General features: G+C 36.4%; 2 protein-coding genes across 2 annotated transcripts; both read left to right on the plus strand.

Annotated features, from left to right (window-relative positions):
- Window positions 1-29,140: 29,140 nt before the first annotated feature.
- Window positions 29,141-30,160, plus strand: LOC113279588. Its single transcript, XM_026528268.1, has 3 exons — window positions 29,141-29,501; window positions 29,641-29,789; window positions 29,978-30,160. The coding sequence occupies exons 1-3, from the start codon at window positions 29,141-29,143 to the stop codon at window positions 30,158-30,160; spliced, it is 693 nt and encodes a 230-aa protein (XP_026384053.1).
- Window positions 30,161-53,669: 23,509 nt separating this feature from the next.
- LOC113282679 (protein SMAX1-LIKE 6-like) lies at window positions 53,670-58,299 on the plus strand. Its single transcript, XM_026531723.1, has 3 exons — window positions 53,670-55,100; window positions 55,703-55,928; window positions 56,213-58,299. Exons 1-3 carry the CDS (start codon window positions 53,812-53,814, stop codon window positions 58,088-58,090), a joined length of 3,393 nt encoding a protein of 1,130 aa, XP_026387508.1. The 5' UTR covers window positions 53,670-53,811; the 3' UTR covers window positions 58,091-58,299.
- The last annotated feature ends 13,790 nt before the right edge of the window (window positions 58,300-72,089 follow it).

The following is a 72,089-nucleotide window of genomic DNA, read 5'->3' on the forward strand; positions in this document are numbered from 1 at the left end:
GTCGAGTGCACTGCGTTGCACATCATGTTTTATGATATATTCTTATCAAAAATAAAAATCCATTATTTATGAGATTAACGTTATATGAACACTATAGCGAAGTATAAGGTATAAACTTTTTTAAATTACCTTTAAAATTTGTTTACATTTGGAAGAAAAAAATAATCTCAAAACTTAAAAATTGATGTTCTTGTTTAGGCTCTTTGCATAGTGAATTTAAAGAGCTTTTAGGTCGTATAAAATTTGCAAGAATCAGACGTATAATTTAAAAGATATGAAGCTTCTAAGTTTACATCATAATTTTTATAAAAATGTCCTTTTTGTAAATACAAAAAAGAAAGAAGACTTATGAAGAATTAAAGTTACATCCCTATGTCTAACCGTATTTACGCCAAAGTCCTCCCGTTAAAATGAAAACCGACTGTTGAAAACCAAACACGGATATCCAAGGGCTTCAATTTAATGTTCACATGGAATTGCTTTATTTTGGACCTATGAAATCTGACGGCCGAATTTTGGTGATGGAAAATCTAACAGTTAAGTTTTCACCCGCTTTCAAATTCCTTGCGCTCATTAAAGGGGTGGGAGATGTCTAATCTTCAACATTACTCGAAATCTTCGTCACTTCCAAGTACTCCAGTGATCCCAAAGGTTGTAAGTTCAGCATCATCGTTGTTGAAAATCCGTAGCTATAACAACGAGAAAACAAGAGTTCTCAATCATTGTTATCCAGTGTCATAGTATCATTACACAGCGTCAAATTTCAATTGTATCACAACTTCAACAACAATACTATGGTCATATGTATCACTCCTCCTTAGTCAATACTCCATCTCACATGGAAACCACTCCCCCTTACATAATGATCCGAAAACCATATGTATTTGTAGTGTGAACAACATATTAATTCTCCTCATTTTGTCAATAAAATTGGCAAAGGTACAAGAACGAGATCCTAATGAAATTTCCGGAAGAGACATTTCATGACCAAAAGAAAGAAACACACATCATCTTATTTAGATGCAATCATAAAGCCGAAGCTAAATGCATCCATCAAGGAGTTTATAAATATACAAGATAACCCCTATAATATTCCACAGCCGCACTCCCCACAAAGATTTCACAATTAAGCACAAGTTCAATTAAGAACTCTCCCCCATATAATGTCATTCCCGAAAGAACAATAAGAGCGACCTTAATTTCGAAAGAAAAGAAGGATTTCTTTGGACATAACAAATCACATACAAGTATGAATTTGAATCCAAAATACTCAATTAAATTAACCACAAGAGAACCCATGATTAATTTAATCGAAAGATGCTCAACATAAGTGAACTTATGGAGACTCAAAAATATACAATTAGATTAATCACAAGAGGACCCATAATTAATCTAATCGAAATACACAACCAAACTAATCACAAAAGTAATCAATTTAATTGGTCATGCTCATCATAAGAAAACTTACGAAGCATCAACTAAATAACCAAACAAGATGATTAACTTAGTTGAATATGCTCGACATAAAGTATCTCACGGAACAAAAACTAAGCTAATCATAAAAATAATCAACTTGGCCGTTTAGTGCTCAACATAAGACACTTTACGGAGCCTCACAGTAATACATAAAATATGGATCAGGGAAGATCAATACTGCGGAATACACAAGGATTCATTCTATTTTCAATCACTATTCGCATAACGACATTCAATAGACATAATCCTTGCAAACAAAAGATTTTAACCTATCTCCCATCAATAATTGACATAATAGGCTTAACTTTTGTATTTGTCAAAAATCTATTCATTCTTTTATCAATACATACATATCGACATACGAAAGACTTTACTTTTGAAAAGGTACGGGACACTCATAGTTCACGGACGTAAACATACATATCCCATAACAATATTGAAATATATAAAACCATAAAGATTAATACTGCAAAAATCATCTTCCAAACAAATTTAGAATTTAAACCAATAAATCTAAAAACATGAAGATGAAAACATTGGACATAGCTATGTGTAATCACAATAAAGGCTATTCCAAACTCTAGTTATCCTTATAACAAAACAAGAAAATAAAAGATTTACTAGGCAATAAGACCTTTGAAGAATTCTTTATCATCCCCGAACTCCTTGTCGACAACATCCATTGGGACATAAGGTTCATTAAGGTAGGAGTTTATATCAATAAACCTTCTTGGCTGATGATATCGAACCAGGGCCTTCTAAATCTCATGAGTCTTATATACAAAAGCCTTTATTTGTTGAATATCATTTCGCATCTCCTTCAACACTTCAAGCACATCAGAAAACTTCTGAGAGTTTGAAGGAACGACTCTTGGCTTCCTCACATTCCTTATTTTTCTTTTCAAGGTAGGAGATAACGGAGATTTCTCTTTTTCCTTCATGATTGATGGCTTAAAAATCATATTAACATCTTTTCCATCAGAAGACATCATGCTTGGAGTATCCATATCGTATGGGTTTGTGAGAGGAAATCACAAATTGAACTCAACAAGTAGTCTTAAGATAAAAATAGGTTTTAAGGAAGGAAAAAGGAATGTAGGGTTTCGAAACCTTTAAACAGGTTCGTACACGTCCAACTCACCACCCTATAAAGAGTATAATTATCGATAATAACCCTCCTTTATTGATAGACAGAGAAGAACAAAAACTAAGAAAATAAGAAGAAAAAAACTTTTCCTAAAGCTTGAGAGGTACAAAATCATTGTCTCTTTTGATCAGGCACATGAGACAAGATTTACAAAACAACACAATCAAGTTGCTTTGTGGTGAACAACAATTTGTCCACCATTTTCCTCTTGAGAGGAATCCACAAACCTCTGTCTATCAAAACGACTCGACCATACTTTCTTCTCTAATGGTCTTGGTTTATCCTTGGAAACTAACTTCTTAGACGAAGATAAAATCCTACATACCTCAGCGGTCTTCCGAGCAAGTTTAAGCTTATTTGCTAATTGATTTGCTCTTCGTTGAAGTTTGTTGATGTGCCTCAATTGGTGTTTGTAGTTGTAACACCTTGAAAGTTCATGACCCGTTAGACAGCAATACGAGCACGTCAAACTAGGATAAAAGTCAGGTTTCTGAGATGTGCATGCAGCTAGACACATGGTGGAACCTGAAACATTACAAACAGAGTTTCCAAGAAATGGGTCAATTTTTTCTTCCAGATTAGTTTGGTTCTCTTCTGAAAGAATATCGAGATTGATGTATGTATTGCTACAATTATCAAAATCGATATTTCCACAAAGAAGTGCAACACTTGATTTCTCGTCTTCATTAGAATCATAGTTGTCATACATTTCATCAAGAGTTGCAGCAAGACCTTTGTTCCCAGTGTATTTTCTACGATTTGGACACTCGTTTGCAAAATGACCAAATCCCTTACACTTAAAACACTGAGGCATATCCTCATCATCAGTTTCATCTGTTTCCCTGTTTTTAGGAGGAATACGATTATGAGGTTTAACTGATGCTTTAGGCTTATCTCTGGAGAACCGTTTACTTCTCTTCAACAGAAGATCCCTAAACTGTCTTGTGATCATCGAGACTGACTTGTCAAGATCTTCATATGATGAATCTGTCTCAAAATGATGATCTTCAGAGATATGCAATTTTTTACTCTTATCAAGTAATTTAGTGTCTTTTTGTGCTTTTAACGCAACATCCTTAGTTTTGGATGAATGTTCGTGATCAAAGATATTAAGCTTCCCAACCAGCGTATTTCTGGAGAGATTATAAAGGTTATTTCCCTCAACGATGGCATGCTTCTTAGAGTCGTATCTAGATGGCAGCGATCTGTGAATTTTCATCATAATGTCTTTTTCAGGAATAGTCTTACCCAATGCAAAAGATGCATTAACAATTTCAGACACTCTGTGATTAAACTCATCAAATGTATCTTCATCTGCCATACGAAGGTTTTCCTAATCGGAATTAAGGTTTTGAAGCCTAGCTTCCTTTTCACCGGAGTTACCTTCGAATACGGTTTCTAAGATATCCCACGCATCTTTAGACCTCGTGCAATTTGGCACATGGTGCTGAAGATTTGGGGCAATGGCATGTATAATGGCATTCAAATCGTCGGAATTTTTCTTTGCAGCATTTATTTCTGCAAGGGTGTATTCACCAATATCTTTGGGAACGTTTACATCTACAACTGCCACGACGGGAGCATTATAGCCATTAGCAACATATACCCATGATTGAAAATCACGTGCTTGAAGAAAAGCTCGCATAGGAATTTTTCCACCATAAGTAATTAGGGTCATCGAAGACTGGTGGTACGTTAATTGATATAGCACCTCTGTCCATAGAGTCAGATCGCTACAAACACAGTCTTGTAAGGTCTTAAACGTGTTTGCCTGCTCTGACACCAATTGAAAAAGTGGGGGTACAACAACCACACCCAATATTTCGCTTAGCAATCTGTATGGAAAAACTTCAATATACTTTCTAGAGAATCAACTAGACATTCAGACTCAATCTAGATAAAAAGTATATCAAAAAGTTTATATCTCAATCTCTCGATTTGATATATACTCAATCAAATAGAAATCTGCAAGTCTGTATTAAATACTAGAGAGATAACTTGGATGGTACCAAAGACCAATATCCAAGTGTCAATCAATTTAAATCAACAACCAAAATATCGGATATTCTAATTGATTGAGCAACACACAACCTGTGATATTTCAATTATATAAAAAAATATAATGCGGAAAAGAAATAACACAGACACCAGAATTTTGTTAACGAGGAAACCGCAAATGCAGAAAAACCTCGGGACCTAGTCCAGATTGAACACACACTGTATTAAGCCGCTACAGACACTAGCCTACTCCAAATTAACTTCGGTCTGGACTGTAGTTGAACCCCAATCAATCTCACACTGATCCAAGGTACAGTTATGCGCCTACGTCTTTGATCCCAGCGGGATACTACGTACTTGATTCCTTTAGCTGATCTCACCCACAACTAAGAGTTGCTACGACCCAAAGTCGAAGACTTTAATAAACAAATCCGTATCACACAGAAAAGTCTACGGTAATAGATAAATCCGTCTCCCACGAATATACCTACGAGTTTTGTTCCGTCAGTTGATAAATCAAGGTGAACAGGAACCAATTGATAAACCATACTTATATTCCCGAAGAACAGCCTAGTATTATCAATCACCTCACAATAATCTTAATCGACGCAGCGAAAAAGATATTACGGAATCACAAACGATGAGACGAAGTGTTTGTGATTACTTTTATATCTTGCCTATCGGAGATATCAATCTCAAGCCAATTATTACAATTGTACTCGTACGATAGAAACAACGAGATCGGATCACATAACTACAAGAAAGTAGTATCGGTCTGGCTTCACAATCCCAATGAAGTCTTTAAGTCATTAACCTGGTTTAGAAGAAAAAGGTTAAAGGAGAATTGACTCTAGCTTAACACAACTAGTATCACATAGAAGGTGTGGGGATTAGGTTTCCCATTTGCTAGATTTCTCCCTTATATAGTCGTTCAAATCAGGGTTTGCAATCAATGTTAGCTTGGTAACAAAGCATTCAATATTCACCGTTAGATGAAAACCTGATTAGATTCAAGCTAATATCTTTCAACCGTTAGATCGAAAACTAGCTTGTTACACACAAATGAAATGCCCGTTTCTAGGCTTGTGTAACCATACCCAAACTTGTACATTTGTTGGTTCAACAATATTCAACCAAATGGTTAGCCATATGATCACTTTCATATCAACCATATTCTTCTTCACCATAACTAGTTCAAGTGACTCAAATGAACTAGTTAGAGAGTTGTTCAATTGCAAGGAAATCTTATGTAACTACACAAGACACAATTGAAGCAAAAACGATTTGATTCACTCGAATCGGTTCATGAAATATATAGCCACGGTTTGCAATTTGCATTCCTTAGTTTATATAAGAATAAGTTCACAAACATCGTTTTTAGATATAACCTACTCAAGTTCGCGGACTGGGTTCGCGGAATTAAGTTCCCTGACGGAGTTCACAAACTCCAGCAGAATTTCTCGGGTCGAGAACTTCCGCTAGTTCGCGGACTTGGCTCACACCACTATTCTGGTTCTCTTGATCAACAAAGTTCGCAAACTTCGGTTCAAGGAATAAGGACTTGTACATATATGTGTTTCCACATCAATGCTTATATCCTCCAATGATTATATAATCTAAACTCTCATTTCAGTCATTGAAACATTCTTAGAGGACGTTGATATTCTATAGTTATTATTCACAAACTATTTTTCGTCAAAGTAAGCAATTTTCAAAGTGATTGAAACTTGTCATGACTTTCGTCACTAGGTAAAGATGAACTTGGCTAAAGCGAAAGCTTACCAACACATATTTCGAGAAATAGATAGGCGAGATAAACACGGCTCGGAATAACAAATGTGTATAATCTAAGTCTATATAGCAAAACGACTTTTGTCTCAAGATAGGAGATAAATAGACTTTTGAGTGATAGATAAGTTCAAGTCTCTACATACCTTTTAGTCGATGAAGATCCACCGGTTCCTTGAGTAGTCCTTCGTCTTGTATGAATATTACCATGGAGTTCTTGAGCTCAACTATACTTTTTATCCTAGTCCGAGACCTTAGCTATAGTAGACTAAAAATCAAGACTTATAGTTTTGATCACTAACATTGACAAACATGCTTATGATAGCAACGCATGCGAGTTCGACCGAGCAATGCTCTAACAAAAATGTCTTTTGTCTATCATTGGAGAGAAAACCATAGTGTGTTCATAAGAGATTTGGTTGGAGATGGTTCTATTTAAGTTTTATTCATTCCTTCAAAGGAGTAGATGGCTAACATCATCACCAAAAGATTATTATGTCTCACTTTTCTTTTCTGTCAGGGAAAACCTTTCTACTGTTCACATTTATCGTTGGTGGGACAGTAAAAACTAGAGAGTCGACCCGTCTTGACAATTGTCTGCAACTGTTTTTCTAAAGATTTGTCTGTTTCAGTTAAAAAATCTTATGATTTTGTTTTAAATACTGCTAGAGCACTGCTTGGCCGAACTCGCAAGTGTTGCTATCTCAAGCTTGTTTGCCAAGTTTAGTTGCCAAAACTATAAGTCTTGATTTCTAGTCTACTTATAGCTAAGTCTCGGAATAGCATATAAAGTGTAGTTGAGCATTAGACTTCACGACGTTCATCGATTGAAGACGAAGAACTACTAAGGGGAGCTTATGGAACTTCATCAACAAAAGGTATGTAGAGACTTGAACTCATCTATCACTCAAAAGTCTATCTACTCTATCTCCTAATTTGAGACAAAAGTCGTATAGCTATATAGACTTCAATTATACACATTTGATATTTCGAGCTGATTTTAACTCGCTTACATATTTCTCAAAATGTGTTGGTAAGCTTTCACTTTAACCAATTTAATCTTATATTCTTGACGATAGTCAAAATATGATCATGTGAAAATCGCCTTGTAACATATTACATGATTTGTGTGACAGTCATTTGATGTAGACTCGGAATGTTTCGTATTGATCATTCGATCACTTGAAAATTGCTTTGAAGCTAATAGTTTGTGTGAGACAGCTATTGTCGTCTTCTGAGAATGTTTCAATGACTGAAATGGAGTTTAGAAAACTTAACCATGATTGGATAAAGCATAGTAGGTGTACTTGCATATATGTAATCCAAGTCCGGGAACCATAGTATGCATACCCGTGGCTGGTTTAGTGAAAGCCCGGGAACCTTGTACGCATACCAGTACGCGTATTGGCGTGAGGTTTAGGTCCCGGAATTTATGCTGAGTTTGGAAGGTATGCGTACCCGTTCGCATACTGGCGAACTTAAACTAATTCCGGCTACTTAGGTATGCGTACCCGTTTGCATACTTGAATAGGTTATGTTCTAAAATCGGGTTGTTCATGAAGTAATACATTTATATAATAAGGAATGCAGTCTTTTGCAAACTGTGGCTATAATGTGCATGACTTGATTCAAGTGAATCAAAATCTATTTTGGTTCAATTGTGTCTTGTATACTTCTATGAGAATATAAACAATTAAACAACTCTATAACTAGTTTCATTTGAGTCATTTGAACTAGTTATGGTTAAGATGAATATGGTTGATATGAAAGTGTTCATATGGCTAACTTCGGTTAACTATTGTTGAGCCAACAAAGGTGTACACGTTTAGGTACGGTTACTCATATCTAAATGAAATCACTTTTCATTTATGTGTAACAATCTAAGTTCGATCTAATGGTTGAAATATATTAGCTTGAGTCTAATCAGGATTTCATCTAACGATAAATATTGAATGCTTTGTTACCAAGGTAGCATTGATTGCAACCCCTAATTTGATGTAGTTGCAGGAAATCCTACACTACACCCCTCATATGATTTCATTAATACTCAACTCATATTTAGATTAACAATCTTAATTTTATTGATGAATCTCTGAACAATCTTACAAGAAAAGATAAAAGAATCAAGAATAACCACTGCTCTAGAGTTTCTCTCTCCTATTTACTTGTTTCTTACTCAAAAAAGATCTCTCTCCTTTTCTTCACAGTTGAACGACTATTTATAGGGAAATACATAGTGGATGACAGCTAATCTGTCCTTTATTTTCGGATATGGCTTACGACATTTTCGCAACCTTGAAAATGTTAATCTCGCAAACTCTCTAATTTTCGCAGAATCATCACATCTTTCTCATGATTTTAGCTGACGTCGTTTATTATATCGTTTCTGAAATTGTTATGCGACGCTGTTGTGTTGTGTTGTTGATAATTTCGATGAGATATTATTACCGCGAGATTCTGATCCTACATCTTTCCTCTTCTCATATCTTCTCAGCGAAGTAGAGAATGATGTGAGAAATGCCGCAGTTATCCATTCTTTCATATTCTGCATTTATCACACATATCCTTTTTCTCATCTGCTTCTTGACACGTCTTTTGTAACTGCTGCTTTTTAACCGCTTATATCTTTCCGCATTTATCGTGTTTACCTTTTCGAGAAAAAATTTCCTCTATATATACTCTTTCTTATTCTCTTTTTCTTTCTTTTTATTTTCTCTGCAACTTCATCGTTCTTCTGTAAATTCCATTACTGCAACTTTTCTTCTTTCTTCTTCTTTTAATCTTTTTAAGTTCTTCTTCATCTTCATATTGTTCTCTTTGTAGATCTTCATCATTCGTAATTTTCTTCGAAATAATCTTCCTGCTAGTGTTTTCCATGGATTCATCAAGGTTAGTTTTCTTTTTTCTTCCTTATGGGTTTTGCTGAAATTGATCTTGTTTACTGCCTTATTTGATGTTGTTTATGTGATTCCCATACTGTTGTTATTTCAGCAAAAGCGCCTCCAACACTAAATTTACGGTTCATAACCCTAATATTCCCAAACCGCAGCATAAGATTGTTGCGCATAAAAGAAAGTCTGCGAATCAGAAGGTAGTAAGAAACATTATTCTTTTCTAATAACAATATTGTTGCCTCTGTTTCTTATCTGGATTGTAATTCGCAGGGTGATAAGGACGTCAATAAACCTCTCAAGAAATCTCGCCACCTTAAAACTGTTGAAACCTCTGTTCCATTCCACTTACTTATCTCTTCTAAATCTCCTGCGACATCTTCGCAAGATAAACCATCATCTCCAATTCGCGAAAAAGCTGCCTCAGACTTCATTTCTTCAACTGACTTTTCAATGATTGAAACCACCATTATTGATCCTTCTGTGAATGAAACTTCTTCTCTTCCTATTGATAATGTTTCTCAACCTTCTATCATTGCTAGTTCTCTACCTGAGCCTCTTCCCTTTTCGAAAGAAACCGTGGAAGGAATAGATATTGCTTTCAAAGTTTTGTCTGAAGTCCTGGATGATGGAAAGAAGTCTTCCATTGATCATGTCAAGTCTAGTATGTGTAAAATTCTGAGTAAGTATTTCGGTTCTGACAGAGTTGCTTCGCAAACAGCTTTGGAAAAAGAGTGCAATGCTCTTCGTCTCGAAAATCAAAAGCTTCAGAATGTTTTGTTGGATCGTGACAACCTTCGCAAGAAGAATAATGAATTGATAGGTATGATTTTCTTATCTGTGTCTTCAGTTTGTCCTTTTAATGGTTTTATCCTTCCCATATTTAATTATCCTTGAAATACCTCTTTCGCATGTTAATCCTTAAACCAGAAACGAATAATGGAGAGATATGAATTTGAATCTGTTGTTGAAGAAGCCCGTGTTGATGAAGAGATTTTGATGGATCAATATAACCAATTAGATAACCTTTATTCATATTCTCTTGATCATATAAATAATCTTACCAATGAAAATACCCAACTAGTTCAGAGGCAAGATTTATTAAGTAATGAAATATCTCGCCTTTCTTATTCTTTAACTAAAGCTAATTTAGGGATGGAATCAGATGAGAATAAAACCTTATCTCAAGAGAAGCGAACTTGTTTAAACAAGATGGTGATATCTTCACAACAACTTAGCATTCTTCAGAAAGTATGTGATGACCAAGAACAATCTCTTCGCTCTTTGAAAAATGAACTTAAAGAAGTAACAGAGTCATCTATTGCTGAAAGAGATACACTCATTCAAGGTAGAATAGCTTTAAGTGTAAAGGCGAATCAACTTAAAGAACAATATTCCAAATTAGAAGAATCTTATTCTTCTCTTGCGAAGAAAAAGGCCTTTCTTATTTCTAAAGAGAAAAATCTTCAGTCTCGACTTAAAGGTTTAGTTGGAGATAAATTTGATGACGCAATGGACCGTTGGGAGAATAGTTGTCTGACCTTGATTCAACACTTTATTTCGCAAAAGGAAGGTAGTCATAATAGTTTGACTGCCTTAATTATCTTTTCTTTGTCATATCTTTTTGAGTTCTTCATCTTATTGAATTTTTGTATTCTACCTTTCGCATAGTCTGAGAAGAATCTTCATTCCTCCCTTTCTGCTTTGGATGCTAAATATGCCAAAATTCGCAAAGAAAATCCATTACTCGTCTCTGTCCTTACTGGTTCTCGCGACCGAGCAGAAAGAAGACTTGATTATCTTGCCTATTTTAAGGATATTCAAGATAGGAATCATCAGAGAGCACTTCTTCATCAAGTACATCTCCGAGCTGAAGTCCTTGTAAATGATATTTATTTGTCTAAATCTCTTCCTCCTACATCAATCGAACCTTTGGAAGTAGATGATGATGAAGTTCCTCGTCCTGCTGATAGTGATTATGATTATGAAAGTGGTGCAGAGGATAATTTCTTGGAAGATGAAGAAGAAATTACTTCTAAGGGAGTATCTTCTGGTGTTAATCAAACTGAAAATGAAAAAGAAATCTCTCCTGAAGAAGTAATTGCTGGCGATAATCAAGGTCCTAGTCAAGGCGAAGATCAGAATCGAAATGAAGGAGAGGCTTGCGATAATGAGAACGTTGGCGAAGAACGTCTGTTATCTCCTTCTACTGGAATTAATACTGAAGCTTGAGCTTCTTATCTAGTTTTATATTCTTGAATTGTCTTATCTTTATTATTTTTTGCGAATAATATTCTTCAACCAACTTTGGAATCAATTTTCCCTTTTAGTATTTTGCTGATGAGAAAGATAATGCTTCTTGTTTATTGATTCCCATACTTGCCTCTCATTATCTTTCTTGCGAAAAATAACTTGTTATGAATACTTATAAATATTTTGTTTTATCATATGGTCTTATTTTGCCTTCCTAATTAAAGGTCTTATTATGGCACCTCTTGTCATTGCGACAAAATCTCAGGATGTCCTTGCACTTTCATGCAAAAACCCATTGATCTTGCCTTAAATTTTTCTTTTGTATTGTGGACTCTTCAGGAATGTTGCGACAATATGACAGGCCTAAATATTCTTGCGAAAATAAATCCCCATGACATTGCCGTCTTGCGACGAAATCGCAGGACGTCTTCGCACTTTCATGCGAAAACCCATTGATCTCGTCTTATCTTTTTCTTTTGTATTATTGCCTCTTCAGGATTGTTGCACAAATATGACAAGCCTTAATACCCTTGCGAATAAAAAGCCTCATGAAATTTGCGTCTTAAGACACTTATCAGCTCCCTAATGGAGGGCCCCGCCCTTACTCCCCCTGGTTGCCCTTCAAGGAGGCGTACTTCTACCATACAAGGTTAGCTCCTCCCATCCAGTTTAAAACAACCAGTTGTTTTCGCAGGCCTCTTATCCCTTTTACCCTATGGCTTATGGTTACGAGACTGCAACCCTAAGTGGGGTTTTCTTCAGGCCGAGTGCAGTATAAGCCAAGACTTGTCAAGAATGGCAAGGTACGCTTCAAACGTCCCCTGGCACTCTTGACTCAACCGTGTACCTCGGCGCCTTGATCAGATCTGCACTCCTTGGGAGAGTCCTTATTACCTTAGTCGCCCAACCTAAGTCATATGCTTAAGCTGAGAATCCAAGGTGCCTCTCCCGGATGGGCTTTATTGACCCCAAATCTCCATGACTCAGGTTCCGGTGGCGGTGTAGCCTTTCCCTGAGCCATGCAACAGGTACCCCCTATATGACGTACTTTAGGTCTTACATTTGCCTCTTGCGAAATTTTATTCGCGAACTAGGGTGTACGCCATAAAGGTTCGCCCCTTTCTTTTATGTCATTGTTCTGTGATTATCTCTGCGAAAGTTTCGCACATCATGATCTTGTTTTGATATGAATAATCTTGCAATTATTCTTTCAGAATCCATAACTTCTCAAAGCTTCTTACGGATAATATCTTTTTAAGTACAACCTGTTCCATGGTCTGTCAAGTCTATGACCAACATCTCTTCCTTCTGGATCCATTAATCTATAAGCTCCTGTTCCAACTATCTCCTTAATGATGTAAGGTCCATCCCATTTTTTCGCTAATTTTCCACCATTTTCTCGCTGATATATTGGTGTCTCTCGCGGAACTAAATCTCCTGGTTGGAATTCGCGTACTTTGACACGTTTATTATATTCTCGGGCTAATCTTCGCTGATAATTCTCCATATGTTGTAAAGCTTTTTCTCTTCTTTCTTATAATTCATCAAGTTTGTTTAAGATCAAACCCGCACTAAGATTTTTCTCCCAAGCTTCTCTCTTTGTTGTCGAAATAACAACTTCTGTTGGTAACACCGCTTCAACTCCGTATGTTAAACAAAAAGGTGACATTCCAGTAGCTTCTCTTCTAGTTGTATTATAAGCCCATACTGCATTATGTACTTGTTCGCACCATGCTCTGTGATGTCCTTCCAATTTCTTCTTTAATATATCTGCGATTGTTTTGTTTGTTGCTCCTACCTGTCCATTAGCTTGTGGATACAAAGGAGTAGACTTTCCAGATTTTAGCTTAAATGCATTAAGTAACATTTCTATGTTCTGTCCTTCAAATTGTTTCCCATTATCAGATACCAACTGCGCAGGAATTCCGAATCTGCAAATGATATTTTCGAATATGAATGTAAAGATATCTTTGTCGCGAATATGCTGTACTGCCTTCACTTCTGTCCATGTTGTGAAATAATTTGTTGCGACTATTAAGTATCTTCTTTGTCCAGAACCTGGTAAAAATGGCCCCACAATATCTAAGCCCCACTTCCCAAAAGGCCACACACTGGTTGAAGATGACAATGGTGCTCCAGGTGCATGTATTTTCTTTCCATGTCGTTGACAATCTTCGCATCATATTGATATTTGTTTTGCATCTTCGTGCATGTATGGCCAGTAATAGCCTTGCATTTTTGCTCTATGTGCCAAAGATCTTCCCCCGCTATGATTGCCAGCATCCCCACTATGTAACATTTTTAGCACTTTTTCTCCTTCCTCTCGTGTCAAACATCTGAGTAATGGTCCATTAAAGGATTTTCGGTATAGCAGCCCATCTCTTAATTCATAATTCGTTGCTCGGATTTTTAACTTGTGTGTTTCTAATCTATTTCTTGGTGTTTCTACTTTCGCCAAATATGCATGAAGTTCCGTTCTCCAATCTGCGATATTGTTCGTTTGTTGTTCTTCTTCATCGTTTATTATCATCACGTTCACTTCTTCTTCTTATTTATTGATTGATGGTGACAGAAGTGTTTGTATTTTTATGCATCTCGCAGTTGGATTTGTCATTATGCTTGAGATGAAAGCAAAAGCGTCTGCGAGTCTGTTATCCTTCCTTGAAATTTGCCTCCATTTTATTTTTGGGATTTTCGCTGACAATTCTTCAACGAGCTTCTTGTATTTCTTCAAGGATGGTTCATTTGTAGTATACTCTCCCTTTATTTGGCGCATAACTAGCTGCGAATCATTAATGATCCTGGCATTTTCTAGTTTCATTTCTATTGCGAATTTTAAGGCATGTATCACAGCTTCATATTCCGTTTCGTTATTAGTGGACGCGAATTCCAATCTGAATGAAAAAGCCATCTTTATTCCTTCTGTAGAAATTAAAACAATTACAACTCCATTGTCTTCTCCATTTGATGATCCATCTACCAATATCTCCCATCTATTTGGTTATGTTAATAAATATTTTGGATCTCCGTGTTCTTCTTCTACATCCATCATTTCTTCTACCGCTTCATCTTCTTCTAAAGGAAATTCTGCCATGAAATGTGCAAAAACTTGTGATTTTGGTGAAGACAAAATTTCATATTTAATATCAAAGTTGCCTATTTGTGCGTTCCATCTCTCCACTCTTCCTAATCTTTTAGAATTCTTCATCACTGATTCAATTGGTACTTTCGTTAATACCTTTATCTTGTGCGCTTGAAAATATATGCGGAGCTTAAATGATGCATAAACTAATGGTAAGATCAACTTCTCAATCTTTGAGTAATTCTTCTCGGCATTATTAAAAGTTTTGCTAATGTAATAAATGGGTTTCTCCACTCCTGCGTCTATTCGCAATAACACAACACTTAATGCATGCGACGTCGTCGCAAGATAGATCAATAATTCTTCTCCTGATTCTGCTTTTTGTAAAATAGTTGTATTCATAAGATGTTCTTTGATCCCTTGAAAAGCTTTTTCGCATTCATCAGTCCATTTGAATTTCGCACCCTTCTTGAGTATATCGAAAAAATATTTGCATTTGTCTGATGATCGCGAAATGAATCTCCCTAGCGAAGCTAGAAATCTATTCAACTTATGTACATCTTTTATTGTTGCTGGTGTTGGCATATCACGAACTGCTTGCACTTTTTCTGGATCAACCTGTATTCCTTCCTTTGATAAAATGTAGCCTAAAATTTCCCGATACAACTCCAATAGTACACTTCTCAGGATTCAGTTTAATGTTATACTGCCGTATTTGTTCAAAAATCTCCCTCAAGTCTTGTACATGGTATTTGGCTTCTTTACTCTTTACTAACATGTCATCCACGTATACTTCTAATGTTTTGTGTATCCATTTTTCGAACACCTTCTCTACCATTCTTTGGTATATCGCTCCCGCATTTCGCAAACCAAATGGCATTTTCGTGTAACAATATAAACCTCTACGGGAGAAGAATGCAGTATGTTCTTGATCTTCTTCGGCGAGAGGGATTTGGTTATACACTTTCTACCCATCTAAAGACGATACCCTATCTGGTAACGGAAAACTATCTTTAGAGCAAGCTTTGTTTAAATCAGTGAAATCTATGCAAATCCTTATTCCTTTGTTTTTCTTTGGGACAATGACCATATTCGCTATCCATTCTGGGTATTTAGCTTCTCTTATGATTCCCGCATCAAGCATTTTCTGTAGTTCTTCTTCTATTTGGGAATGGTAAGTTGTTGCAATTTTTTTCTTATTCTTTGTTTAAATGGTCTCACATTTTTTTTAATCTCCAACTTGTGGCATGCAATTGATGGATCTATTCCCGGTATCTCATCCATGCTCCCTGCGAAAACGTCTTTATATTCTCGCAAAAGGTTAACAGTTTTTTCTTCTTCTACTACATCCATCTTGGTTCCAATTCTCAATATTAGAGGTTCTTCTATAGTCCCAACGTTTATTTCTTTGTTGGTTCTGCGGCAGTGTAACTGGGCTTGGGTTCTCCCATTGGTGTTGGTTCTTTTATTGTTTTCACAGGTCCTTCTCCTTCTTCCGAAATTTCGCTGGGTATTCCATTGCCTTTTTTTTGCCCTTATCATATATACTCTAAATTCTTCTTCTTTCTTTGCCTCCTTTGCCAACTTTCTGCGAAATTGTTTCCTTTTTTCTTGTCCTTCATAATGCTTTACTTCAATTTGATGACATAATTTCGCATTGTCAACATCTCCTCTGATTTCTCCTATTCCATTTGGTGTGGGGAATTTAATACATTGATGTAATGTTGATACTACAACTTTTATCACATGTATCCATGGTCTTCCTAGCAACATATTATATGGCGATTCCATATCCACCACGCATAGTGTTACATGTGTTTCAATCTCTCCTAGTGGAATTCGTACCACTATTTCTCCTTTAGGTTTTGTTGTGGATTTTCCGAAGCCACGAAAAAAATATGTTGAATTGGACATTTCTTCATCTTTAAATCCCATTCCCCTGAATGCATGATAAAATATTATATCCACTGAACTTCTTGTATCGATTAAAGTTCTGTTCAACATCCATTCTCCCGTGGATTTTGTTGTTGTCTCCTTCTCTTTTCACGTAATAGGCACTGTAATAACCAATGGAGATGTGTGGTTCAAATTTTCTTTTGGTATTTCTATCGCTGCTTTTCCCAATCTTTCAAGGGTGATGTCTTTTCTACCGCCATAACCTTCCTTCCTTCAAAATTTCGTTTATGTATTCTTCCTTTGATGTTTTCATGGAATTCATTAACCATTGTTTTTGTTATCGTATTACACTCCAATCTTTTTTCATCTTCATTGACTCTAATCATTTTTCTTTTAACTGGTTCATTGATTTATTTAATCACTTTCTTGATTTGAACAATCTCAACAACAATCTTTAACTTTCGATCTTCAGCCTCCCTGTTTCTAGCGCCATTATGTAGTTGCAGGAAATCCTACACTACACCCCTCATATGATTTCATTAATACTCAACTCATTTTTAGATTAACAATCTTAATTTTATTGATGAATCTATGAACAATCTTACAAGAAAAGATAAAAGAATCAAGAATAACCACTGCTCTAGAGTTTCTCTCTCCTATTTACTTGTTTCTTACTCAAAAAAGATCTCTCTCCTTTTCTTCGCAGTTGAACGACTATTTATAGGGAAATACATAGTGGATGACAACTAATCTGTTCTTTATTTTCGGATATGGCTTGTGATATTCTCGCAACCTTTCAAATGTTAATCTCGCAAACTCTCTAATTTTCGCAGAATCATCACATCTTTCTCATGATTTTAGCTGACATCGTTTATTATATCGTTTCTGAAATTATTCTGCGACACTGTTGTGTTGTGTTGTGTTGTTGATAATTTCGCTGAGATATTATTGCTGCGAGATTCTGATCCTACTTTTGAAGACTATATAAGGGAGAACTATAGCAACTGGGAAACCTAATCCCCACACCTCATGTATGATATTAGTTGCGACTAGAGTCGATTCTCCTTTAACCTTAGGTTTTTCACGAAACCCTGTAGGTTAACGATTTGAAGACTTCATTGGGATTGTGAAGCCAGGCCCAACTATGTTCTCTGTAGTTGCGTGTTCTAATCTTGTTGTTTTCTATCGTGATTGAGTATTATCTTCTCTAAGATTTGCACGAGATTAATCTCCGATAGGCAAGATAAAAAGTTGTCACAAACATCTTCGTCTTATCGTTTGTGATTCCACAATATCTTGTTTCGCTACCATACGATTAAGATTATTGTGAGGTGATTGATATTTCTAGGCTGTTCTTCGGGAATATAAGTCTCCTATATCAATTGGTTCATGTTCACCTTGATTTATCGAAAGACGGAACAAAACTCATTGGTTTATTTGTGGGATACAGATTTATCTATTCGATAGACTTTTCTGTGTGAGACAGATTGGTTTATCAAGTCTTCGACTTTGGGTCGTAGAAACCCTTTGTTATGGGTGAGATCAGCTAAGGGAATCAAGTGCGCAAATCCAGTGTGGTTCTAGAGGCGTTAGGAACGCGACTGTACCTTGATCAATGTGAGATTGATTAGGGCTCAACTACATTCCAGTCTGAAGTTAACTTGGAGTAGGTTAGTGTCTGTAGCGGCTTAATACAGTGTGGTGTTCAAATATGGACTAGGTCCCGGGTTTTTTTTGCATTTGCGGTTTCCTCGTTAACAAAACTTCTGGTGTCTGTGTTATTTGTTTTTCACATTATCTTTGTTTATATAACTGAAATATCATAGGTTGTGCGTAAGTTCAATCAATTGTGAATCCAACCCTTGGTTGTTGGTTAAATTGATTGACACTTGGATATTGGTTTTTGATACCGTGCAAGTTATTTCTTATATTCAACCGGGCTCGCAAATTCCTATTTGTTTGATTGCAGATTGAATTGACAAATAGAGATATAACTCTTTGATATACTTTTATTAAGATTGAGTTTAATTGTCTAGTTGATTCTCTTGAAAGTATATTAGAGTTACTCCATACAGATTGCTAAGCGAAATATTGGGTGTGGTTGTTTGACCCCCGCTTTTTCAATTGGTATCAGAGCAGGCAAACACGTTTAAGACCTTATAAGTCTGCGTTTGTAGCGATCTGACTCTATGGATAGAAGTGCTATCTCTGATAAACGCATCACCAAAGACAAAAGTTATGTTTCGATAAAATCTATCAAGGATAAAGATTCGTCTATCTCGAATATAGATGAACATTATGTTCCGACGAAATAGGATTGCACTGATAAGTGTTATCCCGATTATCTTTCAAACGAGTCTAACTCTGTTGAAGAAAGGGATGCAGCCGAAGAGAGTAAAATGATTCTAAATCTTGCTAGAATCCAGGCTGATAGAATCAATCGGTTAAAAAACAATGTCAATGCACTTATCGGTATAGTAAATGATCGTGACTCTAATTTAAAGGCTCTTAGCGAGGAAAACAACAAAGTTTGCTCCTCACTCGAGGTAAAACTCAAAAAGGATGCCTTGGAAATTGAACATCTTTTGAGTAAACTCTCTATTCGAGGATGTTCTAAAGAGTCCACTATACCAATCGCTTTTGTTTCAACTAAAAATTCAGTTCTATAAGCTAAATCACAATCTCTTCCGATTAGAAATGATGTGCTTGTATCTTCCTCTAATCAAGGAAACTTCACATCGCTCGGTAGAAAGAAATCTCCTAACAATGTTGTTAAGTCTGTTCACTCTAATCACTCAGGTGATCAGAAAGTGTGTCTCTTTTGTGATTCAGAAGGACATGCTGAACGAAAAAACAAATCTAGGTTGAATGACAATTCTATTATTCAACTTCAACACACCTTAGATTTAATTCTCAAAGGTGTAACTGACATTCAGATGTCTAAACCGATTGGTTTTAATACTCACCCTGTGAATTCTTCCAGGAAAGTCAGTTCAATTTGCTCAACGAATGATCGGGCAGATTGTAACTCTAATACAATTTGGTCAAGGAGATTTCAGAAAGGTCCCTCTCAACCTAATGGGAAGAATGATGTTCAAGATGTGAAAAAGGTTCATTTGGATGGAAACAACAGTGGAGATATGAAGGACAACCTTAATCTGATAATTGAAGTATACAAGGATCTTATCAACAGGATATCAAAATCCTCCACACAAGCTTCTTCTGGTAAGGACTCTAACTTAGTCATATTTTGATGACAGCAAGTTTTATGATAATTTTTCACATCATAAAGGATTTTCTCCTGGAATTGGAAGAAAGAAAAGACTCAGTCATGAACACCATTCATTTAATGATCTTAGGGCTCATACTTGTGCTAATTAATCACAAGGGTTGAATGCTTACTCATAAAATCTTGTTGTGTAAGATGTGTTAATAACCGGGTATACTTTCGGCAAAAATGCTTTCTGAATAGTTGAGTTATTTTCTTATCGTACATAGCTAAACTTTTGTCCACAGACAGATGTGCCTAAGTGTTGGTTGAGTCTCAAGAATCTATTCGACTATTTTTTTTGTTTTTTTTTAAAGTTTTGTTGCAACTATGTTGCCTGCTACTCTTGTGCTCTAAATTAGTTTTCTATGTAGATATAAAAGTTATTGAGCAAAATTTTTGTGAAAGAAAATCTCCACGTAGCAAAATTACTGTTGAGTCTTAAAGTTTGCTCTGTGTTAGTTGGTTTTCCGTTTGGGTTCGGATTATGTTCGTACGGGTACCCATGACTTACTTGTCATGAACTGTCTTTAGAAACCCTAAAAGTTGCCTTCCCTAAGAAACCATTTAAATACCAAACCTATTGAGTCACGTACGCATACTCTAGATTTTTGTGGTTTTGTCAAGAATGTCTTCTCCTTCTCGCACTGGTGGTTTTGCAAGAGGTTTCTTGATAAAGGTATTGGTTCGATTCCAAGGGGAGGAAGAAAATAACCTTAGTAGAAGATGATGATCAACACCCTAATTCCTCATGCTACTATGCATATACTCATCAATATGTTAAGAATGAAGACATGGTTTCTGCTGAAGTGGTTCATGATTTTCTTAAATACTTTGAGGAAGCAAAACTGCAACTCATTGATACTATGAAGGGTCTTGATGTGTTAAGAACTGAGTTGAAAAAGGTTAATTTAGACCTTGTTCTCATGAAGACACATGTTAAAGATCTTCTCAATGAGGATATCTTCGCAGTGGATGTTGTCGATTACAAGCTCAAAAGACTCAAGACTCGCTGGGGTTCCAGAAGTGATCCTTGATTTCCGTTCGTGATCGATTTTGTTGGTCTAGGAGTTATTGTTTATTGTCTTTATTTTTTTCTAGGAAACTTCTTATGAGAATTTATTCTTGAGTTTTAAGAAGGGTAACTAGGGTTTGGAATAACAATTATTGTGAGTACACATAACTATTTCCAACGATTTTCATCTTGCAATGTTTTTAGATTTATTTATTTAAATTCTAAAGTTTATTTGGAAGATGATTTTGAAGTATTAATATTTATGGTTTTATATATTGCAACTTGTTATCGGATATGTGTGTTTGCATCCGTGAACTATGATAGTCCCATATTTGCTAAAAAGTTAAGTCTATCATATGTCTTTATTGATAAAAGATAGAATGAACTTTTGACAACAAAAGTTAAGCTTATTATATCATTATGCAAGTATTGATTAAGATATGATGAACTTTTTTCTACAAAGATTAAGTCTATTACATGTCTCTATGAAAATATTGATAAGAAAAATAGAATGAATCTTTGAATATTCCGCAGTATTGGTCTTTCCCTGATCTACATCTTTGTGTAAATACTGTGCGGCTCCATAAGTTCTCTTATGTTGAGCGTTTCCGTTTAAGTTCTCTTGTGGTTAATTTAATTGAGTATTTTGGATAAAAATTCATGTTTCACGTGATTTTTTAATGTCCAAAGAAATCCTTCTTTTCTTGTGAAAGTAAGGTCGCTCTTGTTGTTCTTTCGGGAATGTCATTTTATGGGGGAGAGTTCTTAATTGAACTTGTGCTTAATTGCCAAATCTTAGTGGGAGTGCGGCTGTGGAATATTGTAGGAGTTTTCTTGTATCTTTATAAACTCCTTGATGAATACACTAATTTCGGCTATGTGAAATCATCGAAACAAAGTTGACATGTTCTCTTTTGGTCATAAAGTATCTCTATGGAAATTTCATTAGGATCCCACTAGTTTTCGCACCTTTGCCAATTTATAATGACAAAAAGGATGAGAATTATTGTGTAGCTCACACTACAAATACATATGGTTTATGGATCATTATGTAAGGGGGGAGTGGTTTTCATGTGAGATGAAGTACTGACTAAGGGGGAGTGATACATATTACCATAGTGTGTTGTTGTCAAAGTTGTGATACAATTGGACTTTGATACTGTGTAATAATACTATGACACTGTATAACAATGATTGAGAGCTACTGTTTTCTCATTGTTATGGCTACCGATCTTCAACAACTATGATGCTGAGTTGAACACATTCAGAATCACTGGAGTACTTGGAAGTGACGAAGATTTCGAGTAATGTTGAAGAACCGAGGAAATCAAGCATTTGGATTGAGAGCTACAAAGTTTATTTATTTTGTAATCATATGTATTGATAGTTTTGTCACTAAAATTCACAAAGGGGGAGATTGTTAGAGCACTGCTCGGTCAAACTCACAAGCGTTGCTATCTCAAGCTTGTTTTTCAAGTTTAATTGCCAAAAATACAAGTCTTGATTTCTAGTCTACTTATAGCTAAATCTCAGATTAGGATAGAAAGTGTAGTTGAGCATTAGACTTCACGACGTTCATCGATTGAAGACGAAGAACTATTAAGGGGAGCTTGTGGAACTTCATCAACAAAAGGTATATGGAGACTTGAACTCATCTATCACTCAAAAGTCTATCTACTCTATCTCATATTTGAGACAAAATTCGTATATCTATATAGACTTCAATTATACACATTTGATATTTCGAGCTGATTTTAACTCGCTTACATATTTCTCAAAATGTGTTGGTAAGCTTTCGCTTTAACCAATTTAATCTTATATTCTTGACGAAAGTCAAAATATGATCATGTGAAAATCGCCTTGTAACATCTTACATGATTTGTGTGAGACAATCATTTGATGTAGACTAGGAATGTTTCGTATTGATCATTCGATCACTTGAAAATTGCTTTGAAGCTAATAGTTTGTGTGAGACAGCTATTGTCATCTTATGAAAATGTTTCAATGATTGAAATGGAGTTTAGAACACTTAACCATGATTGGATAAAGCATAGTACGCGTACTTTCATATATGTAATCCAAGTCCGGGAACCATAGTATGCATACCCGTATGCGTACTGGTTGGTTTTTTGAAAGTCCTGGAACCTTGTACGCATACCGGTACACGTACTGGCGTGAGGTCCAGGTCCGGGAATTTCTGCTGACTTTGGAAGGTATGCGTACCCGTTCGCATACTGGTGAACCCAAACTAAGTCCGACTACTTAGGTATGCGTACCCGTTTGCATACTTGAGTAGGTTATGTTCTAAAAACGGTTTGTTCATGAACTAATACATTTATATAATAAGGAATGCAATCTTTTGCAAACCGTGGCTATAATGTTCATGACTTGATTCAAGTGAATCAAAATCGATTTTGCTTCAATTGTGTCTTGTATACTTCTACGAGAATATAAACAATTGAACAACTCTAGAACTAGTTTCATTTGAGTCATTTGAACTAGTTATGGTTAAGATGAATATGGTTGATATGAAAGTGTTCATATAGCTAACTTCGGTTAACTATTGTTAAGCCAACAAAGGTGTACATGTTTAGGTACGGTTACTCATATCTAAATGAAGTCACTTTTCATTTGTGTGCAAGAAGCTAAGTTCGATCTAACGGTTGAAAGATATTAGCTTGAGTCTAATCAGGTTTTCATCTAATGGTGAATATTGAATGTTTTGTTACCAAGGTAGCATTGATTGCAAACCCTGATTTGAAGACTATATAAGGGAGAACTCTAGTAACTGGGAAACCTAATCCCCACACCTCCTGTGTGATTCTAATTACAACTAGAGGCGATTCTCCTTTAACCTTAGGTTTTTCACAAAACCCTATAGGTTAACAACTTGAAGACTTCATTGGGATTGTGAAGCCAGACCCAACTATTTTCTCTGTAATTGTGTGTTCTGATCTTGCTATTTTCTATCGTGATTGAGTACTATCTTCTCTAAGATTTGCTCGAGATTTAATCTCTGATATGCAAGATAAAAAGTAGTCACAAACATCTTCGTCTCATCGTTTGTGATTCCACAATATCCTGCTTCGCTACCATACGATTAAGATTATTGTGAGGTAATTGATATTTCGAGGCTTTTCTTCAGGAATATAAGTCCGGTATATCAATTGGTTCCTGTTCACCTTGATTTATCAAAATACGGAACAAAACTCATAGGATTATTTGTGGGAGACAAATTTATCTATTCAATAGACTTTTCTGTGTGAGACAGATTGGTTTATCAAGTCTTCGACTTTGGGTCGTAGCAACTCTTAGTTGTGGGTGAGATCAGCTAAGGGAATCAAGTGCGCAGAATCCGGCGTGGTTCTAGAGGCGTAAGGAACGCGACTGTACCTTGATAAGTGTGAGATTGATTAGGGCTCAACTACATTCTAGCCCGAATTTAACTTGGAGTAGGCTAGTGTCTGTAGCGTCTTAATACAATGTGGTGTTCAAATCTGGACTAGGTCCAGGGGTTTTTCTGCATTTGCGGTTTACTCGTTAACAAAACTTCTGGTGTTTGTGTTATTTCTTTTCCGCATTATATTTTCTTATATAACTGAAATATCACGGGTTGTGCGTAAGTTCAATCAATTGTGAATCCAACCCTTGGTTGTTGATTAAATTGATTGACACTTGGATACTGGTTTTTAATATCGTCCAAATTATTTCTTATATTCAATCGGGCTCGAAAATTCATATTTGTTTGATTATAGATTGAATTGAGAAATAGAGATATAACTCTTTGATATACTTTTCTTAAGATTGAGTCTGACTGTCTAGTTGATTCTCTTGAAAGTATATTGGAGTTAGTCCATACAGATTGCTAAGCGAAATATTGGGTGTGGTTGTTAGACCCCCTCTTTTTCAACTACCACTATCAGGTTACTTATCTATTAGAACGTGTAGAGCCAGTAGCTTATCTTGTTCTTAGTTTCTCACCTTTTTATAGAGTTTTCCCTTGTAATCCTGTCTTATCTTTCAATCGAATATCTAATCACTAGTTGACGCTAGTTTTCTCAAAAATAATAGCTAAGGGATAACTGAAATTGCTACCTAATATTTACTTTGATTTTGGTTAACAATTATCAAAAAAGTCCGGCTTCATAGACACCCAAGTCTAATCTATTTGTTATAACCGTCTAAAAAGGATGAGAGAGAAACACCGAGAGAGCGATTGAGGGAGCAGGAAGCTAATTCAGCTGGACAGAAAAGTTTTGAGATCACGTTGGAGACTTTTGGTAACAAGGAGATGGTGAAGATATTGGAAAGGGTATGGGGTGGTGCTAGAGTTGGTTAGCATTCCCAAAGGAGACGGCGTTATGGGTGACATCTATGCTTAAGATGATTCATAAAGGGAATAATAAGGAGGTAAAATATGAGAACATGGTTGGTGATCAGATCTTTGTTATTAAAGTCCAGTCAAATCATGGAGGAGAGTATATCAGGATCTCAAGACAGGTTAAAGGAGAGGAAGAAAATTCTTATAGTATATGTGTTCCATGCGGTGACAATATGAGTTGCTGGTCTATACTTGTTGAGGTTTTAGACCTATTTTTGGAGAAGATTGGATGGAAGGAGGTGAGTCAAAGTTTACCTAATATGTGGATTTTCCTAGAAATGGTGGATCTATAAAGTCCAGATTAAAGAGAACTGGAGTTGTTACAGTGTCTAGGAGAGTTGGGTGGAACCAGGTGGCTGTTTTGATCAAAAGGGAGTTGGATATTACAAGGTTTCTGGAGATTGAAGGAGTGTCGATGTTGGAGGGGTTGTTGGAGATGGAGGATGAGGATGAGTGGAAGAAAATCTGGAAACCATTAAATTGGTATAATAAAGGTGAAAAATCAGGGGTACAACAACCACACCCAACAATTCAATTAGCAATCTGTATGGACAAACTCCAATATACTTTCTAGAGAATCAACTAGACAGTCAGACTCAATCTAGAGAAAAGTATATCAAAGAGTTTGTATCTCAATCTCTCAATTTGATCTTTACTCAAGAAAATAGAAATCTACGAGTCTTTATCAACCAGAGATAACTTGGATGGTACCAAAGACCAATATCCAAGTGTCAATCAATTTAAATCAACAACCAAAAGGTCGGATATTCTAATTGATTGAACAATGCACAACCTGTGATATTTCAATTATACAACAAAATATAATGCGGAAAAGAAATAACACAGACACCAGAATTTTGTTAACGAGGAAACCGCAAATGCATAAAAACCCCGGGACCTAGTCCAGATTGAACACACATTGTATTAAGCCGCTACAGACACTAGCCTACTCCAAACTAACTTCGGTCTGGACTGTAGTTGAACCCCAATCAATCTCACACTGATCCAAGGTACAGCTATGCTCCTACATCTCTGATCCCAGCAGGATGCTACGTACTTGATTCCCTTAACTGATCTCACCCACAACTAAGAGTTGCTACGACCCAAAGTCGAAGACTTTAATAAACAAATCTGTATCACATAGAAAAGTCTATAGAATAGATAAATCTGTCTCCCACAGAAATACCTACAAGTTTTTGTTCCGTTTTTTGATAAATCAAGGTGAACAAGAACCAATTGATAAACCGGACTCATATTCCCGAAGAACAACCTAATATTATCAATCACCTCATAATAATCTTAATCGACGCAGCGAAAAAAGATATCGCCGAATCACAAACGATGAGACGAAGATGTTTGTGATTACTTTTCTATCTTGCCTATCGGAGATGATAAATCTCGAGCCAATTATTACAATCGTACTCGTAACGATAGATACAGCAAGATCAGATTATACAACTACGATAAAAGTAGTACCGGTCTGGCTTCACAATCCCAATGAAGTCTTTAAGTCATTAACCTGGTTTAGAAGAAGAAACGAAAGGTTAATGGAGAATCGACTCTAGCTTAGGACAACTAGTATCACACAAAATGTGTGGGTATTAGGTTTCCCAGTTTCTAGAGTTCTCCCTTATATAGTCTTTCAAATCAGGGTTTGCATTCAATGTTAGCTTGGTAACAAAGCATTCAATATTCACCGTTAGATGAAAACCTGATTAGATTCAAGCTAATATTTCTCAACCGTTGGATCGAAAACTTAGCTTGTCACACACAAATGAAATGTCCAATTTTGGGTTTATGAACCGTACCCAAACATTAACATTTGTTGCTTCAACAATAGTTAACCACATGTTAGTCATATGATCACTTTCATATCAACCATATTCTTCTTCACCATAACTAGTCCAAATGACTCAAATGAACTAGTTAGAGAGTTGTTCATTTGCAAGGAAATCTTATGTAACTACACAAGACACAATCGAAACAAAATCGGTTTGATTCACTCGAATCGGTTCATGAACTTTATAGCCACGGTTTGCAAAAGCATTCCTTAGTTTATTTAAACATTAGTTCAAGAACAACCGGTTTTAGATATAACCTTCTCAAGTTCGCGGACTTAAGCTCATGGAAGGAGTACAAACTCCAGCAGAAATTCTCGGGTTTGAGAACTTCGGCAGTTCACGGACTGAGTTCGCGGACTTGGCTCACGCCACTATTCCGGTTCTCTTGATCAACAAAGTTCGCAAACTTCGGTTCAAGGAATAAGGACTTATACATATATGTGTTTCCACATCAATGCTTATACTCTCCAATGGTTATATAATCTAAACTCTCATTTCAATCATTGAAACATTATTAGAAGACGTTGATATTCTATAGTTGTTATTCACAAACTATTTTTCGTCAAAGTAAGCAATTTTCAAAGTGATTGAAACTTGTCGTGACTTTTGTCACTAGGTAAAGATGAACTTGGCTAAAGCGAAAGCTTACCAACACATATTTCGAGAAATAGATAGACGAGATAAACTCGGCTCGAAATAGCAAATGTGTATAGTGAAAGTCTATACCAAAACGACTTTTGTCTCAAGAGTAGGAGATAGAGTAAATAGACTTTTGAGTGATAGATAAGTTCAAGTCTCCACATACCTTTTAGTCGATGAAGATCCACCAGTTCCTTGAGTAGTCCTTCGTCTTGTATGATGATTTCCATGGAGTCTTGAGCTCAACTACACTTTCTATCCTAGTCCGAGACCTTTAGCTAAATAGGCTAGAAATCAAGACTTATAGTTTTGATCACTAACATTGACAAACATGCTTGAGATAGCAACGCATGCGAGTTCGACCGAGCAATGCTCTAACAAAAGGTGTGAAGATATCCCTGGCGATGTGGACTGACGATTTATCTAGTAAACTGAAGAAGATAACGGTGAAGACATAACAATGAAAGAAATAATTGACATTATATCCAGTTGGAAAGGTCTCAGAATATGTCCATTCGTTTAATCTTAGAGGACTATCGGCTGATAAATGGTCATCGGGGGTGATTGCAAGATTATGGAATGATCTCTCTTGTGGAGGATTTTCTAGAATTGCGACTGAAACACTAAGGATGGAGGGGAAATGGTTTTTCAGAATTGCATTCACTGGAAATATCAGTAAAATCCCGGCGGTGTTGTTTGCGGAGGTGGATGGACAGAAGGTGGTGTTAACGGCGGAATGAGATCCTAATTATGAGGAGAAAATCAAGTTTGTGGAGCTAGAATACCGTCGGGAAGTTAGCAATTTTGACTTTCTGATTAGGGAGTTATTTCCAGCTCAAATTCAAAATGTTGTTAACAATGGTTTGTTGGCACGTAATAAGGCTCTAATATTGGAAAGTACAGTAAGAAGTGAGTCAGATGGGGGTAGGGAGTTAGAAGGTGGTAGGGAGTCAGAAGATGAGTCAGTTGGTGGTGGAGAGTTAGTTGCTGAGTCAGTTGGTGGATCGGGTAAACGGGTTGGTGGATCGAAGCAGGGGTCAAGCCAAAAAACAATTACTGGTCAAATGGTAATGTTTAGTCAGGATAACACCATTTCTTCTAATCGATTTAGGGTTTTAGATGATTCCCAAATTGAAAACCAGGAAGTGGAGGAAGGAGAGATTAATGAGGGTGTAGGTGATTCGAGTATGGAGTATAATAAGGTAGTGGAAGATGAATCTGCTTTTAGACATCGAGAATCAAGTGGTAATGAAGCTTGGAGATTTGCATTTATCACATACGGAAATCATGGAGAGGGTGATGGAAGCAGTTGAATTAATGATGCTTCACTGTTGTACACATTGAGGAATTTGTGATGGGGATAGGAAAATTTTAAAGGAAGTAGTTATAAAACAAGTGGTGAAGTACAAGGAGAGGTTTAGGAAGGTGAATGCTGAGAAGATGATTTCTGCTACTCAGAGAATAGATGGGGAATGGTCGTCGGAGTTGCCTTTGGTGTAGATTGATAATTCCAGTGTGGTGGAGATGGTTCCAAATTCATTGCCAAAAGTTAATGGATCTTAAATTGATAAGTTGGAATACTCGAGGGATGAATGCCTATGATAAAATGGTGGCTCTAAAAAATTTGGTGTTGGATCAGAAGTGTGATGTGTGTATGGTGCAGGAGACAAAGATAATGAAAATGAACCAATTAATGGATAGGCAGATATGGTATGATACTGAGTTTGATTGGGATTATATGCCATCAACTGGTACTTGTGGTAGCAGTGGTGGTCGTCTTACTATCTGGAATAGGAACAAGTTGTTGAAAGAAGATGGAAGAATGAGTAAGAACACTATTTCTAATCTTTTTACTCAGAAGAATGACGATTTTATATTCACCATGTGATTACAATGAGAGGGCTTTGTTTTGGTCTGACTTAGAGGAGGTTAGGAACTGGTGGAATGAACCCATTTGTTTTGCAGGAGATGTTAATGCAGTCAGATGTGATGAGGAGAGAAATATAGTAGAAGGTGATAGTAGGAACAAGGATTTTCATAATAATTTCATTAATATCCATGAATTAGTAGATTTTCCATTGTCGGGTGGAGCCTATACTTGGTCCGATATGCAGGTACATCCTTTGTTGTGTAGGCTAGATGGATTTTTGCTTAGTATGGAGATGGATTTGAGGTTTCCAGAAGATATCAGGTGGCTCTAACTAGGGTGACTTCTGATCATAAGCCTATCATGTTGGTCACAAAACCAAATATAGTGTGTAAGCCTTACTTTAAGTTTGGAAATACCCGGATTTTGCATAAGGATTTTTTGAAAAAGGTTGAGGAATGGTGGGGAATAATGAAGTTTCAAGGAATTCCTAGTTTTGTTTTCTTTAAGAAACTTCAGAATTTGAAGTACTTCTTGAAGAACTGGAGTAGGGAGGAATTCAGTGGTGTTAAGAAGGAGAAGGCAGAGTTGACTGAGAAGATTGGTTGCTTGGATTAGATGGAAGAATCTCATGTTTTGTCTCAGGATCAGTTTGAAGAGAGATTGAATTACATGCTGAAGTTGAAGAATATTACAATTATGGAGGCAAGGAAGTGGCATTCCAGAGCAAAGCAGAATGAATTTAGGTGGGGATATTCTAATACTTCCTATTTTTTTATAATTGCAAATGCTAGAAAAAAGAGAAATACTATAGCTAAACTTGAGATAGAAGGAGAAGAATGCTTTGATCAATAAAGAATTATGATGGAGATGAGAAGTTTTTATGAGAATTTGTTTAAGGAAAAAAATGATGTGGCTTTTTCTCTTGATAATTTGGATTTTCCAAGTTTGGAGGAAGGTGAGAAGATGGAGTTGGAAAAGGAGTTTACTGAAGATGAAGTTTTTGTTGTGATTAAGCATTTTGGAGCTAATAAATCTCCAGGACCAGATGGGTTCTCTATGGAGTTTTATAAATCTTGTTGGGACGTTATTAAGGGTGAATTCATGAGGGTGATGGGGGAGTTTTATTGTAGAGGTACATGGGACTGGAGATTGAACAATTTTTTTGTCTCTTTAATACCAAAGAAGGAGGACTCAAGTAGTTCTAAGGATTTCAGGCCTCTCAGTCTTCTAGGAAGTTCTTATAAGGTTTTATCTAAGGTGCTTGCAAACAGGTTGAAGCTGGTAATGCATAAGTTGGTGTCTGATTATCAGGGGGATTTTGTCAAGGAGAGACAAATCTTGGATGGAGTTCTAATTGCTGGAGAATGCATTGATAGTATATTAAAGGAGAAGAAGCCTGGGGTTTTGTGTAAAATTGACATGGAGAAAGCATTTGATAATGTGGAGTGGAAGACTCTTCTGAGAATTATGAAGAAGCATGGTTTTGGAAGCAAGTGGATTTCTTGGATAAAATGGTGCATCTCTTCTGCTCATATTTCTGTTCTGATTAATGCTAGTTCAACTGAGAAGATTAAGCCATCTAAAGGGCTGAGACAGGTGATTCCTTGTCTCCTTTATTATTTTTGTTGGTGGTGGAGATTTTATAAAAGTTGGTGTTGGATGCAGTGGTTAGAGGACAGATTCATGGTTTTAAGGTTAAGGAAAATGGTTGTATTATTTCACACTTACAATTTGAAGATGATACATTACTGTTTCTGGATGCTAATGGGGAGGAGATTAGAAGACTTTATCTCATTTTAAATTCTTTTGAGATGCTGACAAGGTTAAAGTTGAATCTGGAAAAAAGCTCATTGATTAGTGTTGGTGTTGATAGTGTTATTTCATCCTTAGCATTGGATATTGGTTGCAAGGTTGAGAAATTGCCTATTAAGTACTTAGGACTGCCTATAAGAGCAACGTCAAGATGTGCTTCTGTGTGGATGAAGTATTACAGGAATGAAGGTTAAACTTGCAACTTGGAAGAATAAATTTTTGAATAAGGCAGGTAGATTGGTGTTGATTAAGAGTTGTCTAGATAGTTTGCGTGTTTATTTCTTGTCATTGATTCACATGCCTGCAGAGGTGGAGAAGAAGTTAACAAGGTTGATGGGGAATTTTTTGTGGGATTCTAATGAAAATTGAAGGAAAATGTGTTGGGTTTCATGGCTTAATATTTGTATGCCAAAGCATTTAGGGGGTTTGGGAATCAAGAATCTCAGAAGTACTAGTAAATCTCTTAAGGCAAAGTGGATTTAGAGGTACTCTAAGGAGAAGAAAATGTTGTGGAGAAGGGTGGTGCAGGAGAAGTTCTGTAATAATCCTGATGTTTTGATTCCAAGTGATGATGTTAAACCTAAGGGGAGGAGTATGTGGAAGAACATTCTCAATACTTCTTCTTTCTTGCAGGAGAATATTTCTTTTAAGCTGAATAATGGAAAGTCTGTTAGGTTTCGGTTGGATGAATGGTCTAGTCTTGGAAAGCTCAGAGATAGGTTTGCAACTATTTATAAAGACTGCAGAAATAAAACTGCTTCAGTTGCATAGATGGTAGTTGATGGAAGATTAGTATGTGATGCTAGGAGAAGATTGACAGGTGTAGAACAGTTAAAGTGGGATCTGTTGTGTAATGCTTTGGGTCCAGTTCATAGTTTAAATGAAGAGGAGGATGGGGTAGATATTATGGGGGGGTTTTCAGTGAAGAAATGTTATGAGGCACAACTGCAAGATGTGGATGAAGACTGTGATTTTCATAAGTTTTTGTGGAAAAATAACATTCCTTCTAAGGTTAGTTTTATGTTGTGGGATAACTTTCATAATTCTTTGCCTACAATTAGTATGTTAAGCATAGAAGGGTTGAAGTTGAGAATGAGTTTTGCTTGTTTTGCAAGGAGCATGAAGAGACTGCTGATCATATGTTTCTTCGTTGTCATTATGCTTTTGAAGTATGGTCGTATTTCATCAAGTCATTCAAAATTTCTTGTGTTTTTCCTTCTACTGTGAAGCAGTTGTTTGAGATGTGGAGTTTCAATGTTTTGGGTGGAAGATGTAAATAATTTTGGTGGAAAGTGATTTATGCAGTTTTGTGGCACTTGTGGAAGGAAAGTAGTCGTAGAGATTTTGGAGGAAAAGCTATGGACATTGGGGAAGTTTGTTTTCTTATTAGACAAACTATTGTTCTCTGGCTTTCAAATAGGGAGTTTTTTTTAATGATTTTACTGTTTCTCAGGTTTTTTTTATGTGGGATACAGTTCTTCACTTGTAGTTTGAGGTTGAACTGTTCCTAGGCTGGAACTTTGTAAATATGTTTTCTTTTTATATAACCTTCTTTTTCAAAATAAAATAAAAAAATAACCGTCTAAATTAAAGTATTATAAAGGATGCATATCCAAATAAGCAACTTTCAAAAAATAAAATAAAATATTGATACATTCCATTGTGAATACAATAGTTCCACACATGTCGTCAAAAACACTACATAAAAATCACCCCTCACATGATTGTGGCCCTCGAATTTGCAAACTATCTTTACTTTACCCAAAAAAACTCTCCTTCATCTCTCTGCAGTTTTTACCCTTACCGCCACCTGAAACCAAATCTGCACAGATCGGTTCCATGAGAGTAGATTTGGGCAGATCAACAACATCTTATTCTCTCTTCCTCTCTAATACTTCTGAAAAACTTGTTTAGATGCTTGTAATTGCTTCTTCAAAGCCTTTTAATTCTTTTTTTTTAGGTTTTAAATCTGATTCTAAAATTGGGTATTTTTCATGTATATCTTCTTGTTCTCTGGCTTGTTTAATAGTGGTGTTCAAGAAGAAAAACTTGGATTTTCTCAAAAGAATTTAATCATCAACCTCTGTTGCAACATCATTAGGAACAACTTCAGAAACTATGGCTACAACTGCTAAAGACACTACACCAACAATGATGACAACTAACACGATTCCATTCCAGATTCCAACCGATTCTGACAACCAATTCAGTTCTTTCCAGAAATCAGAGGGTATTTTAGTTTAGGGATTTACTTTATATTAGATAGTATGTTTGTGATACAAAACTTTGAGAAAATGGTTGGATCTTCAGTTGAAGATCCTAACACAACTGCTTTATGTATTGTTATTACTTTGTTGGGTTTTTTATATCAAAACTCACAAGACCATTTGAACCAGTCCTTGTACCTTGTTTTTGGTTTATTGGGAAGACTAGTCTGTTTGGGGTTGAAATGGTAGAATCAATTAATCTGAAACAATGGAATACTTGTAGAGTTGATGTAACTGTTATGATTTGTGATGTTTATCTAACAGAGAAACCATGTGATGACGATCCTAGTTTGAATCGGTACTATTAATGTAATCACTATTTTCCGAGGAAAAAACAAATTATGTCCCTCACCCTTTTTGGGGTTAGCAGAGGCCACTTTTAGACCCACCATTGGATGAGATATGAGGGGCGGGTTTATTGGACGACGATCAAAGGGAGGAGTCCCTATGTGGTGAAAAACATTCAATGTTGTCCGTCACAATGTTTGTGCAAAAAAATCCAAATTAGTTACAATTTCTTCTAATTGATGTTCAAATCGTCATGATTAAACAAATTGATCATGTAATTCCTTCCTATATAATGAAACAAACAGATTTCCAGTTCAAACTTCTTACAAAGACTCATTGGATATTTAGATTGATTCAAACTCTAAACGGATCATGTTTTCGATTAAGAATATCCATATCAAAGATTGAATTACACCAAAATAAACTTCAATTTCATTAAAAATAACAGTAAGATTTTCCATTTCCGAGATTGCTGTTGAGTTAATATCGACTAAATTCACAGGAGAAAAAGAAAACTCTTCAAGAAAAAACAGAGCATTACATTACCAGTAAAACGGGTGAAGAAGACGATCTTTCGAATCTGGTTTCCGACCCATACCCATAATCTTACCCATAAACGATATTAGCCCAGTTACGAGTAGAGAAATATTTCAACTTGGATCATTTTTCTCCATTTTTTTGCTAACAAAACCAGATCTAGCTAAGTTTTTGCATCAAGATGTTCAGCCTGTAATGTTAAATGACCATCTAGCGAATCCAATTCCAATCTTCATCAAGCCAAGATTTATTTTTATTATCGAGAAAGCAATCAAGCCTAGAATCAAAATCACAAATCCGTTTCTTCAAATAGAAAATCAAAGCTACCCATATCAATATCTACTCAAAGTCAAACACACCCATATAAAGATTAAATCATAAATGGGATGACAAATTCATAATTGAAGCAAAAGAAGTTGAATTTCTTTTGAGTGAATTCCAAAATGCATAACTAAACGTTATGAGCATAACGAAATCAGTACGACGCAGTAGGCGGACGAAGATATGAGAAAAATAGAAGAACTGAAATAAGACTCCAAACATATGTTTTTCTTTTTGATTTTGTTATAAGAAATGAACCGCTTTTGATGAGATGATAAAATAACATTTTTTATCACAAAATTGTTATTTGGTTACACGTGGTTTTCATGCTCTTGGGGTAAAAGAGTGGAGCGCATTGACATCAGTCACACATTTATAATTGATGCGCCTAGATGTATCACAACTGAACCCTTGGGTTCTAAATAGGGGTGTCAACGTGTCCGGGTCCTCCCGGGTATCATTAGACCCGGACCCGTACCCTATTTATAATGGTCGGGTCCGGTTCCTAACGGTTCCGGGTCCGGTTCCTAAACTTGTGGACCCAGAACCGGACCCGTTTAAATACCCGGGTACCCGTCGGTTCCGGGTACCCATTGGGTCTTAATAAAACTATTTAAAAAACCTCAAAAACTTAATATATTTGTCTTTTTGGCTTGGATTTAAATAATTTTTATAAAAATTTATTATTATTTCTTATTAATGTACTAAATAAAGATTAAATGTAAGAGAAAAAATTTAAATGAGTAAAATATCAAAGCTAAAACTAGCAAAAATACTTGTAATTTTGCTAAAAATATGAATAAAAAAATGAATAAACGGGTACCCGATACCCGCGGGTACCCAACGGGTATTACCCGTTTGGACCCGTTTAAATTCGGGTCCAATCGGATAATTACCCGTCTGGACCCGTTTAAATTCGGGTCCAATCGGGTAATTACCCGTCGGGTCCTAAGTAGCTAATGGGTCCAACTTTAGGACCCGAAACCGCCGGATCCGGGTAATGGGTACCCATTGACAGCCCTAGTTCTAAATGCTGTTCAGGATACCTTTGGTTTGTAGCTTTAGTTTTGTGTTTTCATTTTCTTTACAAGAATAGCTTTATAGCTTTAGTTTTGAGATACATACTCGTGGGTTTAAGCCTTGCATACCTAGTGCTGTGCACTCTGCTTCTTTCGTCGGCCACACTGCTACAACAGTAATCTAGTATGTAGTTTGTAGGGAAGGTTTGTTAAGAATTTTTTATGGGAATAATTGTGTACCGAAGCTTCAACTTGACATGCCAATTTTCAAATCCAATCTTCACCCTTAGATTTCCTATCATAAAATTTTCCATTTAGAGGTAACAACTCGAACAACCAGTCATTTTCACTTTTTTTTTTTTTTGGTATTCAACCAATCATTTTCGGGTTAATTTGCGTTATCTCCCCTGGAGAAGATCATAATTTGAGTTACCTCTCCTACAGAACAAATATTAGTAAAACCTCTTCTCGTCACTTTTTCCATCCAAACCCGGTTAGCTGAGAAGATCATAATTTGAGTTAACTCCCTTAGAGAGATCATAATTTGAGTTACCTCCCCTAAGAGCATCCAGCTGTACGAAGCAGCTGACTCAGCTAACCGGGTTTGGATGGAAAAAGTGACGAGAGGAGGTTTTACTAATATTTGTTTTGTAGGGAAGTTAACTCAAGTTATGATCTTTCCAGGGGAGGTAACGCAAATTACCCCAATCATTTTCACTTAAAACATAAAAATGGTCCATTTATAGTAGATTAGACGATAATGATTCATTGGAATAATGCCCTTGGTACAGACATGTCTCTTCACCCATCCACGTTTTCTAGATGTTTATTCTCATAACTATTAAGACATCTAATTTCTCTTCGAATATTTGAACGGCCAACACTAAGATAAGATTTATATGAATCACCAATACTGTATAGTTGAAAGGTGTCTGCTTAGTGCTGTCGTGAACAATAAATGAGACAATGAGCCATGGTAGGGTGCTTGCGTGTTCTTCACCACCTGCTGACTTGGCCAGTAGGGTTGCACATTCATTCCGATGAGTTGTCCGATTTGGATGTGTTGGATTGTTAGACGGTCGCTATCCCAAGTTACAGTGTTTGCCAAATCAGCAGTAACTGCGGTCGACTATCATCTTGTTTGTTTGCAGCTGACTCGGCGTCTGGATCTGAGTCAACCTCTGACTCGGGCCGAGTCAGCAGTCAGACCGTTTGTTTTGCATTTTGAGTCAGATCTGACTCGACCTATGACTCTGACATAACCACTGACTCGGACCCATTTGAGTCAGGTAACAAAATACCCCTGACTCACGGGACCAAACCACTGACTCATGTTTTTTGAGTCAGATGAGTCAGATCTGACTCAAAACAAACATATTGAGTCAGATTCAGATGAGTCAGGTGATTTCACTCAGATCCAGACGACTCAGATAAGTCAGGAGTAAACAAACATAGTGTAGGTTCCGTATGGCTTCAGTGTTCGCCACATCAACAGTTACAGCCGACTAGATTCCGGTGTTCACCACATCAGCGACGGTCGCGTGGAATGGGCAATTAGCATAAGTTTGAGCACTTTCTAACACGATTAACATATTTTTTAACATGATCTTACGCAATTAGAATGTTGTCAACTTGGCAATAGTGAGGCAACCTGGAACGGAAGAATTTTCAACTTTTGGAAGACAGGTTACGGATAATGCCCAATCGTCTTTTCATTCGATTGTCGGCAACCTTGACCAATCCTCTAGTATTTTCTTTTGGGGAAGGGAGATGCTTAATTATCTGAGAAACGCTACATTGGAGCCAACCGTTGACTCTTTTTGGGTGCGCGGCGTACATGGGGTAATAGCAGGGAATCGGACCACTGTAAGCATATAACGAGCCGCATTAAATCCAGCCGTATCAAAGATGATCACATTTGTAGTCTTGTACATAACAAACGCTATTTGAGAATTGAGAAACTGTGGATGTGGATATCACTCACACTGCGGTAAAATTGCGTTACTCTTACTGTCACTGCTTTGTTTGAAGGACAAACTTAAAGAGTTACTGCTTTGTGTGGAGTACAAATTAATTATTTTTAGCAAGCCGGGTTTAAAACTCTTCCATAACTCCTAGAGCTTGTTTGGCGACCAGAACAAAAAGTCATCTCTGAATTTGGAAGTAATTTCTTTTTTTGTTTCCAAAGGAGTGTACTCTGCCCCCTTAACCCATTTAGTAGCAGTAGGTTCAGCTCACTCCCCGATTCTTTTAACTTTAAATGACATCCATAAGAACGGAGAATGGATTTTTAAATTTTATGATACTTGGCAAAAAGAATATGGCTTAATTGGGGGCCATGGAAAATAATTAGGGGCCTCATCCAATTTATACCACCCCATAAAAAATACAGGGCTTCCAAAATATTGGTGAAAATACCAATTTAGCCTTCTCTAATAACTATCCTAAAAATCTCATTAACCACCAACCTAGGCCCCAAATCTTCATTTCAATCAAAACTTCTTCTCCTCCCATTCTTCTTCTCCTACGCTCCCTCCCTCCCACTGTTTTTCATTCCATTGACGACTTCTGAGAAAAAAAAATCTCATTGATTCATCATCGTAAGTGAACTAAAACCCCCTAATTTAAGTTGGGTTTGCGTTTTAATTTGATTTGTTAATTGAAAAATTAAGTTTTCAACTGCAAAATTGCAGTTACAGTTCCAGGGTCGTTAACCACGGTTTTTTATTGCTTAACGATTTTTGATATGCATGTTGAATTGATGAAAAATCGTTAACCATTAGGGTGTAGTAGATAACGACCCTAAACCTGGTTTTCTGCCCTAGAATAGTGTCGTCCAGGAATTTCTAAATCGTTAACGATTCTTCTCGACGATCCTTTCTAAATACGAACGACTCTGTCTTATGCAGAACCACCTCTCTGTCCCAAATAGTGATAGGGTCGTCAATATATTTTTAAAGCATTAACGATTCTTTGTTTGACGACCCCTTTATGAAACTAACGACTCTATATGATACAAAATTTGTTCCCTATTCAAAAAATAAGAAGGGTCGCCATGTCAAATGGTTGTAGTCGTTAACTATGTTGAAGGGTCGTCATGTCAAATTTTTTAAGTCATTAACGATGTTGAAGGGTCGTCTGGTTTTATAAATTTTGCCTGCCGACCCTTGATCTATGAAATGACGTCTATACTAGGAAATTTATAAAATTTTGAAGTCGTTTAAGCGATAGAGTCGTTACTATTTATACATGTGGGGAATGACGACTCTCATTAATCTATGAAATGGCTCGCTAGGGTCGTCAGTATATAGGAATGCCAAATTAACGACTCTAAGAGTAACATCTTCAGAGAGTAAAAAGTTTTAGAGTCGTTGGGTTCTAAACATATTAAGTTAACGACTCTATGTGACCTAACTAGCTGGAGTCGTCAATTATATCACACTTGGTTGACGATTTTTCATAACCTGCAAAAGTTGCAGGTTTGAGTCGTCAAAGGTTGTGTCAAGTAATTGACGACTCCTTAGAGTCGTTCGTTTATTACACTCTCGACTTAACGACCCTCACTCTGAGTAGTTGCATAGTATACATGAATCAACCACTTGGAGCATCATTCATACAATTTGAAGAGTATAGGAAGTTTACCTGATTGTTTTGAGCTTCGGGTTCTTCATTTTGAGGATTGGTTCCTTCATTTTGAGCAATAGGATTCCTCCACTGGAATCACTCATTTCAAATAACCCTAAAATTTTCCCCAAAAACTCAACTTCTTCCTCTCCACAATACAAAAACACAATTTTTCTTTTATCAAAATTTTATCCTTAAATCTGATTTTAATCTAACTAAACTAAGTAACAATTAATTAGCTTAATTACCACTAATGATTCGGGGGTAGTTTAGCATTTTAAAAAAATGGGATAAGGGATAACCCCCAATTACTATTTCATGACCGTTTTTGTCCGTATCTAGGGCTCCCCAATTATTTTTCAGGGCCCCCAATTCAGCGCTGAGAAAGAACCCTCTTGTGTCCAACTTATACAAAATTCTTGGTGTAGAAATACTTCTGAAGAACCTTCTCTAGACTTAGTAACAAACTTAAAGACCTTAGGAACAAATCTCCTGGATTGGAAGAGAAATTTTTTTGGTAACCCCTCAAAATTTTTTTAATAAATTACTAAAAGAAATAGAAAGACTTAAAACAAGTAGAATCACAGAGTTTCAACAAAAAAAACTTAGAGCCAAATATGTAGAACTAGAAAACCTATACGCAACACAAGAATCCTTTATGAAACAACAATCCTGAGATAATTTCATTGAACTAGGACAAAGAAATACCAAGTATTTCCATACTTTAACCCTAAGAAGGAGGAAATGGAACAACATTGAATGTCTTACAAACAACCAAAATGTAATCTTCCGCAACAGAGACGAAATAGGAGAACTGTTAACTGATTATTTCCAAAATCTTTTTTCCAAACCTTCTCCTTCATCCATCCCTCTTGATGACATTTTTGAAAACATCTCTGCTGGTATCTCTGACTCTGATAATGACAGCATTATTGGGATTCCTTCTTCTGAGGAGATTTTCCTAGTGCTTAAGAATATGAAACCAAACAAATCGCAGGGACCGGATGGTTTCCCAGCTTTTTTTTAAGGATAATTGGGACACAGTTGGACCATAAGTTATAGCATCAGTGCAAAATTTCTTTAGAAACAAACTTATGAACCCCGACTTAAACAAAACCCATCTATTCTTAATACCCAAAATAAAGCAACCAAAAAATCCTAGTCAGTTCCGTCCATAGGCTTATGCAATACAATTTACAAACTAATAGCAAAAATTCTAGCTAATAGAATTAAACCTTTACTGAATAAAATTATTTCACCTTTTCAATCTGCCTTCCTTTCTTCTAGGCAAATATCAGATAACATTGTAGTAGCTCATGAAATAATACACTCTTTTAAAAAGAAAAAACTAAAAGTGGGGTTTAGGCATAGAGATAGATATGTCTAAAGCTTTTGATAGGGTAGATTGTAATTTTCTTTTAAAAGCCCTTTCTTCTTTAGGCTTCAGTAAAGAGGTCTGTACTTTACTTGAACAATGTTTTTCTACTTCTTCGATGGCGGTTCTACTAAATGGTACTCCTGGCAGAGTCTTTAAACCTACTAGAGGATTGCGCCAAGGGGATCCCCTATCTCCGTATCTTTTTATTATATGTATGTAAATTTTTTCTAGACACCTTCTTTCTTTGGAACAAAAGAAAATTCTTCATGGTGTTAAAATAACGCCTAAAAGCGACTTATTTCCCACCTCTTTTTCGCGGATGACTGTCTGCTATTTGTAAAAGCTGACTTAGTAGAGTGTAAAAACCTCTTAGACGCTATAGATAAATTTACTCAAGCCTCAGGCCAACTTATTAACTTTGAGAAGTCTGGGGTCTTCTTTAGTAAAAAAGTCGAACCAAAACACCAGAGGATTATGACGAAACTCTTAAAAATTAAACATATTAACATGAGAGATTCTTATCTAGAGGCACCCTTGTTTATTGATAAGTCGAAAATTAAAACCTTTGAATTTATCATAGAGAGAATGTAATCTAAATTAAAAGGATGGAAAGGAAAAGTCCTCCCTCAATCTAGTAGAATGGTGTTGATTAAAACAGTTCTTGCTAGCGTCCCAACTTTCCAAATGGGTTGCTTCATAATACCTAAGACAATAACTAAGAAAATAGATGCAATTCAGAGGGACTTTTGGTGGGGTAAAAACATTAACTCTGGGGGTTTTTATCCAAAAACTTGGCCTAGGCTTTGTAAACCAATTCAGAAGGGAGGTCTAGGTTTTAGAGATGCCCACAAATTTAACCAAGCTATGATGGAAAAACTAGATTGGAGGTTTATAAAAGAAAAAGACTCTCTTTGGGCTAAAACAATGAGGAATAGGTATTGTAAAAAAAATCACCTTTGAGAATCAAACCTGCTATTAGGAGCTCGTGGATTTGGAAATGTATCTGTCAAGGTCTTAATCTGATCCAACATTATAGTATATGGGAAATAGGGGATGGACTGAGTGTAAATATTTGAGAGAATAACTGGATTCCAGGATTACCTACCAATTTGTCAGGATATAAAAACTTGTCTAATAACCACCTCTCCTTAGTGGCTAACCTTTTTCTCCCTAACTCTCTAGCTTTGAACTCCTCGCTTATTATAAACTCTTTTCCTGAGAATATTGCAACCATAATTCTTCAACTGAATCTTTTTTTAGACTCTGAGGGAAATCCAAAGGAAGATCAGTTACGATGGACTCTAACTAAAAATGGAGAATATACAGTTAAATCTATGTATGATAAATTGAATACCCCGGGAACTGACTTAACTAGTCTTGTACTGCCCGACTCCTTTTGGTCTTCTATGTGGAAACTGAATATTCCTCAAAGAATCAAAGTGTTCCTTTGGAAATGGCTACAGAATGTCATTGCAACAAATGTGAATCTCTACGGCAAAGTAGAGGATATAAACCCAAACTGCACAATGTGTGGAGAGCACCCATAACCCTCTGAACATTTATTTTTTCATTGTCCTTATGCTTCTGAAGTTTGGAATTTGGCACCAAATCCTATTTCTTTACAGTTAGACTCTTCTTTATCTTTGCTTGATCTTTATAAAGATTGGAATTTTTACCATGGAAAATAAATTTCTATAGAATTAACCTTAACCAAAATGTGGATGATATGGAAAGAACGATGTAATAGAGTCTTTGAATCCAAATATAAAACAACAGCTCAACTATCTCAATATATACAAATACATCTTCTATATATACAAAGACATCTTCTGTTCTGGTCAAAGAAAGCCGTTATATATGATAGGCAGAGAAAGAATATAAGTAAACCCAAACCTAGTTGGAAGGCACCAGAGAATAACAACCTTAAGATTAATATCGATGCAGCTTGGGACTCGGCTATAAACCCCTCAAGCTATGCTTTAATCTTACGTAATGTTGTAGGTACTTTCGAAGGAGGAAGAGCAGGACCATCCATCTCAACAGATCCACAAGAAGCAGGAGTAATAGGAGTGTACCAGGCAGCTGTTTGGACAAACGAAAAGCGAATTGGAAATTTTAGCATTGAAGGAGATTGCGAAAGCTTATTCAACTACTTAAATGGGAAGAACTCTGAGGTCTCTTGGAGAAGCAGAACTCTCTTAACAGAACTCTCTTAACAGAAGCAGCTAAAATTACTAGCAAATGTAATAATTTTTTGGGTTATCAATTGTTCCTAAATTAGGCAATGAAGTAGCAGACACACTCGCTAAGTATGCTAAAAATTTAAACTATGTAATGAATTGGGATAGCATCCCTCCGTCTTGTATCCTTAAAAATCTGACAGTAGATAAATCAAATATAGGGAGACCTCCGCAACTCTCTATATTAGATGGCTCTACTTCGGATGCACTGGTAGCGCCCCTCTTGGAGTGCTAGTTCTTTCAATGAAATGCTTTACTTTCAGAAAAAAAAATGTCTGGTTGCCAAACTGTTTCTGATTTTTTTTTCCTTGACTTAATTAAAGTGAGAGTTTTTTTTTTTTTTTTTAATGTGTATACAAATATGTTATTCTAAATTCAACAGAATGTTGGTTCTAATTTATAGGATCGGTCCTTCTGAGACCTCTCTACAAAATTGCTCATTTTTATAAAATCCTTTTGCGATAATTAAAATGCATATTTTGTAGAATTTTCCATTTAAGTTTTTGTTTTCTAGCTTTGCTTCGTTTAATCCCGAACTCTATTTGTTTTTGTGCTTTCCGAAGAAAAAAGATAATAAAAAAAAAATGTTGTGTTGTATATTTTCTTCAAAAAGTTTATACACCAAATTCGACAAAAATGTGTATTGGTTGTTATTTTTGAAAACAAAAATCTCATTATCATAATTAGTAGTAGTATTTATTTTTCCACTTGGGGGGATAAAACAATATTGGAATCACAATTATCTTGAATCAACAAGTTCCTAAAGATTATTTTCATATATCCACCAAAATAATGCCAACCCCATTCTATTTAACGGTGCCGACCTCCAAGATTTTTCTCCGAAAGACAAAGAGCTACGGAGAGCCAAAGAGCAAAAATAGTGTCCCTAACAAAGGGCGAATATTGTAGCGACCAACTTAAAATCTGATAGACTGGGGCGATAACGGCTAGAAATCAATTATATATAGCTTATGAGATCAATTCATAGAAGCTTTTTCCAAAACTAATTACGTGCATATTATAGATTAATCTAAGACAAAACAGTTTTCTTTTTTTTTGCACTTATCCGATGCTAGCGAGTTTTGAATTCAGGTTGCTGATATTATCGTACTCCAACTTTACCATTATACTACAATAACACCTGGAAGCTGGGTTGCACGGACGCTGCATTTTTTTGAGTCATGTCCGCGTCGGACACAGAACGCTCGTATGACGCTGACATGACGCGTGTCCGACACACCAATATGCGCGTCCCGCACGCGTCTGGTTTGAACGCACTGATGACTCGAGTTTGAGGCGTTTTTTCCATTTTCATTTAAACTTCTTCCTTTATTTTACTATTATTAACTAAATGAAGAAAGACAAATATTTAGATCAATTATTTAGGTCTTTATTTGGGTTTTGTAATTGGAAATGACATCACGTATACCTTTGGTTGGGCATGTGTTGTTCTAAGAATGCATTTTAATTGTGACATGTGTTTAATAGTGATTGGTTGTTTGACCTTCTGCGTGTATAAACAAACGATCTCTTTTTTTCTTTTGAAATTTATACACATATATCATCATTTTCTAATTTTTAGGATCGAAACATCTGACTTTGTTGTATAAATACATGATTGTATATATAAATAATTATATAAATAAAATATGTATATACGTGTTCGCGTCCTAATTTTTTGAAAATTTTGTAGTGTCCGCACGTCCGTGTCGTGTTGTGTCCGCGTCTGTGCAACCCATCCCACAAGCTATCTCCAAGTTAAACACACAACAAATGGCAGAGAGAAAGAATTGTTGAAAGGCGATCAAAATGCTTTGACTGTCGGCTTTGAGTGGGAGACTTGGACAAAAAAATAAAGCCGTCTTTCTTTTCTTCTTTGGGTCATTTCACTTCCCTTCTTCAACTTTAAAAGAAGAAAAGAACTTCCAGAACTCAACTGCCGGTACCCATTATATTTAGCACCCAATGACATTCAGTCAAAAATGAACTTATTTCGTCTTCCCCAAGGATTAATGGAATTTATTTTTTGATAGTGCATTATTGCCTATTGGTGGTAACAGAGTCTTGGGATGTTTCTAGTATATATATATATATATATATATATATTATGTGTGGGCTTCCAAATATAAGGGTGTCACACTTGTGAGCTTTTTAAGGGGTACATTTTTCTTTCCGCCTTTCGGCTTAATTGGGAGATGAAAACGACCTTGAAAACGACTCCACAGTTGAACCACCTCAGGCGCTGCATGTACCCAAATTTTAACCACCTTTCATTTTTCAATGAACCTGCATTATTGGTTGGGGACCCTATCTTTCCATACAATACAACATTTTTCTTCATTGCCATGTTCATCTAATAAGTTTAATCAGCTCTAAAAATCACTAGCAATCCGGAGAGGAAAAAGAAATAACATTTTTAACGTGAAATTATAATTCTTAACTCGTCATCCAAAAACTCATGATAACATGGCATTCAGAGTGTATATGACTATTACAGTCAACTTAAACTACCTCGCTGGACCTGGATATATCCAGATTAATTGGAGTATACCCAATTTTAAGTGGACTCTTTTTAAGGGCTAAGGGGGAGTTCTAATGGGTGAAGTTACAAAACTATCCTTACTCTTTATAATTCTTATTCCTAAATCAGTTTCATTTTTTTCATTTCATCTTCTCCTCTTCTTCTTCTCCTCCTCAAACACCTTACCGGCTTTTCCCCATGTCCCATTACCGAAACTCGTCGATTAATTCGTCGTAATCGTCGATTCGAAAATTCCGATTAATCTTCAAACATGGAGCCACCACGGCCGAAACCAGTCGTATGAAAAACACAAATCGAAAACCCAATTAATACAACCCTGGAGTTGCTTTGTTAGTTCAAAAGAAAGAGAAGAAAAAAACGGTTGAAGAAGAAGAAATCAAAGGCGCTGAAAAAGGAGAAATGACGCGATTGAGAAAGTAAGGGCCTACTTAAACTCACTCTAGTACTTCAATTTCATGTTTGCATGTCAAATTAGGTCAGAAAAATCGAATGTTTGAATTTGCAGTTATTTAGCCGACAAGGTTTTTGTTCCACGACCTTGCCGACTTTTCATGTTTAGGGTCAGTCGGCAAGCTCTTAGGTTGAAGATTTTGCCGGCTGTTTAGTATATGTAACTGTTTTTACAGGGTCGGCAAGTTATCCAACCTAGGAGCTTGTCGGCGTTAGTTTTTTTTTTTTAGTCGGTGGGTTATAATTTTTTATCCTGCCGACTGTATTTCAATTTTTTTGTGTCTCCTGATGCCTTCAAGTTATTTGAGTTGTTATAAGCCGGAAGGTTATTTGAGTAAGACCCTGCCGTCTATGGTTTAGCCGGCAAGGATTATAGTTATAGACCCTCCCGACCATTGTTTAGCCGGTTGTCGACCCTGCCGATTGTTGATTTTTTTTAATTGTTTTTGTTTAGGTCGCAAAAGGGAAAGAAGAAAACTGTTACTCCTCCTCAAGACCTCCTCGTGTTGGTGAAAAACTCTTGACTGCAACACGTCGAGGGGCATTTGTTGAGCTTGGAACGGTCAAGATCTGTGAACGGAATGATTCTCAACCACCACTGGATCCCATTGATTCAGATGAAACTCCATATGAAGACCAATCAATTTCATCTGGTAGAAGAGGTAATGATGATGATGATGATGTTGAAAGAAATCCGGCTGCTGGAGGAGATACCAATGATGATGATGATGGTGATCAAGACATGCCACTTGTTGGAAGAGGTAATGATGATGATGATGATGGTAATATATATAAAGATAAGGATATCGAAGATGAAATTGTTGAAGAGGAAGAGGAACAAGAAGAAGAAGAAGCAGAAGATGGAGAACAAACTCAAGCTAATGATCAACAAACCCAAGCTTCAACTTCAACTGAAACCGGAAAGAAAAAGAGGGTTATCACTAAACCAGGTGATTCCCACATGCCTCCCCGTTACTTGAAGGTTAAACTGAAACCAGGTGAGCCTCTAAAGAGGACCCCAAAAGATGGTGGAGATGTTCTTTTTGGATACAAAGACACGTGGGCATGTGAAATCCAAAATACTGTCGTAAGTAATCTCAATCCGTCTTTGTTTTTTATTTAAATGTATCTATCTTAAATTTGCTTCAAGTGTTTGTATTTATTTTCATTTTGTGTTTTTGGTATTTAGGATCACAAGCATGCCATCTGTCTCTTGAGACGCCAAGCTTCATGTTCAGTGATTAAGAAATGGCCACTTGACGAGGAATGTGACGAGGTGCAAGCGATTGTCAAGAACTCCGGGTTGTGGCCTGCGGTGGAGAGTTCGAATATTGAGTATGATAGAGTTACCGTATCTGCATTCTGTGAGAGGTTCCACGGGGAGACTGATACAATGTTATTCCCATTCGGTGAGATGGCGATAACTCCCGACGATGCTCATCAAATTCTAGGCCTCGAGGTTGAGGGAAAAGCAATCAATGGGGGCTTCGATAATAACATTTCTTGGGAGGATATCTATAAATTGACCAAAATTTTGTTCGGTTGGGATCAGATTAAGACGGAGTCTATGCTTGTGATGAAGGATGGTCATCTAAGCAAGAAATTTAATCTGAAGAAGTTGAGGGATACATTCTCTGGGACCAAGAAAATCTATGATAAGGAAGGAAGGGTGGACTTGGTGCGAATCAATGCTACCGCGTCAGCTTATTTGTTATACGTCTTGGACAAATGTATCTTCCCTGACAGTTCCAGAAGCTTGGTCGACGCCAGGTATCTTCAACTATTGGATCCCTTAGATCAGATGCATGAGTATTCTTGGGGTACTGCGGTGGTGCCTACTTGAACAATGAGTTGACAAAGGCTTCAAGGGCACTCACTGCGCAAGTCAATGCAAATCTATGTCTCTTCCAGGTAATTTTACTGTCTAAATCATTTATATTTGCAAAATGCTCGTAAGATAAGATTCTTACTAAACTTTGTGTTTGCATAGGTTTGGATATATGAGCACTTCCCTACTTTAGTGAAAGCCAACCCCTACGTCAAAGTGAATGAGAATCTTGTGATTGATAATCCAAGAGGACAAAGATACAGTTTTAAGGGTGCTCAGGATAAGGATATGCCGCAACTGCTTATCAACGTGCGAATCGCCTTGGAAAAATTGACTGCGGATGAGGTAATATTTAATCCGCATCGAGATGATATAAATCAAGGTTCAATCCAAAGGAGAGATGATGTTGCATTCTACTACGATCCCTTGTTGTTCACCCATGGATTTCCAATGTACGATCCACATCGGGTAATGCGACAATTGGGTTACGTCCAAGAAAAACCCCATTTCAATGCTGGGCCGTTCTTTAAAGTGGAGAGGGAAGGGTGCACCACATCCCAAAAAAGTATTGACGTCCGTTACGCTCCAGCACCAGGTAGAGATCATTGGAACGGAAGACGTAACCGTAAAGTCGATACGAGTCTTTTGGACGAGGTGACCAAAGGTCCTGAAGATCATGAGAATTACATACCGTGGTACTTGGGTTGGGCTCGTCTTACTGTGATTAGGGAACAGACTGCTGAACAATTGGCTCGTAAGAGGAAGATGGCAGCGAAAGACCCATCAACAAGTCTTAAGTTCTTTGTAAGTATTTTAGAGTTGATCTTACTGTTTTAAGATTACATTATCGAATCATTCTATTAATTGTTTGTTGTTTAATTGAAAATAGAAGGAGCATTTGAAGAGCCTTGTGAAGGTGATGTGTTGCGCACGAGAAAGAGGAGAGCGTTTGTCGATTGAAGAGTAAACCAAACACATTGACTATGCTAGCAATATCGACAATGAGGATGCCTATGAATTATTCAAGCAAGTTGATGCTGAAGTAAAGAGGGAAGAAAAATCCAGGAGGGAAGCACAAGCCAAGTTGAATGCTGACAAAAAGATGGCTCGTTCCCGTGGTGATGAATGTAATAGTACTGGTGGTGGTCGTGAAAATAATAAACGGGGCCGTGGTCGTGGTCGTGGTGGTGAATGAATGAATTCCTAGTTTATTTCTTTATGTTGTGGTAGACAAATGTTAAGGTTAATGGTTGGACAAATGTTTTTTTAAGGTTTATGGGACATGTTTTCGTATTTTGGATAAAAAAAGTTGGATTTCTATTTGTTGAATGAATGGTTTGTTTATCTATGTAAAGTTTCAATCATTCCGTCGGAATGGTTTTGGTAAGTTACATTGTCGACTAAACTAGGACCTCCAAGGTTGTGAATTGTCAGACTGTCGGCCCTGACAGCAGAAATGATGTAGTTACCAGGGTCGGCAAGGTAAGCAAATTAATACCTAGCTGGTTGTTTTATAGCCGGTAAGGTATTATGTTATCGACCCTTCCGACTATGTGTTGCAGAAAATACCTTCTCCTGATGCCTAAAATCATCATAAGGTCGGCAGGGTTATAAACGATCTTGCCGACTATAAGAAAATCGACACGCTAATGACCAAATACCTTCCCGACTGTTATATAAAAGAAAATGAAGTCCTGATGCCTAAAATCATAATAAGTCGGCAGGGATATAAAATTACGACCTTGCCGACTATACAACTAGGGCTGCACATGGGCGGGTATGGGTGGGTATAAGCTAAAACCAACCTCGCACCCACAGACTGCGGGTTTTTTTTTCATAACCAACCCCGCACCCACAAACAGCGGGCGGGTTTTGTTAACCGCCCGCTACGGGTTGGGCGGGTATGGGTTTAAACGGGTTTAAACCCGCTTTATATTCAAGTATTTAGAGTAACTTCTATTCTCCTTGATTAAGTGAGAAAAAAAAACCAAAACCCCCAAAATATTCATATCTAGGAAGTTCACAGATGAAGATTAAGTGTTGAATCTGTTGATTTTTCGATTGTTGTCGATTTCTGGTGAAGATTCGAAGTTGTTGTTGTCGATTTCTGGTGAAGATTTCTGGTAATTGTCGTTCGTAGGTGAAGAAGAAGAACCGAGGAGGAAGAAGAGGAGAGGCCGAACAGAGAGAAGAGTGTAGAAAGTGAATGAGGGTTATCAGTTATCCTATCTACTAGTATTAGGGTTTCATAATGGACGACTAGGATTAGTTTTATCTAATGATATATAATCTGCGGGTTTTTTGGGCGGGTATGGGCGGGTATTAGCTTAAACCAACCTCGCACCCACAGACAGCGGGTTTTTTTTTTTCATAACCAACCCCGCACCCACAACGGGCGGGTATGGATTAAAAACCCACGGATTTAGCGGGTACGGGTGGGTTTGGGTATCGTGGGCGGGTCTTGTGCAGCCCTATATACAACAGCCGGCACGCTAATGACCAAATACCGTTCCGACTGTTATACAGAAGAAAATGAACTCCTGATGCCTAAAATCAAAATAAGGTCGGCAGGGTAAGAAAATTACGACCCTGCCGACGAGTCCAAAATTCAAATTTTTGCAAGTACAATTACATTGATTGACTACCATAACGGCCAAATTTGGGCACCATCCTATAAATACACTAGTTCTCTCTACAAAACACTACACACCTCTTTGCATATACTCTCCAAAGCTCATATCATGATACACTCCATCTAACTCTCCCAATATCTCTACAAACAACAATGACATCATTTGATTCAAATGAAGATTTGGCAATCACTAAAGCTTGGTACGCGGAAACTCGAGTTAGAAGGCAGTCCTCCGTAAAGGTGGATGTCATAACCTTTTGGACTAGGGTATACAACAAATATAGGCAAGAGTTTGGGAATCCTAATGGAAGAAGTGTTCAAAAAATTCATGATAGGCACCCAGTCATCGAAAATGCGATACTTGCTTATTTAGCTATCCAAAAACCGATTTTCAACACTACCCACTTCAACTTGTCCATTGAACAATTTGTAAGTATTTTCGTGGTTTATTTTACGTGATCCAAGTTGTTTGATCTTCCAACTTAAACCGCACTAACAAAGTAAGTTTGTGTTTGTGTTTTTGTAGCATGAAGTCGTTAACACACGCTACTTGGAGGAAAAGGGGGAAGCATTCGCATTCGATGCATGCTATCAATTCATGGTATCCAAAATCCCGGAGTACGCCCCGAAGATGATGGAGGGTGTATCGTCGTCGGATTCCTCGGATGAGGATTGATGGCTTGAAGTTTTAGTGTAGGTTTTGTGGATAGATCTCTATGTAAACCCTCACGAGACTATAACTCGTCCACTAGGATCGCCTAGGGGTTCAAAGGCTTGATGCACATGCTAAGTGCATTCGTTGTTCCGTCGACAATGAGTTATATTCAATGTAGTAACCAAAATTGCATGAATAAAGTGAATTACATCTTCCCATATTTCTGTTTTCTGTTGGGTATAACTACAAGTCGGCAAGGTTACATTGCCGACTTTTCAATAGCCGACAGTGTTAGAAATTATTCGCATGCCGATTATAAATCAGCCGGCAATGTTAGAAATTATTTGCATGCCGACTATATGATAGCCGGCATTGTAGGAAATGTTTATATGCCGACCATAACATAGATGGCCCAAGATAGTCGGCATATTCTTCATTCATAGACCATTCCGGCCAAAAATAGCCGGCACCTTATTCAAACGTCGGCCTTGCCGGCCAAAGTTAGTAGGCACCTTATTCAATCTTCGACCTTGCCGACTTTTCACATTTGGAGAACCGAAATTTTTGATCGAAATCGAACTCATAAGACAAACAAAAGGTTTAATCTACTGAATTCTTATTTTCAAAATTTTAAACTTTTAGTGTTAATTAAACAAGAGTATATTAGACATTTAGAAAATACATGGTTAAGGGATGGCCTATTTTACTTCTAAATGATCCAGGTTTTGTCTTATTAGGTATACCCCAATCAAGCCTGGTTAAACTGACTATCCGATTATTTTTCTCGTAGTGATTCGCAAGAGGAGTCAGATATTACAAGGAGCCAGAAGGATATCCATCATCAACTTTTAAGAATTGAAAGCTATTTATTGCGGTGCCCACAGCAAGTCATTCAGACAAGAAGTGATAAGAAACGGCCAATGGGTGCGTGTGCGGTGGTTAATGGTTAGATGTTTATTCTTCCCTCCCACTACCACCACTTCACAAGAAAGCAAGTGTTTCAGTATTTACTTTCAAAAAGTCTCTTAGTTGTGTCACGTCAAGGTCAAGGACGTTTGCAACTTGCCATCTTGGTCACTTCTGTTTATAGGTGCCCTGCTACAGACTTGTAGTACAAGCAATACAACTCTTCCTATATTCACATTTATGAAAATTCAAATAAATTCAAATCTATTTTGCATTATCATTTTATTATTTCTAATAATTTATAATTGACCGGAGAAATACGGAAAATTTGATTCTAAATTAGTTTTCGGATAATACTTCAAAAGTTATTTTTCAATTTCTAAAGCACAAATTTTAGAAATTTGTCTGAGAACATGATTTAACTTCTGAAAACAAAAAAATTAATTTTTTACGAAACAAATTGTTTCTATTCATGATTTTTGAGATTGATTTTTGCTTCTCTATTTCTGATATCCACATAGGTTATTAGTTGGACATTGCTACTGATATTTAAACAGGATATTTCGAACCTCAACATTAAACTGAACAATCCGTAACAATTACAGCCTAAAGGAGGCTACATCCTATTAAAAATCGTAGATTTTGTATTATTTTTATATTTATTTATGACTTTGTATACGTTATACCTATAGTGAAGGTAGATTAAAATTGTTCTACATAAAAGTTGTGAGATAACTACAAATATTAATAACAATCCATCATTATCAGTGCTTATCTCCTAACTTTCTCACCAACAAGGTTTGAAAGTGACTTGATTGAGTGCCATTGTTGGACCCATTATTTCATTCATATAAGTGGACACAACTATACCACCAACATTTCCTTCCTTTCTCCTCCGTCTCTCTCCAAAAAAAGACCACAAAAGATGAACCAAATCAAACCAAAAAGATACAAAAACCCTAATCCTACACTTAAAGCAAATCCAAAAACCCTAGCTCCTAGCAGTTTTGAAGATTTCTTAAATGTTTTCGATCAATCAGAAAATGACAAATTTAGAAGATATTTTGCATATCACATTTTTTGAGGTGAGCTATGTGTTATGTCTACGAAATGAAAAAAACTATACATTTATTCAGTAAAAAAATTAATCCGAGTCTAGAAAAATAAAATTTGGGCAGCGTTATTCAACTCCCTATTCTCCATCTCCCTATTCTCTTTTCTATAATCAAAACCCCACAATAGGAGAATGGTGAACCCCATCTGAACCTGAATGCAAATCTCGACATAAATATGTGACTTAGATTATAGAGAGATGAATAGGGAGGTAAAGAATAGGGAGCCAAATAGCATTTTCGATAAAATTTCTTACAAAATTTACAGTTAAAATCTTATTTTTAGTTCGGCTTAAAAATGATAGATAACAAATTATTTATATTGAAATTAAAATTTTCTACACAAAACTAACTGTAATAAATAAATTTTCCGTTCAAAACCAATTACAGTGTCCACGTAAGAGCGTGCAGATACATCGGCCTTATGGGTAGCACTCTTTCTTGTTCATAAAGTGAGATGAGAATCTATGATCAAATGTAGGTCCCAGACCAATCAAACACCAAATACAAATAAAAAACTCTCATTCAAAAACCTTTTTTAATTTAAGACATCTCTGGAAAGGAGCTCCGTTTTTCTCATTTTCTTTTTTAAATAAGTACATATATATAAACAAAAAATACGATTTTTTATTAATTTGTATGGTTGCCGGAGACGATGCCGACGCCGGTGAGTGTAGTTCGGGAGTTTTTAACACCAGAAGCAACACTGGCAGTTGATGAAGCGGTGGTTATTGCAAGAAAAAGAAAGCACGCGCAGACAACTTCTATCCACGCGCTGTCAGCTTTTCTTTCCTTACCTAATTTTCCACTCCTTCGGGATTCAATTTCCAGAGTAAGAAGCTCGATTTATTCATCTCGTCTTCAATTGAAAGCTCTTGAGCTCTGTTTTAATGTCTCTTTAGATCGAATTCCATCCTCAAAATCAAAAAATCAGAAAAATCATGATCATCATGATGATCATGGAGGTGGAGATGGTAGTGGTGGTGGTGGCGGTGGCAGTGGTGGTCATGATGATGATGATGAGCCACCAATTTCAAATTCATTCATGGCAGCAATAAAACGTTCACAAGCAACACAGAAAAGATACCCAGAGAATTTTCATTTGAACCAACAAAATCAAAACACTGTAGTGAAAGTTGAGCTGCAACCATTGATTTTATCAATTCTTGATGATCCTGTAGTTAGTAGAGTTTTTAGTGAAGCTGGGTTCAGAAATTATGATATTAAAGTATCAATTCTTCGTCCGCCACCATCAACAACAACATCTCGGGTTTTTAGTTCTGCCCCATTGTTTCTCTGTAATTTCACTGATAATGATGAGATTAGTAGAAAAGGTTTCAGCTTTCCGTTTTCTTCTGGGTTTTCAAATCCTGGGGGTTTATCAAATTCTGATGATGAAATGGAATTTAAGAGAATTGCGGATGTTCTTTTGAGTAAAGAACAAAGGAATCCATTGCTTGTTGGTGTTTCTGCAAATGATGTTCTTCATAGTTTTGAAGAAATTTGTGGGGGAAGAGGAGGAAATGTTGCTGCTTTGCCTGCTGAATTGACTGGATTGAGATTTATTAGTATTGAGAAAGAAGTGCTGGAATTCATGAATGGAAATGAAAATGAAAATGAGGGTCTGTTGGTGTCGAAATTTCAAGAGTTGGAGAGATTAGTAGTCCAGAGCTGTTCTGGTCCTGGAATTGTGATTAGTTTTGGAGATTTGAAGGGTTTGGTTGATGGAAATTGTGATGGGAGTTTTATAGTTACTGAATTAATGAAGTTGTTGGAACATAATTGGGCGAAAAAATTATGGTTAATGGGTTCAGCTTCTAGTTATGAAACTTACTTGAAGTTGATAAGAACATTTCCATCTGTAGAGAAAGACTGGGATTTGAAGCTTGTACCCATAACATCTATAAGAGCTACTAATGGAGGTGTTTGCGCAAGGCCACACAGGTGTGTGTCACTCAATTTCAACTTCGTTTTATTTTTTCGGATTATATATTGCGTGATTCGACTTTCATTGCAGCATATAAGTAGTTTTTGTTGATCGATGGCAGGATAAGATGCACACTTATATTATTAGATTGTTAGATTCGCGCATGAGATATATTTTATTGTTCCATCTTAAACAAATGAATTGGTTTGTACTTACTAGCTAGTAGATAAGGAGGTTCTTTTGTTTTCCAGCTCGCTATTCTGTATAGTAGTTCCATGGAGTGTAGTTGCTTCAATTTTCTTCTTGTCATGTCGACTGTAACTATCCGTTCACCGTCATCTGATTTCCATACCCTGCCCATGTATAGTATTTGGCTCAAATTATGTGGCCTTCATTAACCTTAAGTGGTTTACGTATTTTGTCCGAGTGCGTATATATAGTCTCTCTTCAGTTGATATTTATTCTGGCCAGATATCTCTTGCTTCTACTTTTGCAGTAATTTTTCTCCCTGAGTAATCTGTTAAGCTTCGGCTGTGTAAACTCACATAGGAATAATAAGTCTCTGTTGTTGGTCATATATGCCCATTTATCTCACAGTTCCGTGCTTGTGTTGTTGCAGTCTCAAGGAATCATTTGTTCCACTGGGTGGGTTTTTCTCCACACCCTCTGATCTGAGGCCACCGGTTAGCAATAATCCTTCCACGTCTTGTTGCAATCTTTGCAATGAGAAATACGAACAGGAACTTTCTTCTATTCTGGAAGGGGGATCCATTGTCTCAGTTTCAGATCATTACAAATCAAGCTTCTCATCCTGGATGCATCCGGACGAGCTAAGCCCAGATAAGGTATGTGTACCTTCACGAAGTTACACCCTGCTCTGCGTTAGTTTATCATGTAAAAAGAAGTTATTTTAGGTTGAAATTTCATTTGTCCTACCAACTGCCTAGTTGCATGACTAGAGATGTTGATCTGTCTTATCCCCATTCACTTAAGGCTCTAGAAACCGACTGTTAACTGAAAAATGATTTACACCGATGCTCGGCTGTAGTGGTGTCCAGAATAATAGAACACGCACGGAGCATTGTGACAATTATTCATGTAAAAACAATGTTCCATCTTTCCAGTGCAGGTCAATGTCGATAGAATGGTATTAAATGCTAAAGTAGTTGGGCTGCAAAAGAAATGGAATGATATCTGCCAACGCCTTGGTCACACATCGCCAACTACCAAAGCCGAAATTTCTCGTGTGGGATCCCAACTTCCTCCACACTTTGTGGGATTTCCAGTTGCTGAGAATAGGAAGGACAATGTGCATCCTTCTCCAAGCAGAAGTTTGTCCGGGAATGTTTCCCCTTCAACCGCATCACCAAAGCTTCCCGCACTAAACCACAATATTCCAATACAGCTAGTTTCTGAAGGTAAGGATGATGACATTCGGCAAAAGCTACAACATGCAAGACCCTTGCGGAGTGAATGTTTTCACATTGAGGGTCTTAGCTCTCCTGCAACTTCTGTGACAACGGATTTAGGTTTGGGAACACTCTATGCTTCTAATCCTATGAAGAAACCAAATAATCCCATATTTCAAGCCCATAAAGAGCGTCTTCAGGAGTTTTCTGGTTGCTCTCCTTTAAGAGTTGATGTAGTTTCTACAAATGCTTCAAGTACTCCATTCCGCCCATCAAGTACACCGATCCACCCTTCTTCGTACTCGAATACGCATTTGAGTGGGAACTTTGACCCAACAGATATCAAGACACTTTGGCAAAGCATCGTCAAAAAAGTTGGTCGACAAAATGAAGTCATATATGATGTAAGTGAAACCATTTCTCATTGCAAAACCGAAAATGGAAGGCGCCGTGGTACAAGCCTGAGAGGAGATATATGGTTCAGTTTCCTTGGTCCTGATAGGGTTGCAAAGAAGAGAATTGCTGAAGCACTCGCAGAGATGATTTGCGGGAGCAAGGAAAATTTAACCGCTGTGGACCTATGCTCTGAAGATGGGATGACTTGTTCTGGCACAATTTTCGGCAGCCAAGAACTTAATGACTATGATCTGAAATTCAGAGGGAAGACGGTTGTTGATTATATTGCCGAGGAAATACGGAAGAAACCTTTTTCGGTTGTGTTTCTTGACAATGTAGACAAAGCAGATCCAATTGCTCAAGATAGCTTGATCCAAGCCATCAGGACTGGTAAATTACATCAATGGAACGGAAGAGAAGTAGCTGTCAATCACACGATTTTCATTGCAACATCAGAAGTCATGGAGGACCGTAAGAAAATTTCTTCGCAAAACGAACATACCAAGTTCCCTGAGCAAAGAATTCTGAAAGCCAAAAGTTGGCAAATGCAGATTTTGATTGGACGTGTTGCTGAGGGCACTGCCATACTGAAATGCTCCAGTGTATCACTCACTTCAGTAACATCTGCCAACAAAAGAAAGTTGATAGGCGTCAATGAAGCCATAAAGCAGCCTGAGATCTTTGAAAGGATAAAAAAAGCGTGCAAAACATCGTCAAGTAACTATTTAGATTTGAATTTACCTGCAGAAGAGGAGACTGAAGAAAATGATGCAAATTGTTCAAATAGTGAGAGTGCATCGGAAATTCCGGAAACATGGTTGGAAGATTTCTTTGATCGAGTGGACAAAAATGTAGTCTTCAATCCATTTGATTTTGATACTCTTGCAGATAAAGTGTTAAAAGAGATAGACAAGACCTTGCGCGATACATTTGACCAGTCCAGTGAAATTTTGCTGGAGATAGATTTAAAGGTCATGGAACAGATGCTTGCAGCTGCTTGGCTGAGTGACGATAAAGCATCCATAGAAATCTGGGTCAGTCAGGTTCTTGGGAGAAGCTTCACTGAAATTCGACAACAATACTTGAATGGCAGAATTACATCTGGGTCTGTTCTGAAGCTGGTTGCTTGTGAAGGTGTTCCGATGAAGGAAGAAGCAGATACTATTCGCCTTCCAGCGACAATTATTCTAAACCTACAATAGTTAGTTATACTATGGAAAATTATTGTTCTTGTAATTATCTACGTAGTAGTAGATGTATAACGTAGCTATTGTAAAAGTTTTGCATTCTAGGCTCTAGTTATTACTTGATGCAGTATTGTTGAACCCCATAGTTTTATTTGGGGTTCATCAGTTAGACAGACTATCCAATAGTGCTGTCTGCATTTCTAATAGTGATTGCAGTTGGGAGATATGGTGGTGTCTGTGACTCTGAGTTATAGTAGTGCTGACCAGACCCTGAATTCATTATGCATGAGATATTTAATGAAAGCAGACTCCTAAGTAGAACCAGACCAGCCATTTAAGCAGCAACTAGTAGAGGCTTATTTTTGTTAGTACAAGAAATGAATCTGTGCATTTCGAGTGCACGAGAATAATGTGTATTCTTTTTGTAGAATTTCCTTTTAGAACCAATGTCGATGAGCACGCCTTACATGATATGCCTTCATTTCGAGTCCATAATACTGATTCTTAGAGCAAGGACTATGCGGTAGAGAGTCTCTTTCAAAATGAAAGACTTGATCAAATTTGTTCCCACTATAGATAGAGAGAAATCCTCTTTCACGTCAAACGCAATCAACCTCTCCTTTGATTGATTGGGTGAGCGAAAGTCTTCACTATACGGCTCTTAGTTTACCGTTTGAAATAAACAGATGTAAAACGGCTCTTTGTTTGCCGTGTAAAATGAAAGTGAAAACAAACAACTATTTGTTCGTCGTTTGATAGTATTCTGCTTCAAAATTGTTTTTCTTTTCTTTTTTTTGATAAAAGAAATTTGTTGATTAAGTAACTGAGAAGTTTTGGTCTCCTGCTAGGAGCTTATAGATTTCAGCTGAGTAATTATTAAGACAACTAAGTGAAGATGCCTGACTCTCTCACATTCTTGGCTATAGCATCAGCCATTTGACTATCATCTCGACTTACATAAGTAAAAGAACAAAAACTGAAATTTAAATTTAAGTTCTAAATCTCTTTTAAAATGTTTTTGTTCTCCCACTGAATAAGTAATTCGTTATTTGTAATGGACTCAATAACTAGCTTGGCATCAGCTTCAATATGAATTTTTGTCAGTTGCGTATCTTTATCCCATAACAAAGCTTCGCGAATCGCCATGCATTCACCATCAAAGTAGTGTCCTTTGATCCCTTCGCATGTTTTAGGGAGACATAAATCTGTATGCATTGACTCATGGTTATGCAGATGAGAGTTTAGATGATAGTAAATTTTGTGCACAAAATTATAAGGGTTTAGAGTAACTCCCTGGAAGATGGCTTCTATGTTTCCATAATATACATGCCCCTATCATTGAAGTGTATAACTGTTTCTCATCTTGCATGACAGAGTTGTTTGAGAACCAACTCTCAACCCGCTCTGAGGCACTATGATAATTGTTTCTAACTTGATCAATATTAATGTGAACTCCTTTCCAGACTGTTGTTGCATGTCTGCATTCAAAGAATAGGTGTTTTATAGATTCTTCACTGCCACCACAAACATCACAACTAGTATCAATGTCATAATAGAGATGATCACGTTATCTTAGCTTGAATTCTAAGAACCCCCAGTCTTGAAAAACTATAATAGAGATGCTCTTTCAACTTGGAAACCAAATCCCTGACACCTTGTGTCCTAGTTGATAGCTAGAGTCGTCCTCTACTGACCTAAGTTTCCTCTGTGAAATGTTATTAGGTTTACGACTAAAAGACTTCGCTTTGAGGATTCGTGAAGTCAGGTCCGACTATCTTTTACCTTGATAGTTCATGTATCCTGATCTTGCTTTTCTATTATCGAGGTTCTCGTAATCTCTTTCAGGCAAGATACATAGTAATTACAAAGTTCTCTTGGTCTCATATTTTCTGATTCCTCAAGATAGATATATCTGAAAACTATTATTAATTGATAAGTTTAAGATTTTTCTTGAGAGGTAGTAAAGAATCCAGGCTTCTCATCTAAGTGAGTGTAAATGTTCCTGATTTGTGAGGTTGGCTAGCTTTGTCTATTGCAAACATATTTTCAAGCCTTGAAATCAAATAAGCTTATTTGTTAGCGCATTGGTATCAAATGTATTCACTTAGGTTGAAGAAACTCTTAGGCTGTAAAGGACGTCAGTTAAGGGAATTAATTGCGTAGAGCCTTGCGAGGTTCGAGAAACGTAAGGGGCGCGATTGTAACTGAATCACTTGGAGGTAGATTCGGGCTCAATTACATTCCATCATGAAGTCTGATAGTATGCTAGTGTCTGTACCGGCTTATACAGGCTGGTGTTCAAATCTGGACGAGGTCCCTGGGTTATCTATTGTTGCGGTTTCCTCGTTAACAAAACTTCTTGTGTCTTGTGTTTTTCCCTTTCCGCATTATATTGTTTATCTTTATAATAGGATTTACACAAGTAGTATGTATTCAACCTTTGTAGATATGTCCATATAGTTGTGATCGATTATAAGACCCGTTTCTTGTAGAATTCGCATCTTGGAAGATAGATAACATGTTTATTACTTGGTAGAATTTCGATTTATTATTTGGATATGACTAAATTGATCTTAGATATTGATTTTTCAGATCTTTCAAGTAATCTTCTTAACAATCAGGTACATGGAACCCTTAGCCTATACATAATGATTGAGAAGAGATAGAGATATTAACTCTACTTTTTTTTTTGCTCAATAATAAATTTTATTAAGTAAAGTTAATTTTATTATTAACTCTACTTACATATTGAAGCATCATTAAGTTGGTTTACTTGCAAATGTATTAGGTTTTGTCCATACAGGTTGTCGAACGAAAAAGTTGGTGGTGTACTTGGTACCCTCTCTTTTTCAAAAACTAAATTATGATTCCAAGTAAGAAATTCAACAAAAAATATTAGAAAAACAAATTATTCAAAAACTCTGTTGTGTAATTTGTTCCCGGATGAATAATGATTTTTTTTCTTCGTGTTATTCAAATACAATTACAACATATACATAGCATTTTATATTTTGAAATGCAAAAAGTACCACATATATTTATATATATAAAAAAATAACACATGAGTCACATGTAAAAAACAAAATAATACTCCCTCCGTTTCACAAAGACAGTCCGCTTTGACTTTCTCAAAATATTAAGGAGACCATACTATTTTACTTGACTATCCTTAGTTACTTACCTATTTTATTTTAATAAAAATGCTAGCAATAAAGACTATCTAAAATTGATGTGAGAATTATAAATACAAAATATAAAAGGGAAATTTAAAAGATATTGAATTTAAGAAGTATAAACTTTATAAGAAATCTATTTTTTAGAGTTAAATGTATATTTCCTTAAAAGGAACGAAGGATATATTTGTTTCCTCAATTATACTAATTTCTTTAATATTTTAGATTGGGTCACGTTAAAAATGGATTTATGAATATAAAGAATTCAAGGGTATATTAGAGAGTTCATTGAAAAAGTATGACTATAAACAGAAGCTGGACACAATTTTGAAACTGACGAAAAAGGAATAGAGGACGGTCTTTCAGAAACAGAGGGAGTAATAATTAAGAGACTTATATTTTCTAAGATGTTTCTTATTGTTCCCATACAAGATGTTTATTGTTAGTAATACTGAAAACCTGACACCAATATTTTGTTATATTAACAATTCAATTTTTCACAATTATTAAAATGTGAACTACGTGAAACTATATATATATGTAATCAAGAGATTTTTTTTTCGCCAATTTTCTTTGGGCCTAGGACGATTGTGAGTCTATGTAATTGATTGTCATTAAACAGTTTGCATTACCCTTCATTCAATCCGGTTATCAAATTATTAATTAGTAGAGAAATATGAGAATTATATATATGCATGTTAGTGTTAAGTAATATTTAAACAGATGTAATATGTAGCTACATATTACATTATACATATTGATACCAGGTGTATATGTGAGATATCTTATGACATATCACGAGCGCTCATTTCAATCCCTGAGAGAGACTATAAGTGCTATCGTGTATCCCTGTGAGGTAAGTTACCCTCGTGATGCTTTAGAAGAAAAAAAATTCAAAATTTTCCCGAACCAATGATAATGTATCTTATTTTTCTTAATATAGGAGCCTCGTTTCAGAGAAATATTTTTGGCAGATATCATTACATCACTTTTCAAAGTGCGTATCTCTTATATATATTATTCAACATTAGAAGCCAGTAAATGATCAAATATTATATTATTGAATCTTTTGGATTTAATACTAGCCACATTTTCAGGTTTTGAAGGACGCTATTGTAGTCGTCTTTACTATTCAAAATTTCCTAAACCAATGAAACTCATAATACCATATTGGCGGTTTGTGAAGCCTTTTAACTAGTTTGGAGTGCGCATGTCTAACGCCAGTTGAAGTATCATCCACTTAGTTCATGCGTTCATGGTGTGGTGTGTTTGAGTTGTTTGAAATATCCATTAATCTACTTTATTGAAGAAAAAAAATCGTGTTTAAAATTGCATCTCCTTTTTGGTTATATTACATGCGTAGTAAGGCTTATATATTCGGTATTGATCAATGTGTTTATTTTTATCAAATCGCTCTTTTGTTATGCATTTATGTGTTGTGTAAAAAAATGCAGTTGAATGTTTGGTAAAGTAAAAACTAAAGTTAAAGTTGATTATAAAATTAATCAAATGATGTTTATAAACTAAAATACAGGTTCAACTATTATTGTTATAGTAAATGACAAAAACAAACATATCCGAAAGTAGTTTTATTCTAGATTATAGAGTTTAAACATAATTAAACATTTATATTAAATACATATTTGTAGTTTGTAATGGTATATTAAATTTATTAAAAATACTAATTATTGTTGTTGTTAAAAGTATTCCCTCCAATCCTAGAAAAGAGATTCTATCGCTTTTTCAATTTGGCCTACTTTTAGGCTAAAAAAGTGATAATATCTCTTTTTCTAGAAACAGAGGTAGTATTACTTTAGATAACCATTTCTATTACAGATATAACCTTTAGATAAAAAATCAAACTAAAGTTAAATAAAAAATAGTTTTTCACTAAAATGGTATATAAAATATAATTTGAAATTAGGAATAATAATCTTTAACGAATATGATGTACATAGAGAATAAAAATTTGATTGCAAAATATTTAAGAGTAATTTTTGTCAATTACAAAATATAATAGGAATAAAAAAGAAAAGCCAATTTTAAAATTATGGTGGGGATAAGGCTTAGTTTGGTATTGTTGTGTTTTTTATAAAAGCGTTTTTTTGTTGTGCGTTGTTGCGCTGTGTAAAAAAAGTAAAGTTTGGTAAAATATGTAAGTTAAAGTTGGAGATGATTAAAAAAGCGATCAAATTGTGTCTGGTAAATCCAATTTTCTTGGGTTTAAAGACAATTGTTGCAGAGATTATGAGGACTATTAGTGCTCTAGAATGGGTTGTAATTCAAATATAAGGTTACTATTAACTCTGATTCTATTGCTGCTATAAATGCATTCATGAAGAACAAGCTTCCTTCATTTGTTTGGAGCAGATGGAAACATAATTGCAGGAAGGAAAACTCCATTCATTTTAATTATGTGTACAGATAAATCAATTTCTCTGCTGATTTTTTTGCTAAAAAGGGAGTTTATCTTAGTAAGGGTCAAATCTTAAAGTTCTCTGCTAGGCCAGCCAACATGTATAAGATGGAGTTCCTGACACTATCCATTACGGTTTCGATTGATTGGATGCAGTTATTCCTGTTTTGGAAATTGTTTTTTTAGTTTTTGTTTAGTGCCTAGGACTTGTTGTCCAATTTGGCCTCCTTTTTGTTTCATTGATAAACTCTTGTGTAATTTTTGTTTGGTGCAATAATCAAAAATAAGAAAAACTCAAATAAACAGAAGTTATTGGTACTTAGCTCCTTTATAATGGAAGTGATCGATTTGACGAAACATACGAGCTCCCCAGGTATCCGCAACAACAACATGGCAAAAATTTGGAAAAAGAGTGAGTCACGTGTTCAACACGCCGTCCTTAAGACATTAGCGCCTGGATACACCTAAAAGTGATTATATAGCCTCCACAGAGTGGATGCCTCCAGGATAAAACACCCTACTACACTTAATACTAGCATATGTACTACTAGCATATATAGTATATGCTCAACTTGAGCTTGGCAACTCCAAAAAAATCCTTTAAGAAAAATCGCGAACGCTTAAGAAAACAATATAAAAATATTGTTTTTTGGGTCTCTCTAAATATAGAGGAACCTTTTTTCTTTGAGTCATACAAGCCATTTCAACATCCTCTCCCCCGCACCAAAGTGTGTTGACCCCATGGTCATACTATGTATTGTATAAATCATAGTAGTATAGAGATCTTTCATCTTTAGTTTCTCACAGGTGAAACTAAAGGTTTATTTCACCGAAGTGAAAAAGCATGAACTAGTGAACCCTTAGTGACCCTTAGGTTCTAAGTTTCAGTAATTCCAAAACCATCATGAAACTCATTTTCTAAAAATGAATTAAATTTCGATAAAAAATGAAAATCACATAAAAACGCAGGAAATACCATTTTAGGCAGAGGTGTCCATGAGGTCTTGAACCTTTGCTTAGCGCGATATACCGAAATTACTTGCTAGAGACGGTGAACGCAATGTCTTGAACTGCTAGCGTTTGATGTAATTTGCGATAACAACCACGCATGATATCTCCAAGGTTGCTGCCAAGCTAATGCCGTTGTGTCCATTTTGGCCCTGGATATATCCCGTTTCTCAGAATTCTCAAGTGAATCAGATCATATTCTCATAGAAAGCGACCCCACTTCCTTATTCAGATAAGTGCGTTCCATCAAGAGCGTTTACTGCTGCACCCAACTTCAATCTTAAATTGAAACTATAGAACTTATTAAGACTTATTTAAAAGTCATCCTCCACATGCAGTCACATTATCACGTCTACGCCATAGGTAAGGGACAGAGAATGAAATTTTCTGATAGCGTTTACCTTTGCCCACCACAAATTAGTTGTCTCATTCGAAACCTTGATCTTGGGATCTCCATTCAGCAAGGTTGAGTATCCTTCATGGCAAGTTTAATTGATGAGCTTAAGCCCCATCCCCATCGATGCAACTCTAACTATCTCTTTAGACAAACCTTTCGTCCAAGGTTGCGCGATATTCTCCTTGGATTTTATCCGACCAGTGGAAATAACGCCTATTGAGATTAGTTTTTTTTTAGCTTTAGCTATTTACAGCTTAGCTAACACGATGTATAGATATAGCTGGCACATGCCTATGCTAGAGAGGAATGTCTTCTAAAAAGCATCTTAGGCACTCGGTCCCCTCTCGTGCTTTATCTAACGCAATACTCTCAGATTCCATAATGAATTGAGTAACATATGTCTGTTTGGGAAACTTCCAAAAAAAAAAAAATCCTCATGCTAGAGTGAAAACATATCCACTCGTAATAAAATTAGACTCCCCTGAGTCAATTATCCAGTTTTCTTCACAATATCCCTCAAGAACAGCAGGATACCTTCCATAAATCAAATAAAAGGTCAAAGAGTATTTTAGGTACCGTAATAATCTACTAAGTGCATCTAAATGCTCATGCTCTGGATTACAAGCATACCTACTTAACTTACTCACACTATAGGCAATGTATGGACTCTTACAAACCTAGTAAGATTGGAATCTCAAGAAAAGTTGAAAGGTATGAGGATTTCAAAAAAAAAAGACATATTTTCCATCTGATGTATGTAGATGACCTGCTAATAACCTTCTCACTGGACCAAACTTCTTGTGATCACCTCAACAACATCCTATAATCTTATTCCATCTCGGCGGGTCAAATGATCAACACACAAAAATCAGTCCTGATTCACCACCCTAACCTGAACTCGAACTCCTTGGATTGGCTAAAAACCCCATTCAATATACTCACAACTCCTTGTTAGAGCACTGCTCTCAAGCGTTGCTATCTCAAGCTTGTTTGTCAAGTTTAGTTGTCAAAATTATAAGTCTTGATTTCTAGTCTATTTATAGATAAGTCTCGGATTAGGATAGAAAGTGTAGTTGAGCATTAGACTTCACGGCGTTCATCGATTAAAGACGAATAACTACTAAGGGGAGCTTGTGGAACTCCATCAACAAAAGGTATGTGGAGACTTGAATTCATCTATCACTCAAAAGTATATCTACTTTATCTCATATTTGATACAAAAGTCGTATAGCTATATAGACTTCATTTATACACATTTGATATTTTGAGCTGAGTTTAACTCGCTTATATATTTGTTGAAATGTGTGTTGGTAAGCTTTCGCTTTAACCAAGTTCATCTTATACACTTGACGAAAGTCAAAAGATGATCATATGAAAGTCGCCTGGTAACATCTTACATGATTTGTGTGATACAGTCATTTGATGTAGACTCGGAATGTTTAGTATTGATTATTTCAATAAGTTGAAAATTGCATTGATGCTAATAGTTAGTGAAAACAACTATTGTCATCCTCTAAGAAAATTTCAATGACTGAAATAGAGTTTAGAACAAACGGATTTTGTAGGATCAGAATCTCGCAATGACAATGTTTCAGCGAAATTATCAATAACACAGCACAACAACGTCGCGGAACAATTTCAGAAATGATAAAATAAATGACGTCAGCAAAGATCACGAGAAAGATATGATAATTCTGCGAAAATTAAAGAGTTTGCGAAATTAACATTTGTAAGGTTGCGAGAATGTCGCAAACCATACCTGAAATAAAGGACAGATTAGCTGTCATCCACTATGTATATCTTTATAAATAGTCGTTCGAGTTGTAAAGAGGAGAGAGATCTTTTTTGAGTGAGAAACAAGTAAATAGGAGAGAGAAAGTTCAGAGCAGAGATCATTCTTGACTTCTTTATCTTTTCTTGTAAGAACATTCAAAGATTAATCAATAAAATTAAGAGTGTAAACCTAAAAATGAGTTGATCAATAATGAAATCATATGAGGGGTGTAGTGTAGGATTTCCTGCAACTACATAATGGCGCTAGAAACAGGGACGTGTTGAAGATTATTTTAGAAAAAACTGAAGATTGATATTGAGATTTGTGAAAATTTAGAGTGATTGATTAAGAATTTTCTATAATTTCTTGCAATACTGTTAACATTGAAGAAATGGCTAGAAGAAGAAATACATCCGAACAACCGACTACTGTTAGAAGAAGCAAAAGAATTGCTGGAAGAGAAAGAAGTGAAACGGGAGAATCTACTAGAATGAGAAGTAATAGAAAAAATCAAATTCAACCACCAATTCAACAAACAATAGTTCAAGGGAGGAATACAGATTATGATAGGGTGAGCATACACACTTGGCAATCAAATTCGGCAGAAGAAGTAGAAGAAGAGCAACAAAACAAAAATTATAGACAGGAAAAGAGAAATCAAGAAGTAGATGAAGGAATAATTCATGGAGATGAAGAAATTGGAGCATTAGAAACGTTGAGACGAAGAATACATGAAGAAAGAAGAGCTAAGGCAGAAGAACGTACAAATTTCACAAGGCAAAATCACGAATTAAGGATGGAGAATATAAGACTACAGAATAGAAGATCGAGAAGCATTACAAAATCATATTCAAGATCGACTAGAAGAGAAATGAGGCGAAACTCACCCACAATCAATGCTGGAAACAATATTCAAGAATAAATATTAAATCCTAATGAAGAATATCGTGAAAATAGAGAAAGAGCTGATGATCGTTACGTTCCACAAAATGAAACTTTTGATGATGGGCAAAATGGTGGAAATCAAGAGAATGAACAACATCAGGGACGAAATGACCAAGATGGCGAAGGAAATCGAGAGGAAGGAATAAGAATTTTACATGTGAGAGAAACTCAAAAAAATCAACAGAAAATTGAAGAAGAAATTGAAAGACATTATGCTGAACAAGAACGTTTAATCTGTGAACGTGAAAGATTGAGAGCGGAAATGGAAGAACAAGAGCTTCAGGAGACAATTCGCCAGAACAATCATGACAATCGAGAAAGAATACGTACACAAAACCGGAATAACGGAAATCTCAATGAAGAGTATGATAGGGTAAAGAGGACGGCTGAAAGACAGCGTGTTGAATTGATAAGAAATGAACAAAATCATGGAGGGGAAAATGAAAGGCATCATCATATGCAAATTCAAGATAGAGATGAGGAAGAGAATCGCAGAAGAAGACGAGATGAGGATAATGAAGAAGAAATGCAAAATTTTGCGAGAGAAGATAGACAGGAACGCAGAAGAAGAGAGGTGAAATTAAAGAGACCAATGGATCAAGATTCAGGTGTAAATAAAAAATCTTGAAAGAATTAGAAGAAATGAGAGGAATGCTAAATAATAGAGGAGAAGTAGGTAGAAGACAATTGGATGAAGCAATAGAAGAAGCTGCGAAAACTCCATTTACAAGGGAAGTACAATTAGGAGGAATACCACCGAAATGCAATTTCCCGCATTAACCAGCATTTTTGATGGAACAACTTGTGCAATTCAACACATTAAAGCCTATGTGAGGTGCATGTTACAATGGGAAAATCATGATGCGTATTGTGCAAATATTTCGCATCCAGCTTAACAGGAGAGGCGTTAAAATGGTTTGAAGGTCTACCAAAGAACACAATAACCTCCTTCAATCATTTGCAGACTACATTCTTGGGGCGTATATAAGTAATAATTCCTCGCGACCTGGTATAGAAGATGTGTTTGGATTAAAACAAAGGATTGGCGAAAGTTTGAAACCTGACTAAAAGATGGAGATGAGAAATGTGTAGCGAAATGGCTGGCCGTGTAGATGAGAGATATCTTATATTATCATTTATCAATGCTATGTTTGCAACAAACCTATTGTATGTCCAAATTTTCAGAGTCAAGAATACGATCACAATGACTGAATTGCGAGAACTTCAAGAAGAATACATTGCTCTAGAGGAAAGCAAAATGAAATGGAATCATATCCAGTTGCGAACACCAGCTCACAAACAGCGAATGCAAGCTTATTACCCAAGCTAATAAACACAGTGGCGAATACTTCGCAAGTACAACAAGAGAAGGTGACAAGTAACAATCAACAAAACTGGTAGCTATGGGAAGCCGAGATCAAGAAGAGTATGAAAGAGAAAGAAATTTCTACAATCGTGGAGGAAATAACAAGATTCAAAGACTCGATCAACCGCAAGAAACTTATGGAGGTCAAAGACAAAACTATAATAGAGGACAAGGAGGTCACAAGGTAGTATGGGAAGAAATCAAGATGCCTCTAAATGCAAGTGTGGAGAAGATATGGGAAGCTATAATCTTGATGGAGAATATACCAACACCATGGAACATGGGAACGGAACCACCTCCAAACCACAGAAGTCATGAGTTTTGTTCTTATCATCATTTTCATGGACATACCACAAATGATTGCAGAAATGTAAAAAGAATTATTTTGAGAATGATAGATCAAGGAAAACTAAACGACTTTCTGGTAGGGCACAATCTCAACCATTCCACCACCACCAGAACATCACAAAGTGAATACGATGAAAAAGAAAGAAACATTCTTCATAGAAGTTGGTGCAAAAGCAAAAAATCTATTCTGTCACTCTATCGTACATTCATATAAGACAATTGAAGATTTTCATGATAATGTTTTGAGTAGAGTGTTCGCAAGAGATAATGATGGAAGAGAAATTATGAATATTGCGAAAATTCGCCACTAGAGGAATGGCAGAAACAGATCATTTCTTTTACCGCAGAAGAAATTCCCGAAGGAGAAGAGGTGCATGACAATCCATTGGTAGTAAAATTAGAAATTAATCCAAAACCGAAAGAAGATGAGGATGATGAAGCTGAAGATTCATGGGCAATCAATAGAATTCTAATCGATACTGGAAGCTCTGTGAACATCTTATTTTATCATACTTATAAAACCATGGGTGGAAGAGATGATGATCTTATACCATCAACATATAAGATATATGGTTTTAATGGTACTGCTAACAAGCCTAAAGGGGAGGTTACTATGCGAATTCCATTGAAGGGAATATCTTCTGAAATATTATTCTGTGTCGTTGATGTAGAATCACCCTACAATGCGTTAATTGGTCGACCTTGGCTACATGGGATTCTAGGTGTAGCTTCAACTTTCACCATGCATCAAATTCCCTCACCCCAGTGGTGTAGGAATCATAAAGGGAGATTGGGTTGAAGGAAAGAGGTGTTACGAAACTGAGATAGAATCTTGCGAAGGAAGAGCAAACAAGAAGGAAAATGGCGACACAAAATCAAAGATACACAAAGAAGTGAGAGGTTGATGGTGGATACAATCGAAAGGAAAGAGAAGAGATGTTGCGAAATTAATGCTAGCTCAGAATAAAAATAATGAACATACCACTACAAGGAAGCAGTAGCAGAAAATAATAAAGAAGCAGAGGATGACAAAGGTAATAAAAACAAGAAATGTATGAATGATTAAGTTGTTGCGATACTCTCGCAATAAGAAAATTCTCAAAAATACATTTGATTGAACAAAATTGAGATTGCGAAATTCAGATACAATATGATGATTTGCGAGACTCTCGCAGAGATAATGAATTTTACAGAAAAATGACAAAAGAGAAAGAGGCGAACCTTTATGGCGTACACCCTAGTTCGCGAATACAATTTCGCAAGAGGCAAATGTAAGACCTAAAGTACGTCATATAAGGGGGTACCTATTGCATGACTCAGGGAAAGGCTACACCGCCACCGGAACCTGAGTCATGGAGATTTGGGGTCAATGAAGCCCATCCGGGAGAGGCACCTTGGATTCTCAACTTAAGCATATGACTTAGGTTGGGCGACTAAGGTAATAAGGACTCTCCCAAGGAGTGCAGATCTGATCAAGGCGCCGAGGTACACGGTTGAGTCAAGAGTGCCAGAGACGTTTGAAGCGTACTTTGCCATTCTTGACAAGTCTTGGCTTATACTGCACTCGGCCTGAAGAAAACCCCACTTAGGGTGCAGTCTCGTAACCATAACCCTATAGGTAAAAGGGATAAGAGGCTGCGAAAACAACTGGTTGTTGTTAAGACTGGATGGGAGGAGCTAACCTTGTATGGTAGAAGTACGCCTCCTTGAAGGGGCAACCAGGGGGAGATAAGGGCGGCACCCTCCATTAGGGAGCTGATAAGTGTCTTAAGACGCAAATGTCATGAGGCTTTTTATTCGCAAGGATATTAAGGCTTGTCATATTTGTGCAACAATCCTGAAGAGGCAATAATACAAAAGAAAAGGATAAGACGAGATCAATGGGTTTTCGCATGAAAGTGCGAAGACGTCCTGCGATTTCGTCGCAAGACGGCAATGTCATGGGGCTTCATTTTCGCAAGAATATTTAGGCCTGTCATATTGTCGCAACATTCCTGAAGAGGCCATAATACAAAAGAAAAAGTTAAGGCAAGATCAATGGGTTTTTGCATGAAAGTGCAAGGACGTCCTGCGATTTTGTCGCAATGACAAGAGGTGGCATAATAAGACCTTTAATTAGGAAGGAAAATAAGACCACACAGGAATGAGATTTTGAAAAGAAACAAAATTCACTTCGCATAAGATTGCGAAGTTATACAATAAGAATTTTTTATGAAATCTCTCATTTGGATTCAAATAACAGAGGCAAGTATGGGAATGTATGAAATTAGAAAATGTTATTTGTCTCCGAGAGATTTACTCAAAGATTCAAGAATTAATGATTATATTGATTAACTGTATTGCAAAGAAGAATTGTTTTAATTAATGCAGGTCAAAATGAAAGAAACACAAATATACAGAAAGAAGAAATAAATGTACAAGTATTACAAAGAATCAAAGAAAGAAGTAAAGACTATTCTTAGTTAATCCTTCATTATCTTCATCAGACTTGTTTCCTTCTTCGTCTGCGTCAGAATCTTCATCACCATCAGAACTTCCATCACTATCAGATTCTTCATCGTCAGCTTCGCTATCAGAGATAATCAAA

This window comes from Papaver somniferum, chromosome 5, assembly GCF_003573695.1.
Source record: "Papaver somniferum cultivar HN1 chromosome 5, ASM357369v1, whole genome shotgun sequence".
NCBI classification, from domain to species: Eukaryota; Viridiplantae; Streptophyta; class Magnoliopsida; order Ranunculales; family Papaveraceae; genus Papaver; species Papaver somniferum.

Coding starts and splice junctions, on each gene's coding strand:
- LOC113279588 (XM_026528268.1), top strand. CDS start 29,141: ATGGGGAATGGTCGTCGGAGTTGCCTTTGGTGTAGATTGATAATTCCA. Junction 29,502..29,640: donor GAAAGAAGATGGAAGAATGA/GTAAGAACACTA, acceptor TTTGTTTTGCAG/GAGATGTTAATGCAGTCAGA. Junction 29,790..29,977: donor ATACTTGGTCCGATATGCAG/GTACATCCTTTG, acceptor ATTTTGCATAAG/GATTTTTTGAAAAAGGTTGA.
- LOC113282679 (XM_026531723.1), top strand. CDS start 53,812: ATGCCGACGCCGGTGAGTGTAGTTCGGGAGTTTTTAACACCAGAAGCA. Junction 55,101..55,702: donor GTTTGCGCAAGGCCACACAG/GTGTGTGTCACT, acceptor GTGTTGTTGCAG/TCTCAAGGAATCATTTGTTC. Junction 55,929..56,212: donor ACGAGCTAAGCCCAGATAAG/GTATGTGTACCT, acceptor TTTCCAGTGCAG/GTCAATGTCGATAGAATGGT.